The following is a 72,089-nucleotide window of genomic DNA, read 5'->3' on the forward strand; positions in this document are numbered from 1 at the left end:
AAGAGTTCACTGGAGAAAGAAGGGCAGAGAAGAGCTGAGGACAGGCTGAGGAGATTTTTCTTTTGTCCTTGACCTGTTGCATTAGTTTTTACTACATTATTACCTGCTGCTGCCATACCAAACTAATCAAGGATGTTCTTGGGACCATTTTCAGGCATTCTTTATTTCTACTACTGTCTTGGCTTCTGTGGAAGCCAAGCTTGGAAGTCTATGGGAATATACCTGCATTCCTTCCTTATTTAACATTTAGGAAGACATGCTCTGAGGTTGGAGATGGCATAAATAGTTTTTCTCTTTTTAAATGCTGATACATCAAATACCTTGCTAATCAAAATATATTTTATGGACCAACAGTGCTCTGCAGCCTGGACATTACCTAGGAGCTTGTTAGAAATGCAGAATCTCAGAATCTGTCACCCACCCTGATCTACTGAATCATAATCTGCATTTTAAGGAGACCTCCATGGGGTTTAGATACCCACTAATATTTGAGAAGTTTTTAACCTATTTAGTTTGCATTCCTCTGGGGTATCATCTGTTCCCAATGTGTCCGCAATTTCCTGGAATGGGCTTAATTGGGGCTGTACGCTCTCTTATTTAATCTGTTCATACATCATTGCATCTAATTCCCACAACAAACATTCACAATATCTTAACCCACTGAGCCACCCAGGTGCCCCTGTTCACAATATCTTAATCCTTATATTGCAGATGAGACAGTTAAATGACTTATCCAAGGTCACACAGCTAGTAAATGGGGGACTTGAGTCTGACTCCTCAAATATTTTCTCTTTTCCTACACCACACTACTTTCTCTTTACCTTAATCATGAATAATTGTCTATGTATGAAGAGAATAAAGCCCATTAAAAAAGGTTATAAAAAGACCTTTTAAAGGGGACTTGCAGTCATTCAAAGATTATTTCAGAGTGTGTCGCACTTCTGGTGATAAAGCAAAGAAGACAGAATGAAGCACCCTTGGTCCCTGGTTTTGGTGTAATTCAGGGAAGTGAAAGGACTGCATCTTGTCATGTCCATACCTTATCCTGCCCACCAGCTGACTTGCATCTTGCTGCTGCTGAGGCAGGTTCCATCTGCTTAAGCCTGTGTTGAGCCAGGTGCTAAGAGCACAAAACTGATTGTGTTGTGCTGAGGCTGCCCATATGCCTCCATGCAAACTGCAGTTCAAGAGCTGTAAAACTGCATTCTAAATCTATCAGATGGCTTTGAACAAAACCCGTGCCAATAAGGCTATCTGAATGCTTTAATTTGGCAAAAGAGTGTAGAACTTATGGCTGCAACCAAATTATTAAGAAATATTGTATTTCCAGGATAGCTGTATTTTCCAGGGAGAGGTGCAAGAAACCCCATAAAACATTGGAAATGACCCAGATCACCCTTTGTTCTTGGAAAACTCCTTTCAACTGCAAAAACAAAGAATAAAGCCCAAAGCAACCTGACATCTGCTTTGAGGCTGGAGAATCCTGTTGTCTTGTTAGCTCTGGGGTTATAACCCAGATAGACTTGTTCCAAGCTGGGTAACATCTAGTCTGGGCTATCCACACTACACAAACATTTCTTGGGGGAACTAGATAATGATTTAAAAATGAGCAGTAAATTAGAAGCATTAAGTGAGTGCGAGGCGTGTCCCAGTCATTTTAGAACTGGGTGTGTATGGGAGGCCCAGTTCTCAGTCGGATGAAAGTAGGGGAAGTTCTAACCTTTCTTGATCAGTCTCAGGGCTGTTCTCATACTTGAAGAGAACTCTTTTGGCTCAACCTTTTATGGAGTGTGTGAGTGTCTCAGTGAAGACATACCTCACTGAGGTCTTTCTTGTGCATTAGCCAGCCCTACTTTCTCTAAAATGATGACCTTGAGAACCTCCGAGTTTAGGAGCCTCAAAGTTTAGGCCAGATCGGCCTCTTGAGGGTGGGGCCTGAGAAGGGCGCCCTCTTCACGTGCTCCAGTCACCCTGTCCTTCCCTCTAGCTCTCTTTCTGACGTTAGCAGAAGACTGAGACTCAGAGTGAGGGAGGAGTCATGGACCCCAAGGGCCCATTACTCGGAAGCCCCACCCCTCTATTAGAGTCACCCAACCCGGAGAACTCAGAGTCATCCTCAAGAGTAAAGTTCTTTGAATTATATATATATATAAAAGGGCAAACCCACTCTAAATGTCAGTACAGACATCATGTGAGAGACAGCAGGTAATTAGAAGCAATTAGCTGTCCCCCTGCCGGGAAGCCGGGCAATTACCTTTTTCTCTCTTCCTCTTCCGTCCTTCCTTCTCCCGTGGAAGCGATAGAAGTGTTTTTCTCCCCAAGCAGCAGTGTGCGCTGAGCTGGCACAGGAATGAGGGATGAACTGAGCAGGATTCGGTCTCCTCCTCCCGCCGCCGCGGTAGCCGCCGGCAGAGCAGTGCATTGTGGAGGGTGAACGCGCCGCGGCTGCTGGAGCTGCCTTCCCGGGATCGCGCGGCGGGGAGCTGTCCGAGGTGCTGAGCGTCCCGGCCCCTGCGAGCCCATCTGCGCCCATCTGACCCCTCCAAGTCCTGGCCTTTCTCCCACCCCTCCGTCTGCCTGTCTATTCTCCTCACCTAGGGGCGTAGCGTCTGGAGGAAATCATGGTGTTCGCTCCAGGTATACCTGCACCTTGCTTTTTCACCAGGTGTCCAGGCGGGGATCGGGGAAGAGAAGGGAGAGCATAGGGAGAAAAGGCCTTTTACCTTGCCTCCCATCTGCGGGGTTTGGAGTTACTGTCTGTAAACTAGGGGCGGGAGAGTGCCTCTGTGCAGAGTCTTCGCCTCTCTCCCCAGTCCCGTCCCATCTGTCCTCTAACCATCCCCAGCTGTAGTCCCGTCGCTGCTCTAGCCGCCTGGTTCCTCCACATCCCATCGGAGCTCAGGCACCTTGAGATGTGGGACCTTTGCCAGACACACAGGCGCCTACGTGGGCGGGAGGGTGGAGAGATCCGGCCAGGAATCGTGGGCTTCAGGATACTTCGGTGGGAATCTTTTTCCCTGCCACTTAACCCTCTGCAAAAGTGGCAAAGTGACCGGGTTCCTCCCCATGTGCTGAGGAAAGAAGTGGGTGAAGCCCACGGGAGTGGGACTAAGGGCAGAGGAGCCTTACTCCTCAAGGAATTCGACCTGAAACTCTGGCAGAAGGCTGCAGCTCAGAAGCTGCTACTGCGGCGCCGCTGGCTGTTACAGTGTCTTTTAGGAGCTGGCAGTGAAGGACTTTGGTCCTTTTGCTGCTGTCTGTGGCTACAAGTTGGCGAAGAGTCAGATTTGCCTGCAGTTGACCGACTTACTGGTGTGTGCATGTGTGTGTATTTGAGTAATGTCTGTGTAAGTTGAGCATTGGGGGAAAACATGGTCATTGTTAACCTAGGAAGCTGTCTCTAGGGGGTACATACAACAAGGTCTTTCTCTCAAATTCCAGGCTCTGCTTTCATTAAATACTGTTGTGGGGGAAAAGGGAGTATGGAAAAGAGTAGAGGAGACTAAGACTCTAAGTTTGTTATGGTTCTTTCACTTGAAAGGTTTGTTTGCATTTGCTGTAGCCATTAGACCTCAGGTAGCTAGGGAGGAAAAGTATAATGCAATTTTAAAAGGGAAGAATTGAGTCTGGGTTAACTTGAGAAGGGAAAGTTCCCCCTCCCCACCCCCAAACAGGATGTTAGCTGAGGAAGCAGGAGTGAGTTTCTGTCAGTCCTGACACTCACTACAGGCAGTGACTCAGATGATGACTTGAAGGAAAGTCCAGAGGCCCTTCTGCTGACCATTTCAAATAATTCAAGGGGAGAAGTTGTTCTGTACAGTGAAGGACATTCAATCAATATAGGACCTATGAAGTTGAAAAAAATAGTTCTTGGTAGCATTTATAAACTACTTACCACTTTGTAAAGCACTTTTATGCCATTATTTCATTTGATTTTCAAATTACCCTCTGAGGGAAGCAATATTTCTCTTTTACCAGCCCCAGGGGGGCTGATATCAGATAGTCTTTGCAGCCTCAGCTGGAATTTTCTGGGTCCTCTGACTCTCTCAGAACCTATCTTCTTGACAAAATGCCTTTTCTGTCTCAGTGGTAGCCGCTTTTTTGGACAAGGTTCAGATGTAGCCCCAGGGAAATGTCTTTCCACTTCTGAGGTGAAGATGGGCTAGTGTTGTCCAGAGTTAGGGTTGTTGAGTGAAGTTAACCAGGTGTTTTCTAAAGGCATGATTGTGGGTGAAAGACTGTGTAATGAGCAGCGAGTAATTCCTGGAGAAGACTGAACTGGCTGAAGTGGACTACTGTTTGCACAGGGCTTTACTTTTCCATTTTTCTTCTAAGTTTTGTATTAGTTTTATTTTTTTCCCCTGCAGGGAATGTGGAAGTTATTCATAACTGTCAGAAATGGTATAAATTGACCTGGATAGGATATGTTACAGAAACCTGTGGGGAAACACTTTTTGGGTCATTTCTTCAATTTCGAGTTTCTCTTAAAAATTATAAGCATTTTGGGACAATAAGAATAGGGTGCCAAAATATTGTGTCAACTTACCTTTTTATTTACTGATCATATGTCTTCCAACTCATATAGTGATTTTATTCTGAAAGAATATCAGAACAATAAATTGTTTTTGAACTCTGCCAGATTTTCATCATTACGGCCTCATTTCTAGGACTGTTGCTTTTCTAAATCTCCATAATCAAGGATCCAGATGTTTTGTGCTAGTCAAGGCAAATACTCCCCCATTTTCTTCAAGCCACTCAGGAAGGGAGGGAACAGAGACATGTGCTATGATTATTCCAAAATTAATAAAGTAAAATAAGGTAATAATCCACAATGAATATAATAATAAACTAACATGGAACTGTTCATAAAATTGGGTCAGTAGGTACTGTGCCCTTCTAAACCCATTGTAGCTCTTTGGGTTTTAGCAAATGGAAACAAGGATCACGAGGTCTACTTCTATCCTTGCCTATGTGGATTGACCTGCTTTGAATGATTCTGCTGCCTCTTCACTTACGTTAAAGACAAAAGTGAAAAGTTACAGAGATTCAGGAAGCAAGTTTTAGTCCAGAAGTACAATGTAATGAAGGAGAAATGATTGTAAATTTATATAACTCTACTTAGGATTCACTCTTATTACATGGTATAAAACAACCTTGCATTCTCTTGTTTCAATTAGTCTACAGATTATAAGGAACAGGGGTTAAGTTGGGCAGGGTCTTTGAGTGGTTTCTCGGTTTACATAGTGTAGACAATTCAATTCTATACTTTTCTTCCTTCTTATACCATTCATAGACTTTGTAATTTAGGGGATTTTCATTTTATGCATTTTAATATTTAAACTCCTTACTAGTAAGCGACCATGACTCCTAATTATTTAAGGATTCAGTTATCTAAAACCTACCATGCATTTCTTCTTCTCTCTAAAGGAATGATGCAAAATTAGTAACAGTTAAATGAGGAACAAACTATAAATATATTAATTTCTCCTTAAGTGACATCTATCCTTAAATATAGATTAAACTAAGCTGGGGCACATAGCTGAGGCAAAAAACAAAATGAGGTCCCTTGTTTTTCCTGAATCTCTTATCCATTTCTCCTCCTTCCTTTCCCCACAACTGAAGGTGGAATCTTTGTATTGCAATGTGAGAAGTTTTGGAAGCATATCAGCAATGCCAAATGAAAGAGGGTAAATACAACCAATATGGAAAAATATTTTGTTTAAACCTGATATGAGGACATGGAGAAGCAACATGGGGGGGTAGGAGGATAGGAGAAGAGTAAATGAAACAAGATGGGATTGGGAGGGAGACAAACCATAAATGACTCTTAATCTCACAAAACAAACTGGGGGTTGCTGGGGGGAGGTGGGATTGGGAGAGGGGGAGCGGGCTATGGACACTGGGGAGGGGAGGTGAACCATAAGAGACTATGTACTCTGAAAAACAACCTGAGGGTTTTGAAGGGTCAGGGGTGGGAGGTTGGGGCAACCTGAGGGTTTTGAAGGGTCAGGGGTGGGAGGTTGGGGGAACAGGTGGTGGGTAATGGGGAGGGCACGTTTTGCATGGAGCACTGGGTGTTGTGCAAAAAGAATGAATACTGTTACACTGAAAAAAATAAATAAAATGAAAGAAAAAAAAAAAAAGAAAAATATTTTGGCCTGGTGCATAGCACTAAATTGACCCAGATTACTTAGTTTGTTGCTATGAAAAAGCTTCCATTTGGGAAGAAAAAAGTTTTGGGATGTCTGGAGTTTACATGCGGTGCTGGTTTTGGGGGGCGGAAATCAAGGCATTATTACGCATTCATGGACAAAGTCAAAGTAGAAGAAAGAAGAAAAACCACTGGGCATTGATGTTGAAAGTGAAAAAGAATACAAGAAAATTTTAGCATATTTCTTGGCCTATTCCAGAGTGAGAAAGCTTATGTCCACAGATTCAAATATTTTTTCAGTGCCCTGGTTTCATCCAAAGAATTCCAGACTCTGAACAATCAGATTAACAACTCCTTCTTCCTTGGCGAAGAGCTAATAAAGAATAGATTGTGAGGTGTGCCTGGGAGGCTCTGTGGGTTAAGCCTCTGCCTTTGGCTCAGGTCATGATCTCAGAGATCGAACCCCGCATCAGGCTCTCTGCTGGGCAGGGAGCCTGCTCCCCCCCACCCCCCGCCTGTTGCTCTGCCTGCTTATGATCTCTCTCTCTCTCTCTGTCAAATAAATAAATAAAACTTTAAAAAAGGATAGATTGTGAAATATAAAGTGAGAACAGATGTTTCCTTATCCTTGGGCCATCCCCCACGTACCCCATTCAAGAATTAATGTACCTCTTTTTGTGGATAGCGAATATATACTTGACTTGTTTGGATTTCCTTCAAGTAACATGTATTATCAAGAGAAAGATCTTTCTTCTTATTCATGAATTAGATTAGGTATGATAACAAGGATTTCAAGGTGAAATAAAAATGGTGTAATTGTAAACAATTGAATAGCCAGGTTCTTGACTTCTAAGATTAGTTTCAAAAACCTTTAGCAACAATAGTTCTACAAAGAGTTATTAAAATATCTAAGAAAATATTTATTGCAAGGTAATTATAACTTTTATTTATTTGTATAACCTCTTACCAATTCCTGAGAGATTAATGAATAAATAAATGATATTATAGACTGTCCTAACTTTAAGGTTTATAAGCTGCCAACTTGGGCAAAAAATTATCTTCTGTTAGCATAAATATTTTTTACTTTTATTAATTTATTATTTTTAAAAATTACCTACAGTTAAATAGACTTTAACAAGTTGACTTTCAGATACGTTGTGAATTATAGGTTAAGGTTTATTTTTTATATGAATATTCAATTATTATTTTATTATTTATTTATTTATTAAAAAGATTTTATTTATTTATTTGACTGACAGAGATCACAAGTAGGCAGAGAGGCAGGCGGGAGGTGGGGGAAGAAGGCTCCCCACCCAGCAGAGAGCCTAATGTGTGGTTCGATCCCAGGACCCTGAGATCATGACCCAAGCTGAAGGCAGAAGCTTTAACCCACTGAGCCACCCAGGTGTCCCATAATTATTATTTTTAAAAAAATATTTTATTTAGGGGTGCCTGGGTGGCTCAGTGGGTTAACCCTCTGCCTTCAGCTCGGGTCATGGTCCCAGGGTCCTGGGATCGAGCCCCACATCGGGCTCTCTGCTCCGCGGGGAGCCTGCTTCCTCCTCTCTCTCTGCCTGCCTCTCTGCCTAGTTGTGGTTTCTCTCTGTCAAATAAATAAAAAATGTTTAAAAAAATATTTTATTTATTTATTTGAGAGAGAGAGAGAGAAATACAGAGAGGGAGAGGAGAGAAACAGACTCCTCACTGAGCAGAGAGCCAATGCTGGGCTCAATCCCAGGACCCTGAGATCATGCCCTGAGCCGAAGGCAGATGCCACACAGGTGCCCCTATGAATCTTCAATTATTCTAATACCATCTGTTGGCAAGATAATATCTCTCTGTTGAATTACCTTTATAACTTATTAAAAGTTAACTGGCTATATTTCTGTGGGTCTATTTCTATTCTATTTCATTCATCTATATGTCTATCCTTCCACTAATACCATGCCATCTTGCTTTATAGTAAGTCTTAAAATTAAAATTAAGTAGTACAATCCTTTTTGTTTTTCTCTTTCAAAATTGTTTTGGCTATTGTAATTTCTTTGACTTTCCACATAAATTTAGAATCAGCTTGCCTGTATCTACATAAAATGAAATCTACTGATCAGTTTGTGGAGAATTAATATCTTAGCTATGTTGAATCTCCAGTCTATGAACATGATAGTTCTCTTCATTTATTTAGTTCTTTGATTTCTCTCATTAGTATTTTGTACTTTCAGCCTATAGATCTTGTGTATGCTTTGATAGATTTATACCTAAAATTTTAGGGGGGGGGGAGTTACTGTAAATGGCATTTAAAAACAATTCAATTTCTAAAAGTTCATTACTAGTATAGAAATACAGTTCTTTTTTAAATGTTAATCTTGTTTCCTATGATCTTGCTTACCTCTCTTATTAGTTGTAGGAGCTAACTTGTAGATTACTTAGGATTATTTTTAAAGATTTTATTTACTTCATAGAGATAGAGGGAAAGAGAGTGAGCACAAGGAGGGGGAACTGTGGAGGGAGAGGGAGAAGCAGGCTCCCTGCTGAGCAGGGAGTCCTATGAGGAACTAAATCCTAGGACGTGGGATCATGACCTGAACGCAAGGGCAGACAGTTAACAGACTAAGCCACCCAGGCACCCCTCTTCTAAGTTTTTATTTAGAAAACCATGTTGTTTGTAAATAAGGACTCTTTAATTTCTTTTCCAGCTTTTAGCCATTTTGCATTGGCCAGGGCACTAGCACACTATTAAATAGAAATAATTAGAATGGACATTTTAATTTTAGGGGAAAGCATGAAATCTTTCACCATTAGGCATGATGTTAGCCATAGAATTTTTCACAGATGCTTTTTTTAGGTTGAGGAAGTTCCTTTTGTAGTCCAGGTTTGCAGTGAATTTTTATCATTAATAGACATTGAATATCATGAAATGTTTTTTCTGCTTCTAATAATATGTAATGTTGGTTTTCTTTTTTAGAGTATTAATATGGTGGGTTACACTGATTGATTTTCAAATGTTGAACCAGCCTTACATTCCTGAGATAACACTTATTTGATTATGATGTACTGTTCTTTTCATCTGCTGAAGGATTCAATTTGTTAATATTTTTTGAACAATATTTTGGTCACTGTTCATGAGATAGTTTGGTCTATAGTTTGCTTTCCACATACTATCTTTATCTGGTTTTGATATCAGTATAATGCTATCTTCATAAATAAGCTAAGTATTTCTGCCTTTGATTTTCTGAAAGAGTTGTAGACTGGTATAATTTCTTCCTTAAATGAATTCATTGGTGAAACCATATGGGCTTAGAATTTTCTTTGTGGGAAGCTCTTTAAACGTGAATTCTATTTCTTTAATAGATACAGAACTGTTCTGTTAGTTTTGAGTTAGTTTTGATAGTTTTTACAGAAATTGGTACACTTTATCTAATTTACTGGATTTGTGTGAACAAATTTGTTTGTAATACTCTCTTACCTGTTCAATACATGTAGGATTTATAGTGATATCTTCCTTTCATTTCCAATACTGGTAATTTCTGGCTTTTTTGTTTATTTTTTGTCAGTTAGGCTGCAGGAATGTTAATTTTTTATCTTTTCGAAGAAACATCTTTTTGGTCTCATTGATATTCCTTAATGTTTTTCCTATTTTCAATGTCATTGATTTCTGCTGTTTATTGTTTCCTTCTTTCTACTAGCTTTAACTTTATTTTGCCCTTCTTTTTCTAGACTTAAAATTAAACTTAGATTATTTATTTTAGATCTTTCTTCTCGTATAGACATTTAATGCTGTAAATATTCACTGAACAGTTCTTACAACTTTTAATATATTTTTATTTTCATTCAGTACAAAATGTTTTGTAATTTCCCTTGATAACCTCTTCTTTTCCCCATAGATTATTTAGAAATACATTGTTTGGTTTCCAATTACTTGGGGATTCCCCACATATATTCCTGTTATTGATTTCTGCTATAATTCCATTATGATCAGAGAATAAGCTTTCTTTGATTTAGTTTTGTTTAATTTGTTAAGGTATGTTTATGAGACAGAATATGGTATATCTTGGTAAATGTTTCATGTGCACCAAAAAAATGTATATTTTGCTCTTATTGGATAGAATGCTCTATAAATGTCATTTTGATACAGTTGATTGCTAATATTGTTCATTTCTTCTATATCCTCACTCATATTCAGCTTACTTGGTTAATTGATTATTAGGCACGAAGTGCTAAATCTTCTAGCAAAAATTGTGGATTTTCCCATTTTTCCTTTTGGTTTGACACTTTTTGCTTTCTGTATCTTGAAGCACTCTTATTAGAGAGACAACAATCTAATAGACTGTTAGGTCTTTCTGAATTGACTCTTTTATCATTTAGAAATGTCTTTCTTTATCTCTGGCATTTCTCTTAGTCTGTAGTCTCTTTTGACTTATAATAACATAGCTACTCCAGCTTTCTTTTGATTAATGTTTGTATGGTACTGTCAATCCTCATTATTCACAGACTCCATATCTGCAAATTTGCTTGCTCAGAAAATCTATTTGTAAAATAGATCAATCAAAATCAGTACTTGCAGAACTTCCTCTGCCATTCAAGGACATGTACAGAATGGCAGAAAAAATTGAGTTGCTTGACGTGCATGTTCCCAGCTAAGGTTGAACAAGCAACATTTGCCTTCTTACTTTAGCTCTCGTACTGTAAACAAATGTGCTTTTTGTGGTCTGTTTGGTTTTTCACACATTTGTACTTTTTGCTGGTGATGTCACTGTTTAGTGTTGTCCTCAAGTGTAGTGCTAAGGGATTGTCTAAGATTTCTAAGTAGAAGAAGGTAGTGACATGCTTTATGGAGGGAAATGTTAGATAAGCTCCCCTCAGGTATAAGTTATAGTGCTGTTGGCTGTGAGGTAAATTTTAATAAATCAAAAACATATATTAATTAAAGTGTCCTTAAACAGAAACACACATAAGACAAAGTTACATATTGATCAGTTGACTAAAATGTTACAACCAGAGGCTCATAGATACCTAACCCTGTATTTCTCTTAGGAACAATGGTTCCATATTTGCTAATTCACTGTTTGCAGCTACTTTATAGAACACAACTTTTGTGAATAATGAGAACAACCTTTATATTATTTCCCATACTTTTATTATTTTTTAAAATTTTATTTGTTTATCTGACCCATAGAGAGAGAACACAAACAGGGCAATGGTAGGCTGAGGAAGAGGGAGAGGCAGTCTCCCTGCAGAACAAGGAGCCAATGCAGGACTCGATCCCAGAACCTTGGGGTCATGACCTGAGCCAAAGGCAGATGCTTAACCAACTGAGCCCCCCAGATGCCCCCATCCTTTTGTTTTTAAGTCACCTTGCTCATTGTATTCAATGTGGGTTTCTTGCAGACAGCATATTTTTGGGTCTTGCTTTTTAATCAAATATGTAGTTTTAAAGGTTTAAGTTAGTGGCTGACTGCCTGCATATCTTTCTCCTATTATTACTGTGTTTTCTAATTTCCCATTATTGTTTAAAATTAAATACTATTTTAACATTTGATAATTTTTGTTGTTAGAATTTTAGAAATTTTAATAAGCATAGATAATCTAAAAGAAAACAAAAATCACAACATTATCCACTGCTGTTAATATTTTATGTATAACCTCTCAGACCTTGTCTCTATGAGTATAGCTCCCACTTTTTTAAACAAAAATATTACCTTGACATGTATGCTACTTTTTGACATGATTGTTTACACATGCCATTTTTTGTGCCATTTAGCTATCCAATACATATAATTAAAAAAAAAAAAGACATGGAACAAATGTTGCCATTATTCCCCTTTTTACAGATGATAAAAGTAAGACTCAGAATGCCTGACCAATTTTATGTTGCGGAACCAAGATTTGACATTGGATGCACTGACCTTCTAAAAATAGCATAGTTTTTAAATGCATAGCAAGCAACAAATAATATGTACACTAGGATTAGAGACAAAGAAAAAGAGATAAAGCTATTTTCCCGTGGAGAAAATCTGCATGTTGAGAACCCCTTCTTCCAAATTAGAGTTTACAACTCTCAACCACACAGAAATGGGCTCTGTGCTTTCACACTTCTTGGATTCTTCATCTACTCCAGGCTGCTGCTGTTGGTGATAGAGGGAAAGAGTGGACAGACAAAATTGCCAAAAGTTGACCAGGGAGAAAAAGAAGAGAGCCAACAAATTTACACAATGCTTGATAATTTTCAAACCACTTACATTAACTAGGTGCTGTATGCAAGATAGTCTTTGAGTTGAAATAAATGGCATTGGAATAAGTATAGTCTCTCCTTCTCTGTACAACTGCTGAGAATATTTCACTTATCCCAGAGCAATTCAAACATGAGGCAAAGTTGGTTGCTGCAGAAGCATGGATTTAAGGACAGTTAGGTGTAGGCTCCAAAAGCTTACCTCTTCCATGTCTACACTTAGTGCAACTGGGTAAGCCATCCAATCTTGATGATTTGCTGAGTTGTAAAACGAAGATCATAGTATCTATTTTCCAAAACGTTAATGAAGATAAAGATGAAATGTCTGGTCCACAGTAGGCTAAATGTTAGCTATTACTGATGTTATTGAATACTGTTATGCTGAAAAAATAAATAAATTTAATAAAAAAAAGAAATGAATCATAATGTGTTTTTATATACCTATTCAGGGTTATGATTTCAAAATTGGACCATCAGTCTTGGAAAGCTCTACAGTTAATTTTCTTTTTGCAGAAGAAGACTGACTTACTGGTTCAATATGTTACCTGGGTAGAGGTTATGAAACGTTAAAGCCAAGTGCTATGACAAACTGAGTTGATGATAAAGCAGATGTCTGAGTGCGTCCTGGGATGAATAAGTTATGAATCATGAAAAGTTGCCGTTTAAAAGCCAGCAGCTGCATGATTGAAAGCAGATGGCCATCTTGCTGATCTGAATAATCCTGATATTGTCTAAATTTAAAAGCTGAATGGTGATTTTCTGATAAGGACATAAAGCATTATGTTTTAATATTTAACTAGGGTAGATTTGTATTTTGAATATGAAGTTTTATTTCACATTCTCTTTGTCTTGTGTGTGTGTGTGTGTCTTTTGTCATAGCCACGCACATTCTTAGATACTATTCTTTGAGTATTATCTTTGGTCCTACATGAATCTTCTTGGGAAGAAAGCTTTTCTTCTTCTTATAAAGATACTTTCTTGGTGAAACAACCACAGTCACTAACCAGAGATAGGGACAGGTGTTAGAGTTTTCCTTCAGAAGGTGTTCTGACTGGCAATATTACTTTGAGTCAATTAACCTGCTTCCCGTGCCTCTTTTTCAATCTTTGTCTAAAAGCCACCCTCAACATCTCAGAGGGTTCTCAGTGTGAACATTTACTGGACAGAAGAGATAAACGTAAGAAAAGGGAGGGCAGCTAACATCTGTAGAAGACACATTGCGTGTATCTCATGCATTTTTCTTTTTCTTTTTTTTTTTTTAAAGATTTTATTTATTTATTTGACAGACAGAGATCAGAAGTAGGCAGAGAGGCAGGCAGAGAGAGGAGGAAGCAGGCTCCCTGCTGAGCAGAGAGCCCAATGTGGGACTCGATCCCAGGACCCTGGGATCATGACCTGAGCCCAAGGCAGAGGCTTTAACCCACTGAGCCACCCAGGCACCCCCCCATGCATTTTTCTTAATGCAAGGAAAAACTTTATAAAGTACATGCCAAATTGTTTTTCTTTAACTTGTCTCTAAAACACTGTTTCATGTTTCAAACAGTGACAGTTGATCTAGTTGCTGAAACTAGTAGGCAAAAATGCAATGCCTTTTCCCATTCCTTTAACACCTTTTTTTCTTTAAAATGAGAGAAATAGTGTTTATGGTACTCAAGAAATATGCTCAAATTAGGAATGTGATATCTCCATTCTGGACACCTTGCATAAACTGTATGAGGGGTCTGTTTGGTGTTTAGACAGGGAGCCTTCATAGAATCCACATCTTGTGTTGCCTGACAGAAGCTGTTAATTTTTTTTTCTCTATGGAATTCATTTCTAACATTCTTGTGTACTTATTTCTGCCTCCCCACTTTAATTTTACATTTTTGTGGGAAGGAAAAATGAAATTATATGTTTCTTGCAGCACCATAAATGAGATTTTGATCACCCCTGACCAGGGAATTTAGAATGAAATTCCCTATAGTCTTAATTGCAATCTGACTCATGTTTTAGAATAGATTATTTCACCACATCATCAGACCATGCTGTACAAGTCAATAAATAATAGTTGTTTTGCTCTAAAAATAACTTATGTTAAGAAGGACAAACATTATAGCTTCATTTATCTTGCCAAACTTTCTTGTGTCTATAGGGCGATACCAGTTGGGTGGCCCCAATCAGTATTTATTAGACTGGAACTCAGTAAAAAGAATAAGTATGACCCTTCTCCACTCACAACCTTGGACCAGAGCAGATTCCCTTAGGAAAGGTCAGGTGCAGCTTGGCCTGGGGAAAGAAATGTAGTAACCTTTGTAGGAGCAGAGCTGCGGATATCAAGAAAGGTCATCAGTAAGTGAATGGGGGAGGGGGTATAAATACTTCATATATTTTTATTCATTGATTTAAGAAACATTCACAGACTCTCCTCTGTGAGCCGGGTGTCCTGCTCTGTGCTCAGTGCTAGGACTTCCTCATAAAAACGTACGTACAAAGGTTAGGGTCCCTTAACTGAAGGGTAGAGAGTAGAGGGGATCAAGAGGAGGAATGGGTCAAATCTGTAGGGAAGGAAGTGACCGTCTTGCCTGGATCTGATTCCTTCTGGGAAGCCTGCCCTGGGAATGGCTGAAGCCTTACTTCAATAGAGAAACCCTCCTATCTGGACCATTTTTTACTGCCACTGGGCTGGCTGTGTGTAAGAACTCTGTTTGTGAGTGCTGGAGTGTGGGACTGGGAGGCATAACCAGGTAGAAAGACAGAGTCTCTTTTGTCTTGTCCTTTTAGGTACAGATATGCACTTTATAAGGAAATAGTCTCGAGTGGTTTGTGGTTCAGTCAGCGAAGCTGCTGCCTTCAGCTCAGGTCATGATCCCAGGGTTGGATCAAATCCCACATCAGGCTCCCTGTTCAGTGGGGAGTTTGCTTGTCCCTTTCCTTCTGCCCTCCTCCCTGCTCCTGATCTCTCTCTCTTCTCAGTCTCTTTCTCTCTCAAATACGTAAGTAGAATCTTAAAAAAAAAAATAGTCTCTATTATCCTGAAATGACAATAAGGATACCCCCAAGGAGACTTGAAAGAAGACTCTCTAAGACGAGCAGAGGTATTAGATCTGGGCCTGACTCTGGCCTCCAGAATTTATCTTTGCTTAAGGTCATCTCCGTTTAATGACCACACGACCACTGCCACCACCAAGATGGGACGAGGGTGTTCTATGCTCCCTTTAAAGCATTGCTCAACATGTCTTTTCCGTTTTTAAGCTATAGCTAAGGAGAACTTTTATTGAACACTAGGGGAAAACCCAAAGGAAATCAGCATGCAAACATACTAAAAGGATCAGGATTTTGATCCGGTAGTAGACATTTCACTTCTTGGTCCCTATTCCTGCCCATTCCATCATGGTCTGTGCTGTAGCTCAGGGTTTCTCAAAGCTAGCTACACATTAACATTACATGGGAAGCTTTTTTTTTTTTTTTAAAGATTTTGTTTATTTGAGAGTCAGAGAGAGTGCTAGAGAGCAATAGTATGGTAAGGGCCAGAGAGAGAAGCAGACTCTCAGCTGAGCTGGGAGCTTGATGTGGGACTCAATCCCAGGACTCTGGGGTCATGACCTGAGCCAAAGGCAGGTACCCAACAAACTGAGCCACCCAGGCAGCCCTACCTTGGGAGCTCTTGAAATATATTGATGCTCTGGGTCCTACCCAGACTGGTAACATAAAATAAAATCTCAAGTTGTGTGCCCTACGCAAGCATAAGTGTTTGTTAAAGGCTCTCCTAGTGGCTGATTGTGCATTTAGGCTGAGAACTACTGATCAAACTTCCAAGAGCAAGTACAATAGGTAGGCAGCTTGCCTGGTTCCTTATACTCTCTATTTCTTATGTATCTTCTCTTCTCAGAACAGGGTACATACAAGTGCTTTGTATACATTGGATGAATGAATGGATGCATGAATGAATGTATGAATGGACAAATGGTCATCTTTCTTTTTACCTCATAATCATCCTATTAAACTAAAAACCAAGAGAAGATTCTAACTCTCCTGCCTGTCTGGGGCCTTCTCACCCAAGTGCTGCTCTGGTTTGAAGAAGATACCTCTTCTGGTCATTGACGGGACTGTAGGATTGTCACTGATTAAAAACTGGTGGTGTCTTCTTCCACTTGTGTGCGGTGAGATCTCAGTCACTCAAGGGTCATAGCAGTCATACTACCAGGATTACACACAGCAGTTAGCAGGAGGGTCTGTAGATCCACAGGCAGATGAGTTCTACTGTAGTTAAGCAAGGGGGTCAAAGTTAAGTAAGCTTAGTACTCCAGTATAGGGCAGAAGGCAGGGGATATGGCCACAGAGGGACATCGACCAGGAATTTGCACCAAGGGCCTTGGGGGTGAGATCCCTCTTGTTTGGTGGTTTGCCTGCAGACATTATTTTGAGACAGGGTCCGGTTCACACCTGAGGAAGGAATAGGGCAGAGCCCAGGATATATGTGCCAAGGATTGCTCAGCGGTGTAGACTCTGTATCCTCTCCAGTGACATTCTAAGTAGCTTTTCATATTCCTACAATAATCTTGGTCAAATGGAAAAATGGGGATAGTTTTCTTGGCTCCACATTTCAGAAGGGCACTTTACTGCAAATTTCAAACACAGAAGAAAAGAATCAAAGTAAATATATAATCAAATCAATTTTCCTTTAGGCTTAAGATACATTTTTGTTATATAATTTAACTTAGAAGCAATTTATATATAGGAAAATTAGCATATTTATTATTTATAGAGTATTACATACAAGGCATGAGTCTGGAAATACATTTTTAATGCTATTTAATATGCTAAGTGTCCTATTTTGTTTTGGAAATCCTGGGATTGAATTGACTAAATGTTTTGTTATACTGCCATAAAAGGCAATTATATATATTTAATCTTTAAAATCATTAGTCTTTAAATCTTTTTTTTAAAGATTTTATTTATTTATTTGACAGAGAGAGAGATCACAAGTAGGCAGAGAGGCAGGCAGAGAGAGAAGGAGGGGAAGCAGGCTCCCCGCTGAGCAGAGAGCCGGATGCGGGGCTTGATCCCAGGACCCTGAGGTAGCTGAAGGCAGAGCTTAGCCTACTGAGCCACCCAGGCACCCCTTAGTCTTCAAATCTTTTAGGAAAACAAAACTCAAAGTTAACATATAAAGTATACAGGCCATATGACATTGGAAAATACTACATGGCTTGGGCAGAAACTTGACTTTAATACCAGGATTTTCTACATACCTGCTAAGTAATTCAGAGGAAGTTACTTAGTCTTTCTGAACCTCAGTTTACCTAACTATTGAATAGTAATAATAATACTCTTTCTTATCATATAGGGTTGTGATAATGATTTATAGAGAAATGACTATAAAATATGCTTAATAAGATTTGAGTTATAATTTGTATTTAAAATTTTTTAACCTTAATGAGAGGCTCACCTTGCATGAATCTATAAGAAAAAATCTCATGATATCCTTAAGCATTTTCCACCTTTTTACAAGCTCTCTGTTGACCCTGCATTATGTCATTATTTTATTTTATTTAAGTTTTATTTATTTAAGTAATCCCTACACCTGAACTCATGACCCCAAGATCAAGAGTTGCACGCTCTTCCAACTGAGCCAGCCATGCGCCTTTCTCTGTTGTTATTTTAAATATATGTTCTCAAAATTGATTTGCTTGAGAGACCACCTGTGGTGTGCAGTTTCCAATATCTATTTCTGCACAAAATTTACTGAACCATTTTTTTTAAGATTTTATTTATTTATTTATTTGACAGAGGGAGATCACAAGTAGATAGAGAGGTAGGCAGAGAGAGAGAGAGGGAAGCAGGCTCCCTGCTGAGCAGAGAGCCCGATGTGGGACTCGATCCCAGGACCCTGAGATCATGACCTGAGCCTAAGGCAGCGGCTTAACCCACTGAGCCACCCAGGCGCCCTACTGAACCATTTTTATTTCACTTCTTAAAATGCACATAGTCTGACAATATGCTCTACTTTGGCTTACCCATGAGTTAGGAAGAATGGAAGGTCAAGCAATTAGGACAACCATCTTTCCTTTTTTTTTCCCTCCCCTATATCATTATTTTCAGCATCAGTGATTGACTAATATAAGGAAGTAACAAGAGGAGGGAAGACTAAGATAAGGTCCCTTGGTCATTCATGTTTCTTAGAATGCCGTTGCCTTTTTTCTGTGTACTAAGTAAGATATGGTTTTAACAGCAAGTGTGACCTCCTCTCCCCCCTCTCATTTGTAGACATAACACTTGTTCTTCCTTTGAGGCTCTGAGCTTTGCTGAATTCATGATCCACTGGAATTCTGTGTTCAAAGGGCATTGCTAGAGTGATATGTCTATGCAAATGGGGTAGCAAAGGAATGACATACAGCGTGCTTCTCTGCACAGGCATATGCTTCATTGTCCCATTGAACTTCACTCACAAAACACAGGCTCAAAGATAAGATTATTAAGAATTTCAAGATGGCAATAAGAGAATGCTAGCACAAGCACCAAGCTCTTCTGAATGTGGAGCTCCGTGTGACTGGCCCAGTTATATGCCTGTGAAGCTGGCCTGGGATACAGGCATCCAGTTGCTAGAGGCTAGGGATGCACTTATATGTCCTGCAGTGTCCAGAACAGCCCCCCACTTCAGGCCACTGCTGGAAAGGTTGGTATTCTGTCTCCGAAAAGCATCTGAGGCCTGTGCACAAGGACAGTTCTCTCCTTTTTGGTAGAGTTTTCCCATGATGGAGCCTGCTCTGTGTTTTATAATGTCACGGTCATTGTGCTGGAGACAACCACTGTCTGCTTTTTGAGGGGGCTGTTTACTCATCAATGGTCAGGCCCCTTAGTACTTCATCTAATCAGGCAGTTTTCCTTACTCCTCTCTGCTGTTGGTTTACTGAGGAGACAAGACAAGGTCTCCAAGGTAGACATTGACCGCTCCTGAATGTTGTACATGGACCTCAGTGTTTCTGCAGGTAGGGCCCCCTCGAAAGGGAATCCTCCGAGCACCACCTCTCCTACACAGATAGACACTGGGAGAGGTAACCCCCAAGAGCTTGGACCTGCTTATGCTGTGATTCCCAGGGTTCTCTTAGCCAGGCTGGACCATCTTCAACACCAGAGTCCACAGCACTTTTGCAACTTCTTACAAGTCTGAAAGTTCAAAAAAAGTCTGTAGAGAAAAGCTGGTTTAAGCCACCAGGACACTGAGGGCAGGGAGCAAAAACAGGGATAGAATAAATGCATCAGTGAGGGGAGGCTCTGGGCAAATATTTGGAGCATCTTTCTCGGATTTTGTTCTTCATGTACCAGGAAGAGTACTAGGAGCAGGTGAACAAAATATACCAGACAGCCTAGAAGTAATCCTGTACCCCTTTTCCTGGCTATAATCCCATTTCTAGGTCTTTAACCATGAAAAGCAGGTGGCAGAGGAGGGCCATGCCAAGGAAAGCCCAGGTGGGACAGGTGTTTGCTGCTTTCCTGCACTACTGTGGTCAAGGGTTTGGTGATCACCAACCCCACTATGCTTCTGTTCTCCTAGAGCTCAGGATTGTTCTTTGAACCTTATTTCTGAATTCTCAGTGTGCATAACAGAGTTTGGTTCATATTAATTATTTATTAGGCAAGCATTGTGTGCCAGACCTGGGCTAGAGCTAAACAGACATGACCCTTACCCTCAGGGGCCCTAGTATGTTTCGGCACAGAATCGGGAAAAACAACACCTGCCAGTAGCCTTGACAGGGTTTTCTCCTCCAAAGGAAAGTACATAATTTCATTCCAAGTACAATACAACAGAAGTCGATCTGCTGTTTTTTTGGCTCACAGTCACATTGCCAGCTGCTTTGGTTGGGCTTTCATGTCATTGATGGCTGTTCTTCTTTTTGGACATGGGGAAAATGTCAGTATCTTGAATCAATTCTTTGGAAAACAGAAAATACACAGAAATTGGAAAAGCTACAAAATATAATACAATACACACAAGGTACCAACTACAGTGCCCCATGATTTGATTTTTGTTTTGCTTATTTCTTAAAAAAAAAAAAAAGACATTTGGCAGTTGTGTTCATCAAGAAATGCACATGTATTATGCAGCAGTGCTTTGGTCAGTGAAAGCAAGTTCTCTCTTGGGAAAGGATTTGAGCATTTTCATGGCTAGTAGTAATTAGAATGGTTATTACATTTTTATTTTGCACATTATAATATCAGCTTGCAGTGTTTTAGTGATTAAATACTTTTTAACCAGCTGTGAAATGAAACATTTTTCATCATCCTAACTCAGACAATATTTGAATACAACTTTTCACCAAATCATTTATCTTGCTTTAAAATACCTAAGTACAGTGTAAACTTTAAAACAAAAGGCACATAATTTAGATACCACCCTTCTTTTCTACTGTCATGACTCTTTTCTTCTTTGGAAGGACCCTGATCTTTATAATCTTCATATTTCCCTCAGAGGGGTTTTACAGATATGGTACAAATGAATGGAGTTAGACTCCATAGAAATTGCTTCTTCTAGCAGTAAAATTTCAATTTCTTATATTCTTGGGAGGTACAAATAGAAAAGGCCAAAACCTCTTTCTTTTGTTTGTTTGTTTGTTTTTTAAGAGAGAGAGCAGGGAAGAAGGGACAGAGAGAGTGGGAGAGAGAGAATCTTAAGTAGACTCCACACCCAGCGTGGAACCCAGTGCAGGGCTTGCTCTTACGACCCTGAGTTCATGACCTGAGCTGAAATCAAGAGTTGAATGCTTACCGACTGAGTCACCCAGGCATCCCCAAAAACCTCTTTCTTGATATGGTTTTTTCCCCTAAGATATTGTTATCAATTGGTAACATGATTTCTTGGGAAATACAATTATATAAAACTTATATAAATATATAACTGTAAATAATTTGGTAGGGTGAGATGCACCACAAAACATCACAAAGGATAAGTAGGACTATGAATCCATGACTAACCATTCTTTTCATATTTACTTATTAAGGGGAAGGATAGCATAGTGCCTAAGAGCCCAGCCTGTAGAGGCAAACTATCTGGGGTCAAATTCCATGATAAGCTGTGTGATCTTGAGAAATTTATAGTCTCTCCTTGCTTCAGTTTTGTCTTCTGTAAAAATGTGGATAAAACACTTCTAAAGTGTGGATAAAACACATTTTTGTTTTACAGTAATAGGTATCGATCTTGTAAAACCACCACGAAACTTAGTGGCTTAACTTTAGAGAACAGTGTGGAGATTCCTCAAGAAATTAAAAATAGAGCTTCCCTATGACCCTGCAATTGCACTACTGGGTATTTACCCCAAAGATACAGATGTAGTGAAAAGAAGAGCCATCTGTACCCCAATGTTTATAGCAGCAATGGCCACGGTCGCCAAACTGTGGAAAGAACCAAGATGACCTTCAACGGACGAATGGATAAGGAAGATGTGGTCCATATACACGATGGAGTATTATGTCTCCATCAGAAAGGATGAATACCCAAATTTTGAGGCAACATGGACGGGCCTGGAAGAGATTATGCTGAGTGAAATAAGTCAAGCAGAGAGAGTCGAGTATCATATGGTTTCACTTATTTGTGGAGCATAACAAATAACAGGGAGGACATGGGGAGATGGAGAGGAGAAGGGAGTTGAGGGAAATTGGAAGGGGAGATGAACCATGAGAGACTATGGACTCTGAAAAACAATCTGAGGGTTTTGAAGGGGCGGGGGGTGGGAGGTTGGGGAACCAGGTGGTGGGTAATAGGGAGGGCACGTATTGCATGGAGCACTGGGTGTGGTGCAAAAACAATGAATACTGTTATGCTGAAAAGAAATAAAAAAAAAAAAAAACAGAAAAAAAAAAACCTTAATGGCTTTACAACATGACACCATTCCTTTTGGCCATGTGTTTGAACCTGGGCCATGTGGGGTCAGTGGGGAGGTAAGCAAGGACAGCTTGTCTCTGCTTCACTGGGCGTCAGCTAGGATGACTTGTTTCTAGAGGCTGGAATCATGTGAAGGTGCTTTCACTTGCATCATTGGTGGTTGATGCCGGCTGTCAGTTAAAATCTTAGCTGGGTGTTGTTGATTGGAACACTTATATATGACCTCTCCATGGGTCCTGGGTCTCTTTATAGCACGGTAGCTGGACTCCAAGTCCAGCATCTTCAGGGAGAAAAAGCCAAGTGGAAACTGTATCCTTGGAAGTCATGCCATGTCCCTTCTATTATATTCTATTAACAGAGGCAGTCACAGATGCTTACACAAGTTTAAGGTGAAGAGAAATAGACTTCATCTCTTATGAGTGATAGCAAGTTTCTGAAGAATGTGAGGGACCAGGGATATTGCTGTGGTCAGTTTTGGAAAACACAAATTTCTACTTAATATAGTTTCCATGAGGACTAGATGAGTCAATTTATACTTAATGTTTAGCACATATCAAATAGTAAATGAGTGTGTTAGTGGAATTATGGAGTATGTAAAATGTGCTCGGGACTGTGTAAGTCTTTTAGCTAGCAAAAACTCAGAATTCTAGAGTTGCCAGTCTAACTCCTGTTTTAAACATAAGGACACTGAAGTCCAGAGGTTAAGTTGAGCTTCAATCCAATGAGAGAACCTGGGCCATGAGACCAAATGAATGCTTCTTACTTAAGGTCAGACTAAGAAGTATGGAAACTTAGAGAGCTGGCAATCATGGAAATAGACCTCTAAGTAGCTACTTAAGTCCAGTATTTTTTTTTTTAAGATTTTATGTATTTGACAGAGAGAGATCACAAGTAGGCAGAGAGGCAGGCAGAGAGAGAGGAGGAAGCAGGCTCCCCGCTGAGCAGGGAGCCCAATGCGGGGCTCGATCCCAGGACCCTGAGATCGTGACCTGAGCCGAAAGCAGAGGCTCAACCCACTGAGACACCCAGGCGCCCCATATTTAAGTCCAGTATTGAATCCTCTGTCTCCAGAGATCCTTAGAATCAGAGACCTGATTATAAAAGGAGCAAGTCTTCTCTCTACTTTTGGCATATTTGTGTTCAGTGACAAAGTTGGCTTTCTGGCTTTATTTTGTGATTGATAGGATCAGATGAATTTCAGCCAAAGTTTCTCGTACCACATTTTTGCAATATAATGTATACTAGGCTGTATTTTTGTTAAATATCAGAATATTTTAAATGTCTCAAGTGTGTGGATTAGTAATACAGAGGGTGTGCCAGGCTTAGGTACAAATACAATTGTACCCAATGTAAAATTTCAAATTGTTACAATTCTTAGAACTTTAGGCTAGTATAGGACTGACAGGTCACAGGCAGGTGACAAGTAACTGTAATTGCTGGACATTGGTTGTCATGATAGATGGGTAGATATCATTATAGATGACAAGATCTGTATAAACAAAGAGTTTGTATTCATTTCTGTCCTGGGGAATTATCTAGGTAGTTTGTTATAATGCATTATCATTTTTGCTCAGAAATATGTTAATTGGGAAAAGTGTTTTTTTCATATTTAGTTTATCTGGCTTTTCTAAATTTGTCTATTAGTCCCTTAGAGACCTCAGAGGAGACTGGAGTTGGTAGTGGGCATCCAGGCAAATAGGGCCCGTGACAGCAGTGCTGGCGTGAGGAAGGATGCTCCCTGTGCTACCTTGTAGGCCATGGGGAACAGTAGATTCCACCTCATATTCTGATTCAGACTGGCTTCCTGTAGCTGCACTTTAAAGAAATCACCAGGAACAGCGCTTTGGCTGATGAATGGTGTCTGTCATGGTCTGAGGCAGAGTGGGTGGTTGCAATGTCGTGTTGTGTAGTTGGTGTCTTTACTGTGAATTTCATCCAGTCGTCTTCTGATGGTTAATTCTGTGTGTCAATTTGACCAGGCAATGGTACCCAGATTTTAGTCTAACACCAGTCTGTTGTTGCTGGGAAGGGATCTTTTAGTGATTAACATTTAAATCAGTAGACTCTGAGTAAGCAAATGACCCTCCCTAATGAGAGGGGGCCTCATCCACTCAGTGCCAGATCTTAGGAGAAAGGACTGAGGTTCCCTGAGGAAGAAGAAATTCTTCCTCCAGACTGTCTTTGGACTTAAGACTACAACATCATTTCTTCCCTGTGTCTCTCGGCTGCTGGCCTCTCCTACAAAGTATGGGTTTGTCAGCTCTCACAGTTGTGAGAACCAATACTTCAATACTTAAAAGGCTTTCTCTCTCTCTCTCCCTCCCCAGCCCCCTCATCTCTCCCTCTATCCCTGATCTGTTTCTATATCTCCATCCATTTGGTTCTGTTTTTCCAGAGAACCCTGACTGGATACACCTCCTTTAGGTCCTTTATGTAGTCCCTCCCCCACCTTTTTGAGAGTTGCCTCATTTTGAGGTATGGACACCTGCTCGTGGTCCATGTTACCCAAGTGACACACTTCTAGAAACTCTGGACTTGGAGGCATGAACCGTAAGGAGAAGGGTTCACACTAAGATAAATGTTCTAAAAGTTGATTTCAAAAAGTAGATTTCAAGATAAAGTAGCATTTTAAGCAATAAAAGAGGAGGAGGAGTCAAGATGGCGGAGAAGTAGCAGGCTAAGCAATAAAAGATATGGAAATATGGAGATGGCATGGCACTGAGGAGGAATGACCATGAGGTTTGGAACTGGGCAGCTTGGATTCGGAATGTGATCTTGCAACCTTTGGAAACATACTTAACCTTTGTGAGTTTCTGCTCTCCTCATCCATAAAACAGGGAGAATGACACCTACCTTCCAGTGCTAATCAATGGTGACTTTGACTGTTGGGTTATTAAGGAAGGCTGTATGAGGGCAGTGGTAAAATAATGAGGTGGGCTATGTTTTTCTTTATTCCATTTTTTTCTACTCCGTGAAAGAATTTTTATTCACGTTCACTTCCTGCATTTACTTTACCCAACCCTGCTTCCAGAATGTTCATTTGTATCAAGACATAGTGCTAAATAAGAGTATACATTGTTGCCCCTTTGGGCAATAATGGTTAAGAATAAGAAACAGGGTTCCTGTATTCCTAATTAATGTAATTAATAAAGCATGGGAATAAAAAGCACAGCATAAGGAACACAGTCAATGATCTTGTAATAATGATGCAATGAAAGAGATGATAGCTACACTTGTGGTGAACATAACATGAGGCATAAACTTGCAAAATCACTCAATTGTGCTCCTGACAGTATGGTAACATTATGTGTCAACAGGACTTAAAAAAAAAGCCCAAGTGACAAAATCTTGGTGCAACCACAATGCACACAATGCAGGGGAAGTCGTGTTGGGATTGGGTTGGGGGGACTGGGAAACAGTGGTCTCCCGTGCGGTCAGCTGTGCCTGTGACCCTATCCCTCTGCCTGCATGTGGGGAGAAGAGCATCACGTCCTGAGGGTGTTTAGAGGAATAAATGAGATAATCCACAAGACGTGCTTCACTGTGCTGGGAACCTAGCAAGTGTTCAATCAAGGTTAGCAGGAAACAGTAGCAGGCGACAGCCACAGCGGCAGCAGTAATTTTATTACAAAAATTGGCACAGAGCTCTTCAGATGGGTGAGCGTATGGAAGAATGCTAGGTGGGGAAATGAACACGGCATTCTGTTGTCAGCCAGACAGAAGAAGATGGTTGCACTGGGGATTAGTAAAAGATACAACATTTCAGGTAGAGCCAGGACACCGTCATAAAACTCAAAACACAGTTAGTTATATGGTTATTTGCACTGCTCTTGGCGATGGTTTTTGAGAACCTGCAAATAGCACTTGTGTTGTAAATTCAGTTGTGAAAAACTCTTGATGGGATGATGTTTCCTGGTAGCTCTTCAAGGCTGACGACATTGATGTGGCAAACACTGATCCTTGCCTATGCAGAAGCAACTCCTCTGCACTTGTGTAAAAGAGTCTTGATTTTGTTCTGGTATCTGCATTCACCCGTCTGACTCAGGAAAATACTGACTAGTCTAGGCTATAATGATGTTTTCCATGTCTTTTGCCCGTGATTGGTCTGGCCGTACGACCAAAGAAGGCCTGTTGGTTGAGCTGTGCGTAGAGAGCGATGCGAAAGGAGGAAGGCACCTAGTAAAAAAAATACTAACTCGTAGCAATAGTCATTAGGAGGAAGGAGTCCACATTCTGCCTCTGCATGTTGCTCTATGAGGGTCTGATAGGCGGATCTATTGCAGTCATCTTGTGGACATGAGGGGGAGAAGAGCTGTCACTTATTATTATTGTTGTTGTCATCCATGTGCCTGGGGAGAAAATACTGTGATGTTTTAATCCTGGAGGGGACTGGGCTGAAGAAGGAGGATGAATGCCCATCGTCTGTTTTCTATCATTCTGTCCATTGAATCCTTCTTTGTATCTCCGCCCGCACAGCACCGAACAAGGTGATCCCATATGTATCCCGGAGTTTCTCTGTTCTCTTGGACTGATTGTGGGTCACTTTCTTGGCTGTCTTCTTCTGGTATATCCCAGGCTGTGGCTTTTTCTGACTCTTTCTTGTGTCTACTCAACCCCATATGCTTTCCTCCTTCCAGAAGTCCAGAGCTCTCCCTTCATAGGTGCCTTCAGTTTCATTCTCCCTTCTTGTCACAGTTTTGGGTTCATTCCTTTTTGTATTTTTATACATTGGAAGATACACAGGCTACTGCTTGTGCTTGGTTGATACATTTGACTATTTCTTTTGTCAATTAGTCATTATAATTAAGTCATATTCCTATGGGATTGTTACTGATTGTCAAGACCCATGTACATATTAAGAGATCAATCTCTTTTCAAATACAGAGCAAATATTTTCTCCAGTTTATTGCCTTTTAAAATTATTATGGCTTTCTTGACAACCAGGATATTTTACCGTGGGGTAGTAAAATTTATCAGTCTTCTTGTGGTTTCTTTCTTTGTTTTTATTCTGAGAAGGACTTCTTCTTCCCAAGATCAGATATATAGTCACTGTCTATTTTTGATCTTTACTTCCTTCTTTTCTTCCTTTCTTCTTTCCTTTTGACCTCAAATATGTTGGATTTGACTGATCACCTTCTGTAGTTCATGACATGTCACCAATATTGGCTCACACAGAGCCTCTATCTTTTCTTTTGTTATTTTCTGTTCTTTCACCATTTCTTTCCATTGCATCTCTCCAGCCCTATGTATCTACTCTAGTGTATATGGATATGTTCTTCATTTTTTAAAAAATTCACCATTTTTTCCTCCATCTAGAGTTAGAGTTTTAAATTAAAAAAAAATTATCCAATTTTCTCAGTACCTTTCTCTGTTCATTTGAATTACCATCTTTGCCAAATTCCTGGTACCAGGCTTTCTAACCTGTTCCATTTACCCATCTGTCGGCTTCGGTGCTAGGATCACACTGCTTTAATTGTTACGTAATTTTAAAAATGTTTTAGTATGCAAGAGTGCAAATCACATGCAATGTCCTTCCTGATCATTTAATTTCTTTCCCCCTTTTTAAATATAATAGAGAAGCAGTGCCATTCGTTAATATTGAATGCATCCATGCACGTTAGCACAGCAAATGGCTGGTTACTGTCACCTAAGCCACTCATGTGCTATGTTTTGCAGATGGCCAAAAACACTATGGAAGATGTGACTTTAGGAGCAGAAACATATTTTTAAAAAACATTTTATTTATTTATCTGACAGAGAGAGAGCACAAGCACGGGAAGCAGCAGAGGGAGAAGAAGAAGCAGGCTCCCTGCTGAGCAGGGAGCCCAATGAAGGGGTTGACCCCAGGACCTTGGGATGATGACCTGAGCTAAAGGCAGACGCTTAACTCACTGAGCCACCCAGGTGACCCAAGAGCAGAAACATATTTAAATGAAGTGCCTGTAACTGATTGAAAAGAAAACAGACGCTCACATGTTTTGGGGAACTCTTGGTTTGAGTTACTCAGGATGCTTACTGTGATTAACATTCTTGCAACCTTAAATCATGCTCCGCCAATTTCTAAGAAAACAATTTCAAATGTCATTTGGAGCAACAGTGAAATAGGAAGCAGGAACAAAATCACGTTCCGACCTTCTTTTTAATTTTATCCATGTTGAGCAGACTCTTCTGTCTGGACTTGATTTTTATCAACAACTTTTGTCTTTTCTGCAAGTTTATCATTGAGATTTGGTTTAAATATAGCTCATACTCCATGAACTATCAGACGGATTGTGGTGATGCCAAGAACCAGACATAGAAGAGTGCCTTGCTTCTTGCGATAGCACTGGACAATGGTTCTGTGTGCCTGCTGTAGGGGGTGCAAAGTAAGGGAGAAATAGCATAGCAAACACGTTGTCCCTGCTTCTTAGGCCAAATGGATAGAAAATGTCAACTCACTAGTCCCTGAGGAGCCAAACTTATTAATTCTGAAAAATCAAAACTGTAGCATTTTCTGATGGCTCAAGAGCCAAAACCAAATGCATTGCTATAAGACATGAGCATTTTATTTTTTAAAAGTATAATTTTATTTATTTATTTATTTACTTTTTTTTTAAAAGGGTTTCTTTTGTTGTTGTTTGTGTTTTTGACAGAGAGAGTACAAGTAAGCAGAGCGGCAGGCAGAGGGTAAAGGAGAAGCAGGCCCCCTGCTGAGTGGAGAGTCCCACTCAGGCCTCAATCCGAAGACCCTGGGATCATGACCTGAGCTGAAGGCAGACACCGCTCAGGCACCCCTAAAAATTGTAATTTTAGTTGATATGCAATTGTTAGTTTCAGATTCACAACATGGTGATTTGACATTTATGCAATACTCACCACGATGTGAGTATTTTAATTTCCACCATAATCAGTAATATAATAATGAATTGTAGAGGGGCTTACACATAGACAACAACATGATGCTTTGCTAATTTGTTACTTAGCTTAGGAAACCTGCTCACCAATAGATGCTTACTATCTTTCTGGAAACTGTCTACATTTTAATTAATTTGCTAAAAGATCAGATAGTTTAAAAGAAATGCAAGTGATAGTTTATCACAGTAATCCCATAGCACATTTTGGAATGTTGAATATTAGGGGAATTTTCCTTTTTAGCAAAGGAAGCTTGAAGCCAGAGAAGTCAAAGGAATTATCAAAGTTACTCGGTGGGCTAGTGGTGAAGCTGGCTGCTTCTCAGCCTCGTGTGGGTTCTGCTGCCTTGGAACTGCTGGCTCTTTTCTATGAGGACCAATTCTAGGCATGGGCTGTTTGGAACACTGAGTGGAGAAGGTTTCTGAAGGTCAGCCACACTCACTTAAAACAAGTGACATGAAGGCTCAGCAGGGCCTGCCTTAGAAAGAGGAGTAGAGAGACATGAGGCCTGCATGTCCTCTTCCTGTGGCACACCTTTCTTTAACTTCGAGAGATCAGCTTATAGATGTGCTTAGCTTATACGTGAAGGATTTCAGTGGACGTGTGGGTGAAACTCCTTCGATCTGATTGGGACAACACAAAGGGAGAACAAGAACACAGGTCAGAGCACGTAGCGTCCCGTCTTTGAAAACCCTCCTTGCTGCTTAATCTGAAAACTGGATGCAGCCCTAGAATGTCATTTTTCTCATACTGATTTTAGGAATTTGAGTTTATACTATAATTCCAGAGAGGACACAGCCCAAGGAAGTGAAATGCTTTGTCGTGGTTGCCATTCTTTCTTGGAATGTACTCCCTACCACCCCCGGAGGAGTAACAGGTGTCTGCCAGCCAGGCCTTGCTACTCTCCAGTTGTGAGCTGAGCTTGGGGTAGAGCCAATGGCTGATGACCCATTTTATCTCCTTATATTAGGCACCAGTTAAAAAGTCTTGGAGGGCATCTCCCCTCCATAAGAACAACACACAGGTTGAAACATTTCAGTAGAATGTTTTGCTGGGCTCATCTTTCTTTTTTAGGTGGCACTTGCCCTGATCTATATTTCTTCAGTTAGTTTTCATGCTCGATAACCTATTGGGGTGGCAGGTTAGAATAAACATATCAGAGACACCAGCTGTATATAGTATGAGTTGTCGGAGTTGAAATGAATTGAAAATTACTCCATTAATGGGCTAGAAAGGTACTTAATAGAGTATATGTTTCATCTTGTGTCACCTTGCTATGAATTAACTTATCCGTCCCTCTTTCATGGTAACATGATTTTATACAAAGTCATTTCTATGTGCCTATTAAATTGAAGTATGTGTTGTTTTTTTTTCATCATCCTTTTTCATCTTGGTCTAGGTTTTCTGCACATGATTAGAGAATATTTTCCAAATACAGGAATCTTCTCCCGTTATCCATGTGGGATACATTCCAAGATCCTGAGGGAATGCCCGAAACCACAGATAGTACCAAACTCTGTACATACTATGCTTTTTCCTACACAGACTTAACTATGGTAAAGTTTAACTTATAAATTAGACACAGTAAGAGATCAACAACCATAACTAATCATCAAATAGAACAACTGTAATAATAAACTGTACTAAAAGTTATGGGAGTGTGGTATCTCTCTCGAAACAGCTTATTATACTGTATCCCCTTTTCTTCTGATGATGATATGAAATGAGAAAATACCTATATGATGAAATGAGTGATGTAGGCATTGTGACACCGCAGTAGGCTACTACTGACCTTCTGAAGATACATCAGAAAGAGGATCATCTGGGACACCTGGATGGCTCAGTCAATAGAGCATAGGATTCTTGATCTTGGGATTGTGAGTTCAAGTCCCAGGCTGGGTATAGTGATTACTTAAAAACAAAATCTTTAAAAAAGAAGGAGAAGGAGAAGGTATTCGAATGTGTAATGACTTTTTTCTGTTCATCTGATAGTTTGAATTATAACCCCCCATTTTCTAAAAAGGCATAATTGTTGTATGATTGGATTTTTAAAATAAACTGTCCAGTACATTATGTGACTCGCATAAGTTTACCAGATGGCTCCAAAAGATACTAAGTCATATTGCTCAGCCTTCTGAATGCACATATTGATAACATTATCTGCCAGCATTTCTCTTTTATCATTTGCAAATGTTCTACATTGATTTACTTGTGAATGCTTCATGAGATTTGGAAGCGTGTCTCCTAATTTTCTTAATTCTTGGAACCCATTTTAATTCATATTGTTTAACTCCAATCAAGTATTGAAATTCATACCTTGAAGGCTGCCAAGAAGACAATATGACTTTAGTTTAACATACAAAGAATTCAGAGCATATATAGGAGAGGCAAATTTTCCATAAATAGGAACTCATCTGAGGGTGTTCCCAGCCAATGATGCCTTTGGCCTCACAACACGGTAGAATTTGAAAATTTTTCACTTGGTTTACTTGTTTCTCAGTGATCCAAAAATTATAGAAGCAGCTCCATTTCCCCTCAGCAAAAGGTTTCTTACATTGTCAATAAACCTGAGTGCTTTGACAAATTAAAGCATAATGAAAGAGGAAAGCCCTGAAAATGATGCTAATTTCCAAAATCCCAATTTGAGACCTAAAGAGCGGGTAGATGAAGTAACAGCCGGAATTTTGGGAAATTAAAGTTAAAACCTTGTTGGAGATTAATGGCTGATTTGTTTCTCAAAGTATAGCACGGATTTGGCAGTTAGCTAATTTAGTAAATGGAAAAGGCTATCTTGCACTTTGGGAACTGTGTCATCTGCTCAGTTGTCCCCTTTAATCGAATAAACTGTGAAATGGTCACTTATCCATTTAATTCCTCATGCTTTGTAGGGATAGGGCTGAAGGTGAGCTGAAAATAACAGGGCAGACCGCCTGTCACCTGTATCCACGTTACCTGCAGTCACAGTCCAATATGTAAATTTCTGAGCTACATCCCATCATCGCTGCTGTACTGTCAAACCTGGGGTGGCGTTGATGTTGCCAGAATTTGAGAACCACAAACCAGGCAGATGCCCAGTGACCTGCCTGCAGGCTGGCCTTCCCCATACAGGTCATTCTCTTCACCACTTCATTCTCTCTTTACTGCCAGTGCCATTGTGGGGAAGTCCTTTCTTCTTTACACCCCCCTTCAGGCCTTTCTAAAGAGAAAACTGTAAAAAATAAGAATTTTAAACTCATGGCAGAATTTGTAAGAAGCCTATCAGCCTTCTCTATGAATCTATTAGTGACATAACATGTATACATCACATTCAACTCTAGATAGCATTTGAATATTATACATTTTTTTTCCATTTTATTTATTTTTTCAGCGTAACAGTATTCATTCTTTTTGCACAACACCCAGTGCTCCATGCAAAACGTGCCCTCCCCATTACCCACCACCTGTTCCCCCAACCTCCCACCCCTGATCCTTCAAAACCCTCAGGTTGTTTTTCAGAGTCCATAGTCTCTTATGGTTCGCCTCCCCTCCCCAATGTCCATAGCCCGCTCCCCCTCTCCCAATCCCACCTCCCCCCAGCAACCCCCAGTTTGTTTTGTGAGATTAAGAGTCATTTATGGTTTGTCTCCCTCCCAATCCCATCTTGTTTCATTTATTCTTCTCCTATCCCCCTACCCCCCCATGTTGCTTCTCCATGTCCTCATATCAGGGAGATCATATGATAGTTGTCTTTCTCCGATTGACTTATTTCACTAAGCATGATACGCTCTAGTTCCATCCACGTCGTCGCAAATGGCAAGATTTCATTTCTTTTGATGGCTGCATAGTATTCCATTGTGTGAATATTATACATTTTTTTAGCCTCATAGTTATCCAATAAAATCTACCCGGGAAGGCATTTCTTTTTTTTTTTTTTTTTTTTTTTTTTCGGGAAGGCATTTCTATTATAATTTGGAAGATAAGTTGAACCAGGCTAAGGGGTTGAGAGGCTTGCACATAGAATCAGGTTATAGCCCATGTCTTCTGTGAATATCTTGACTGCCAGGAAATGTAGATTATTTCAATATCCCTAATGCCTAGCACATTGCCTGGACGTACGAAATGCTCAATCAATGTTTGAATAACTCCATGTAGCATTTCTGTCCTCCAGCAGACCCTCCAGGGCAAGGGCAGAGAGAGCTATCAGATCAGGGGGTTGTATGTATGCATTTATTTATTTATCTGACAGAGCACAAGGCAGGGCAGGCAGAGGGAGAGAGAGAAGCAGGCTTCCCGCTGAGTAGGGAGCCAGATGTGGGGCTCCATCCCTGGACCCTGGGATCATGACCCCCAGCCAAAGGCAGATGCTTAGCCACCTGAGCCATCCAGGCACCCCACTGGTTTCTTTAATTGTTCTGATTCCTTACACATGGGGATAGGAGCTGAGACTCACCTGTGCCAGCCCTGGGTTCCTGATTCCTGGGGTTTCTTCCCAAGAGAAGTTGCTGGTAAATTGGGCAGGTGAGACAATGTAGCCATGAAACTACATAATTTATTATTTTCACTCACTTTGACCTGAGTCCCTAAGACTCTAGCACTCTCTTTAGAGTGCATAGAGTGCATTTTTTTTTTTTTTGGTCCATGGTATAACCCCCTCCTAGATCTCCCCAAAACTCGAAGGGCTCCATCTCTTGTTATTTTTTTCCTTCATTTGCTTGTGACTATCCTCATTATAAGTTGGTCACTATAAATTGGGGTCCTGTGCTGTAAGGGCAGTCAGGTCTGGATGCTCTAGTCTGCTTCGTAAGTTTCCTTTTGGGATTTCTGTCTACCATCCGTCTTGTGGCCAAAATAATATCAACCAAGTGACGACTCTCTCTACTTTCCTTTTTTTTTTTAAGATTATATTTATTTATTTGACAGACAGAGATCACAAATAGGCAGAGAGGCAGGCAGAGAGAGAGGAGAAGCAGGCTCCCTGCTGAGCAGAGAGCCCGGATTCGGGGCTCGATTCCAGGACCCTGGGATCACAACCCAAGCCAAAGTCAGAGGCTTTGACCCACTGAGTCACCCACACGCCCCCCTCTCTACTTTCTTGCCTTGTTTTTCTGCCACTGGCTTACTTTTCAAGATATGGCTGAACTGCACAATTTCTCCAAAGTTTCCTTCTCTTGCCTTTATCCTATATTTTATAGGCCTTTATCCTATATTTTAGAGCCCTGTTCTGATCAGTACATTCTACTCAATGACAAAAGCAAAATGACATGCTTGTGCCTTCTTTTTCTCTAATGCAGTAATAAACACACTGAAGGGGGAAAAAAAAAAAGCTTGGCTTCTCACTCATGTTTTTCTTCACCAAAATAACTTGCTGAGCTCAGGAGTAAGTTCAGATCACAAAAGAAATCACTGAACAGAAATGGAAAAAAAGAGAGAGAGAGAGAGATTTGATCAGTAGGTGAACCACAGAGTTAAGAGGAAAAGGAAAAAAGGCCACAAAGAGGGAGAAGACCGTGGCTGTGACTGACCTATGACTGACAAAAGGGTTGTGTCCAGCATATACACAAGACAATAAAGGAAAGGCAAACCACTCAGTGGGAAATGGGTGAATTAGGTGACTAGGTGCTTCATAAATGGAGAAAACATGATAATCTCTGAAAAGATGCTTAACGTCATTAGGTATCTACGGCATGCAAATTAAATCCGGAAGATAATTTTTTTTAGAAGATAATATTTCATTACCAAGTTGGGAATTTAAGAAATGACACATAATGGTTATTGACCAGGATTTTGAACAGTAGGAATACTTCTCTCTCCTGGGAGCGTAAATTTGTACAAGTCCTTTGGATAACAAGTTGGCAACACTTAGGGAATTTGGGCGTGCTCATTCTCTACAACCCAGAAGTCTACTCCTGCTTCAAGATCTTAGAAACTCTTGCAAATGTGCCTTCGTAGATAAAAATCAAGAATGTTTGCAGCAGAATCATGCACAGTCATTTAAAACTGGAATCAAGCCAAGTGCTATTAGGAGGAGAATAAACAATTTGATCTGGTCATTAAATGGGATGCTATACAGCAGTGAACATGATCAAACTAGAGCTACAGGTGACAATGTAGCAACGGGAAAAGCAAGAGAATGATTATGAGAAAATTCAGGAGCTTGTTTACCTTTAGTTGGAAGGAGAGGGTGGCCTCAGAGACACTGCCCATATAGTTCTTATGTGGAATGATTGTTAAACGAAAAAAAGTATGGCAGAATGATTTGTGGCTGAGGAACTTGATATTTCATGAAAAAAGTAAGATGAGAGGAATGATGGGGTATAAATCTACCTGTGCAAACCCATGCACATTAATTATTTTCTCTAAATAAAGCAAAAATGAGAGTACTTACCTCTTCAAATTATACCGTAAAGACCCTTAGATCTTAGCCTGGTTGGAATGTGTCTTGTATAAGGACTTTTTATTTACCACAGTTTGTTGATAGAAACTTTTAAAGACACTATCTGCAATTTTAATGAGATGCATGTAATTTGAGTTTCATTGGAGGGGGGTAGCTTATTTCTGTCCTGTGAAACAACTGTTTCTCATGTCCTCCCTGCCTCCATCTCACCCTCCTTCCTTTCTTCTTTTTCCCATGTGGGATCTTAGACAAATGCTCTGTACCTATGCTGTGCTCCAACTTGGAGCTCCCGGAGACACAGGGAGAGACAGGAGATTAGCCTCCTATCACATAACTCTAACACACACTCCTGAACTATGGGTTTATTTTCCTCAGCTTCTTTTTCCTTCTGAAATATCCTGAGAGAGAGAGAGAGAGAGAGAGAGGAAACATCTGATCTTGTTCTTCACTTCCTTTTCTATTTCCAGCCACCTGTTTTTTTTCCCTAATTAACCCCAACACAGTAAAGAAAGCCAAGATTCTCGTGGTTACATTAAGAAAAAAAGGTGTAATAAAAGAAAAGCCACATATAGTAAAATGTTGGTCCAGGAGATTCATGGTTGAAGAAGGAGTTTTGTAGGTCTTTGTCCAATTTGTGGATGATACAGTGGCGACATGCCTTCTCATTTCTCTGCTTTAAAGAAATGAATCAAATGTTTTCACCTGTTACCCATTTCACCTGTGCTATGCGATTTAAATCGAACAAAGTCAGGGCTGGTTCAGGAGAACTCAGAGTGGGACTGGGGCGTCCTTGGGACAAATGGATGGGTATACAGCCTCCGAGAGTCCAAGGATCCGAGGTGTGCAGGGTTGCGAAGTTTATAAACATGGAGAGGGCCAGTAGGAGGTGAAGCACATGGGGATGTCACCGGACCCCACAGAAGGGAGCTTGTTTCCGCACTGCCTCCTTCTGAAAAGTATTTGAAATCAAATGGAGGCAGTTGAGAACTGATCCTTACACGGGCTTGTACAGACGCAAAAGGAGATGATGGAGAAGATGGAGAGAGGAAAAAAGATATGACCTTGTCAAATTTCTGAGTGCTAATTGGCCTCGTTATATGGGGTCTGGGAATCGGGGCCGACTTTCTGATAGTCACACTCCAGGCTGCTTTCTGCACCGTCGTTCGCACAGAGGGGTTGAGTTGGTGCCCAAAGATCAACTCTTCAGCTGTTTCCTCCCGCGCTTGAATTCTAATTGCAGGAAAGCAGTGGCACGGAGCAAAGGAGGCCAGGAGCAGGAAGTTAGTGGGAGCAGAGAGAAGAGGGAAAGAAAGCTAGAACAGAATGGGAAGCGGAAACTGGAAAACTAATGCAACCACCATTCATCATTCCTTGGACCAACATTGAGCGTCTGATGCGAGCCGGTGCTGTGCTCCTCCGTCCTGGGGCCCAAGGGCTGAGTAAGACAGACAGGGCTTTTTCCCTAGGGAGCTGACCCCCCGGCCAGGAAGGCGGACACCAAGCACAGGTGTGTGATCAGCTGATGGGCCACGTTGGCTTGCATTTCTGGCAGCTGCATATTCTTTTTTTTTTTTTTTTTTTTAAAGATTTTAGTTATTTATTTGACAGACAGAGATCACAAGTAGGCAGAGAGGCAGGCATGGGGAGGGGGGGAAGCAGGCTCCCCGCTAAGCAGAGAGCCGGATATGGGGCTCGATCCCAGGACCCTGAGATCATGACCTGAGCTGAAGGCAGAGGCTTAACCCACTGAGCCACCCAGGCGCCCCCTGGCAGCTGCACATTCTTAAGAAGAGACTTCTTCATAGGTGCTGCCTATGTACTCATGCCAGGAAGCTAAGTGCAATTGGCCACAGAGGTCAAATCCCTGTGTAAAAGGTTTAGGTTTTAGACAAAGGCTGCCTGGAAACCATGTAGAACCAAATTTCTTATTTCTTTTTTTTTTTAAAAGATTTTATTTATTTATTTGAGAGAGAGAGAGGGAGAGGGCACACAAGCAGTGAGAACAGCAGAGGGAGAAGGAGAAGCAGGCTCCCTGCTCAGCAGCCTGATGTGGGACTCGATCCTAGGACCCTGAGATCATGACCTGAGCCGAAGGCAGATGCTCAACTGACTGAGCCACCCAGGTGCCTGAGAATTGATTTTTTTAAAAAAAATTTTTATTATTATTTATTTATTTGCCAGAGAGAGAGAGAGATAGCAAGAGCACGGGGAGTGGCAGGCAGAGGGAGAGAAGCAGACTCCCTGTTGAGCAGAGAGCCCGAAGTAGGACTTGATCCCAGGACCCGGGGATCATGACCCGAGCTGAAGGCAGATGCTCAATGAACTGAGCCACTCAGGAGCCCCCTGAGAACTGATTCTTAATCTCTGTTAATCTTTTAAGTCTTAAAATATTTGGGGGTACTTAAAAACTGTGAGAAATCTTAGATATCATTTCCTTCCTGAAGGTGAAAACTTGGTCTGTCTTGTGCAAACCTGGCCCATTTAGGCATTGAATAAATGTTACCTGAGTGACTATTTTGGAGAGGGTAGAATTTGAGGCTAGCTGGTGGGAGGCTTCTAGGTCCACACAGTGCCCTGGGCCCTACCCGCGTTCCATCATTTGGGATTAGTTTGTAACATCCGTGTTCCTGTTATTGCTTCTAACAGCTCTAGCCCGATGTGGGACCAAGAAAGACCCCAAGGGGGCACCTGGGTGGCTCAGTGGGTTAAGCTGCTGCCTTCGGCTCAGGTCATGATCTCGGGGGTCCTGGGATCGAGTCCCACATCGGGCTCTCTGCTTGGCAGGGAGCCTGCTTCCCTCTCTCTCTCTGCCTGCCTCTCTGCCTACTTGTGATATCTCTCTCTCTCTCTCTCTCTCGCTGTCAAATAAATAAATAAAAATCTTTAAAAAAAAAAAAAAAAAAAAAAAAGAAAGACCCCAGGAACCAAGCAACTCTTTGGAGAGAAAAGGGTGTCACATTTGCCCCACATTCTTTCTGCGGTTGGAATACAGTCTCAACATAAGCCCTGCAATTTTTTCAAATGTACACGGAGGCTGTTGTGATTAATAACATTCAAATTCATCTAAAAGCATTACAGAATTCATAGCCTCTTTTTGTCATTGTGTTATGAGGGGATATGTGAAATATTTTGACATTGCAAAGGAATAGTCTTCAAAAGGTTGGGAGCTGCTTCTTCAAGGAAAGTAGGCAAGATTTTACTTGATGTCAGAGCGTACTGTTCCCCTGGTTAGCCCCCTGGGATCCTTGCTATATATTTACATCCTCTGGGGCTAAAACATTACTTTTGAGAGATTATTTAGTGAAGTTCTAGACTTGTACTTTCTGATGACTTGTCACAGCTGGGAATTTGATTCCTTAAGCAGGAAAAAAAGTGACTGGGAGGTTTATCCTGTTCACATTAGGGAGGCCAGCAGGAGAAGAGTTTTTGTGTTTGTTTTTTAAGGATTCTTTTAAAATCCTTCCGAGAGCTGACATCTTTCCCTCCCTCCCTCCCTTTCCAGAATGGGTAGGTTTGCCTTGGAACTCAGAATCTTCCTTAAATATTTAAGAGATCTGTTAATTTAGTCAAGCAATTTTCATCTGAATGAGGACAGGAAAGCTCTGGACTGAATTTTCAGCTGCTCCAGAACTTGCAGGAGGATGAATCTATAAATGGCCTCATGAGAGTTCTTGTGGTCAGAAAGTACCATGGATGAGCTCCTTATTTTATACGTTTGATAAATAGCCAGTCTTGTCTTGTCTCGTGGGTCAAGGATTCCACCCCCCCCGGCACGTGCGCGCGCGCGCACACACACACACACACACACACACACGTGCACGTGTGCACACACACACCCGGTATCCAGGAACCAGGGCACACATCTCCCTGCCAAAGGATATGTTACGTATCTGCAGCAATGCTAGGAGTTGCCACCAAGGGGCAGCAGAGGCTGTAGAACTGAGCCTTGGCCCAGCTGGGGAGGCGATGGATGGGGTGGTAGGACTTGTTTTGAGGCAAAGACCTAGTTCTGAGGCTGGGAAGAGAGAACATGATCCCCTGCGTTCCAAGGTTCATTTTGCTTTCTATTCAGGTCTAGTATTGGCACTTTCTTCAATTCAGAGGCTCACACGGTGCTCATTTCCTGTAACACCCGGCTCCTGTATTTCCAGAGTGGCTACCTGGGAGGTGCTGCACCCACCAACCTGGCATACCTCTGGGACAGGCATGCAGGAGCCAGGAATTTGGGCTGGGTTTGTTTGGTGGCTTTGCATCACCGGGTGACATGCCCGCTCTGAAGAATTGAGCTGGTTAGAAAAGGTGAGGAGACAGGTGATCACTGTCACTGCGGGGCCGGCCCCATCTCCTCCATCCCACCCACTGTGGCTTGAGATGGCAAATGAACATTTGATATGTCCTGTGTAAAGTGCTATGCATGTCTTAGATTCAGGACAAATTCTTTTTTTCCCCTTCCTCTGGATTGCTGTTCCTAAATCTTTCCTCCATTGAAATTCTAGAGCTGCTACTGACTGCAAGAAACTAGGGACTTGGGGAGAAGTTTGATCTTCCTAGTCTTTTGGGACGAAAGGATGGATGCCTGTACAAGGTTTTGAAGAAATCTGTGTGGTGGTCAGAATAGCCTGTGGGGTGCCTGGGTGGCTCATTGGGTTAAGCCTCTGTCTTTGGCTCAGGTCATGATCTCAGGGCCCTGGGATCCAGCCCCGCATTTGGCTCTCTGCTCACCAGGGAGCCTGCTTCCCCCTCTCTCTCTGCCTGCTGCTCTGCCTACTTGTGATCTCTGTCTGTCAAATAAATAAATTAAGATTTCAAAAAAAGGAAGAACAGCCCTGCGAGTCTCTCTGAATTCATAACTCAGTCGTGGTTGAGTTATTTGTTATCCAAGTGTTCAGAAAATTAAATACTTGAGGCATCTCCCAGATGGCTTTTCACAAACATTTTCCTCACCTCAGCTTCCTCAAATGGAAAGCCTGTTCCCATGGCTGTGTTTCCATGACAAAACACACTTAGCTTAGTATAGTCCGATATATCACTTTTCCTTTATGGTTTGCTTTCTGTGTTCTGCTTACGAAATCTTTGCCTACCCCCACAGTAGAAATACATTCTTTAATATTTTCTTCTGGATGCTTGATTGTATTTTTTTTTTAAGATTTTATTTATTTTTGCGAAAGAGAGAGTGAGAGGCAGAAAGAGAGAAAGCAGGAGCAGGGGGAGGGGAAGAAGGAGAAGCAGACTCCCTGCTGAGTAGGGAGCCTGATTCCGGACTCCATCCCAGGACCTTGGGATCATGACCTGAGCTGACGGCAGACACTTAACTGACTGAGCCACCCAGGTGCCCCTTGATCATCCTCTAAAGACTATTTTCTTTTTAGAGGAGTTTTAGGTTCATTCTCAGCAAAATTAAGGGGAAAGAACAATGCCCCTGCCCCAACCCTGGACAGCTGCAGCCTCCCTCCCCCATTGTCAATACCCTGAACCACAGTGGACATTTGTTACACTTGCCAAACCTACAGCAATGCTCATTAGCACCCACAGTTCACGGTTTATGTCAGGGTCAACTCTTGATGCTGTACATTCTAGGGCTTTGGACAAATGTACAGTAACTTGTATCTATGATTGTCGTATCCCGCAGAGTAACTTCACTGTCTTAAAAAGCCTCAGTGCTCCTGATTGCTTTGCATTTCAAGTACAGATATGATGTCCACCTGGAACTGGTTTTTTATGTACAGTGTGGGATGGCCAAAGCTCCTTATTTTTCTGTGTGAATAATTACCTGGCTCCACTCCATTGCTCGAGAATACTGCTTTTCCCCGCTGTACTACAGTGTCATAGTTTTCATAAATCAGGTGACTTCAATTGGGTAGGATTGTTTCTGTACTTCCTATTCTATTTCATTGGCCAGTTTTTCCATCCTTGTACCAAGACCACACTTTCTGAATCGCTACTTATAGCTGCTATTGATAGTTGGTAAATTAGGTGCTCCCTATTGTTCTTTTTTCAAAATTACCTTTGTCTTGGCCAACACACTCAAATTTGATTTCTAGTTTAAAGACGGCTTTTTCTTTTCAAGTTTTGTTGGCGCTATTCTTTTTTTTTTTTAAGATTTTATTTATTTATTTGACAGCGAGAGAGAGAGATCACAAGTAGGCAGAGAGGCAGGCAGAGAGAGAGAGAGGGAAGCAGGCTCCTTGCCGAGCAGAGAGCCCGATGTGGGACTCGATCCCAGGACCCTGAGATCATGACCTGAGCCGAAGGCAGCGGCTTAACTCACTGAGCCACCCAGGCGCCCTGTTGGTGCTATTCTTTATGGCTTTCCTAAAAATAGCACATTGCAGCCCAGTAATACAAGTTAAATTATGTTCTAAGATAATGAGGTAGCCGTACCGGGTAAAAGCTTTCTAGGACACTGGGTCAGAGAGTCATGTGTCTGTCATGCCCTCTGAGACCTGGGAAGGATTTCCCTCTCTTTTCCTGTTGGCTTTTCCCAGTTCGATCTGTTTTGCTAGACCTGCTCTGAGCCCTGGATGTTCCCACCATGGTTATGTAACTCTCCTCCGACTTCTCTGGGTACCCCATGTGGCATGAATTTGTGGGTGCATTTCAGTTTCTCTCTCCAAAAAAGACCCAATGCCTCCCGCCCTGCCAGGCCTGTACCATCTGGCTGGCCCACTTTCCTAGGCACGGTTTCCAGTCTCCCCACCATTTCCCACTGTTGGGCATCCAGCTACTGGGGCTGCTTTCAGCTCCCCACAGAACCCTGTCCCACCCACAATGGGGAACTCCATATCGGGTTGAACTTCCTGCCTGACTTGTTCTTTTCTTCCTGCTCCCACCACCTTCCTTTCATCTGTTAACACCTTGTGAACCTCTCAGTCCCCTTCCCGGGGCATCCTTCCCTGGTCCCAGACTAGATCAGTTTCCCTTGTAATGTGCTCTCATGCTGCTTCATGCATGGGTCCCAGCTCAAAATTATAAGCATGTTTGATTATATGATTCACACTTGACTCTTCCGCTGTATTGTAAACTCCAGTAAAGCAGGGTCTGGAACTATTTGGCTCAACATTGAACCTAGCATTTGTCCTATAGCAAGTGCTCTGTAATTTATCTAAAAATGAATGCATGCATGAATGAAATGCTTTGGCCCAGTGGTCTCTGTCACTTTCCACAGGACCCTGCATATAGATGCTCAATGAACATCTTTTATCTCTTCTTCTTCTATAGGGCATTTCAATAAAGAACTCTGTATAGTGTAAGAGAGTAGCTTGCCTCATTATAAAATGACCAGCCTGGCCACTTCAGGCACACTCAGGAGTGTTTCTTAATGCTCTATACTTGATTTGATGTGGGTGATGGTGGTAAGTCAAACATGACTTAGAGGTGTCCTATACCTGCCAATTCCTGTCTTGCCTTCTGACTCTCAATCTGCCAAATGCAGCTTCTGATTTGCTTATGGTGCATAGGAAAGCAGCGTCGGTTTGAAGATGTTAACGGCAAGCTGGAAACTCAGGGGGCTGTGACTTTCCATTGCTGGGAAGTCCTATAACTTTAGCTTGCTCAGTGGCAAAGCAGGGCACCCAGGACAGCTTCGCTAGCAATTGGCACAAATGAGTGAGAGCTAACATCTGGTCCTTCATGGAAAATTCCTGTACTTAGAGCCGGAAAATAGACCATCATTCCATTAATAAAGGGACCAGAATTAGTCCTTGTTCTCTGTGTTCCACATGCTAGTCATTGATGAATGATAACACTGTCTGGATAGTCTCAAGCAATCAGAGGGGAAGATAAAAAATATGATCCATGGTCACCATTAGCAGCACTGTGCCCTGGAGAGTGTGGGTGGGCCGTGCTGAACCACCCCTACGCTGCCTGGAGACAGACTTCTGTAATTTGCATATTTAGTGACCCCATAGGGAGGGACCATAGACAGAGATGCTGCTTATGATACAACCTCTGCCACACGGTCTGTGTGTCGAAGGAAACTCATCTCTCCGATCAAAGGAAAATCACTAATCAGATTCTGCCTCAAAATAGAAACACCGACCTTTTCTAAAACACACTTCACTGGAATAGAATGATAGGGTTAATGTAATAGAGGCCAGTGTCCCTTAGGTTGTTAGGGGGAGAAAAATGTAAATTGTTGCCAGGAAGATCTTCCTATGATCATGGTTTTAATGGCTTTAATTAAAGAATGAAGACCAATTATTAACCGTCATGCACTGAGTTCCAGACAGCTTCTACTGGGGCAGGTGAGGAGGCCATATGGAAGAGGAGGCTGTGAAGAAGGGGGAGGGCCTCGGAGCTCAGTGTCATCTGTGTCCCCATGGAGCGGACTGGGTGTCCTAAGGAAGCATGGTCCTGGGGAAGCCTGCATGTGTGCGTGTGCGTGTGTGTGCCCACATGTGTAGGTGGATATGACTTGAGGTGGAAGGACACGGAAAATAAATTTAGTTACGTCGCAATCTTGACTTGGGTGTATCTGTATTGGGCATTTAGAGTTTAAAGCTAATTAAATTGATTCATCATCTTTTGTGAAATACCAGAATGATTTTGTAAATGCTAATTACGCTAGAGGACATTTGCATCATTTAAAATCAGGCAATTGGTCACCTACAACATGTAGGTGATTCATTAATTTCAAGCAAACATAACGCGTGTAAGTAAATGGCAGGACTCTGAGGATTTCTCTGGTTGGTTCCGCCTTCTGTCGGGTTGTAATACACTTGTTCACACTGTACTTTTGTTAAGGGTCTCTCCCAGGTTGTAGTCAAATGTCCTGTCCTTCCAAGTGAGTGCCATAGGAGCACCAGTCAGTTATGATATTGGACGAGGCCAATCCTGTGAGTATCTGTCCTGCCCTCGGCCCCTTGCCCGGGGAGGAGGAGGCTAGGTGGTTCCTAACTCCTATGCAGATGTGTTCTCACCTCTTGATCCAAACTCAGGCCACAGTTGATCAGGCCAGAATGAGCCACGGGCATTCAGTCGGTCTATGGCTGCCTAGGAGGTGACCTAGTATAAGAGTCTGTTTTTCAAGGACATTGGTGGTCTGGTGAGTCTTTCAGTTTCTCTCTCAGGAATTTCAGCTGAAGATATGTTGAGAATCAAGCCACCACAAGCAGAACCTTAGCCAAAATGTCCTCAGAATGAAGGAAGTTTGTAAAATCATGAAGCACTTCAAGTCATGAATAAGCAGAAACAAGGGTAAGTAAACGGCACGAAGTCAGGGAGACTTGGGAAGAAAGGGAGCACTGCTGGGGGAGAGCTGAAACTCTCTAACGGAAGAGAACAATCCAGATAATCCAATTATATCCAATTAGAGCTGTATCGGGTGATTCCAGTTTCTGAATTGTAATGTGAGACTCAGCCAAATATTTCCAAGATGTCTGGCTGGGACGCACGCCTCCCCATGGTAATCACACCGCCGAGAAATGCCCGGAATGTAAAGGGACAGAAGAGTATCAGGATTTCCTTGCATGCTGAAGAGCCTACACACAGTATGTATCTGTGATTTACCTAACTCCTTTATTTCTTTCAGTTTTATTGAGATATAGCTGACACAGATCACTGTACACGTTTAGGGTGTGGGGCACAATGACTTCACTTACATATGCTGTGAAGTGATTACTATCCATCATTTCATCCAGACACAAGGGGAAAAAAGAAAAAAAAAATTCTTATTTATTCACTTATTTGTCTTGTAACCAGAAGTTTGTTCCTTCTGGCCCCCGTTATCCAGCACTTACACCCTCTCTCCCCCACCTCTGGGAACCACAATTTTATTTTTAAGATTTTATTTATTTATTTATTTGACAGACAGAGGTCACAAGTAGGCAGAGAGGCAGGCAGAGAGAGGGGGAAGCGGACTCCCTGCTGAGCCGAGAGCCCGATGCGGGGCTCGATCCCAGGACCCTGGGACCATGACCCGAGTGAAGGCAGAGGCTTTAACCCACTGAGCCACCCAGGCGCCCCTGGGAACCTCAATTCTGATCTATTTTTCATATGATTTTTTTTTGTCTTGTTTTGTTTTGTTTAGATCACATAGACGTGAGATCATACAGTATTTGCCTTTCTCTGTCTGAGTTACTTCTTTTAGCACAACGCCCTCTGGTCTGTCCACGTTGTCACAAATGGCAGCGCATTCGTCTTTCATACACTCTATATACACACCACGTTTTCTTCATCCAGTTCATCTGCTGATGGACACGTAAGTTGTTCCCAAGCCTTGGCTGTGGTAAGTGACGCTGCCATGAACACGGGGATCCAAATATCTTTCAAGATAGTGATCTGGTTTCTTTTGGATAGAAACCCAGAATTAGAGTTGCTGGATTATATGGTATTTCCATTTTTAATTTTTGGAAGAACATTCGTACTGTTTTCCATAGTGGCTACACCAGTTTACAACCTCCCTGCGCCCCTCGCTCCCTGCAGAAGGGCTCCCTTTTCTCCACATCCTCACCTGCATTTACCTCTTGTCTTTCTGATGCTCACTATTCTAACAGGCATGAGGTGATGTCTCATTGTGGTTTTGATTGTATTTCCCTGATGATTAACGATAAACACCTTCTCATGTACCTGTTGGCCATTTGTATATCTTCTTTGGAAAAATGTTTATGTAGGTCCTTTGCCCATTTTAATTGGTTATTTGATTTTTTGTTATAGAGTTGTATAAGTTTTTTAAAATATATTTTGGATATTAACCCTTTCCATCCCTTTCTGTAGATTGTCTTTTCACTTGTTGATCATCCTTTTTGCTGTGTAGAAGCTTTTTAATTTGAGGTATTACCACTTTGTTTATTTTTGATTGTGTTCTAGGTGCCACACCCCAAAACTTATCACTGAAATCCATTCCAAGGAGCTTTTTTCATACTTTCTTTTTCGAGTTTTATGGTTTCAGGTGTTCAGGTTCTTAATCCATGTTGAATTAATTTCTTGTGACTGGTGTGAGATAGGGATCAAGGTTCATTCTTTTCCATATGATTATTCAATTTCTCCCATACCATCTATTGAAGATACTTTTTCTCTTGAAAAGTATTGAGTATTCTTGGCTCCCTTGTCAAATATCAGTTGATTATATATGTCTGTATAAGCATGGGTTTCTTTCTGGGCTCTCAGTCTTTGCCACTGGTCTGGTGTCTATTTTTATGCCAGTACCATACTGTTTTGATTGTAGCTTTATAATACAGCTTGAAATCAGGAAGTGTGATGCCTCTAGCTTTATTCTTTCTCAGGATTACTTTAGCTATTTGGGGTCTTTTAGTTTTTTTTTTATTTTTGGGGGGGGGTTCTTTCTGTTATTGTCCAAGTGCTCTGCCTGGCTTTTACCTCCATCTTGCATTCCTCACTTTCTCTGTCCTAGTTAACTGCCACTTTTTTTGTCCTATACTCTTCACTAGAGATACTCATGACCCAGGGCAAAGTGTTGATGAGGGCTGTAAAGGTTACTCACCTTTCAGGTCACCCAAGGGGTACTCTAGACACAGCATGGCACAGGCTGCCTTTGACTTTGTAATCAATTTATCTTCATAATGGATGGATGAGAACGTGACAGTTTAGCTCAGATATTAGGTCACAGCTAAGTTTAGAGTGTTTCTCTCTCTCTCTCTCTCCTATTAAGGAATCAGCTTACTCTCATCGTTACATTCTTCCTTCCTCCATTCAAAGACAGAAAAATAGCTGTACAACAGGGACATCTTAGTGCTAACACACACGTAGTTTGGCTAAGGTACTCTTTCCAGGAGCACACAGGAACCTTTATAGCTTTTCTGTTTGTCTACACGTTTATGCTCTAGAGTGGTAGTAGGCAGATCTCCCCAATTTTCATATTGCCGTACTGTAAATATATACTCTTCCTCTTCAAATTAGCCTTGGCCATGGCACAGAAGTAATTTCAAAAAGTATGTAATTGCTTCTTCATGTTAACATTATAACCTCCCTGAGTTTTAGGAGGGCCTGTGGCCACCCAGTTTGCAACTTATTTCCTAGGCTTCCTGGTGGCCAGGTGTGGTCTTGTGACTCAGTTTCCCCCAGTAAAATGTGAGCAAAGTGATGACAATTTTTTAAAGGAAATCACTTACCCTCCACTTTCCCTTCGACTACCTTCCAGCCCCAGATGGGATATTGGCTAACCAGCTCAACTCATGCAGATGAGGTGCGTGTAGCAGGACATGGCAGAATGATAGGCTAGAAGGAAGCCGACCCCTCAGTAGCCTGGTGGAGCAGAGCCATCTGTGCCCTGGAGACTCCCTGGGCTGATAGAAGGGAGAGCAATAAATATCACTTTCTTGCCTGAGTTTTCTCCTCTATTTTTTAGTTTCTTTTTTACAATAGCCTTGTTGATGCCCTCACTGATACAAAGTGGTGCATACCAAGTCCTCAGGAACCACGCCGAGTGCTGAATAAGTGTCATGTCACTTAATTTTCTAGCAACTCTCCTAAAATAGATACTAATTGCTCATTTGACAGGTGTACACACAGGCTTACAGAGGCTAAATGATTCGCCCAAGATGGTAAGGCTATAAAGCAGTAGAAAGAACCTGGATAGGTTCTGAAGCTCTGAAGGGCTTCAAAACACAGATCCTAAATCTTTGTGCCCTAGCATACCTTGGTATTACTGTTCAGTCTTTTTTTTTTTTTTCTTTTTCTTTTTAGACAGAGCATTTTTGAAGCATTCTTGTCAGCTAATTTAAAGTTTCTGTCCATTACACACTGTAGCTTTTGATTGCTTCTCTGCTTAGTTTGGTGCAGAATGCTCATTTTATTCTTTTTTGGAGGGGAGTGCGGTGAGGATTGTCCCTTGGTTTTGAATAGATTCATCTTACTTTGTTCATTAAACTGTAAATCCCTCAGGAAGTAATGCTCGTGGTACAAATGTGGCTAAATAATGACAACTCTCTGTCTCAAGGGATAAGAGCTGCCTAGTCTTCCGGAGTGACTCAGTATTCTCTTACGTAATGTTTTTCTCCTGGGCGGATAAATTCTGTTGTCAGTGAATCAGTCCCAGTGAACAACCTCTGATCTTAAATACATTCTCATGGTAGCAGCATATTTGAATAGAGGGAACATCCAAAACGATGGTTTTACATAACGAATGATGCCCATTCTATTTATCACTAAATATAAGCAGGTGGAACTTAAAATTTTCATGATTGCTCTTTAGTCAAATGTTAGATTCATGATCCTTCTGCCATGTGTAAGTTAGTAATAAGTATGCTGCATAATAAAAGAAAGCCCCAAATGCATCAATAAGATATATTTGTATCAGTGTATCAAACAGAATATGTATTTTTTTCTTTTTTTAAAAATTATTTATTTATTTGAGAAAGCAAGTGAGAGAGCAAGAAGGGGAGAGAGCAGGAGTGGCGGGGGGGGAGGGGCACAGAGAGAAAGGGAGAAGTAGACTCCCCACTGAGCAGGAAGCACAACACTGCGCTTGATCTGGTGCTTAATCTGGAGCTCAATCCGGCTCCATCCCAGGATTATGGGATCATGACCTAAGCCGAAGGCAGACACTTAACCGATGGAAGCACCCAGGCACCCCAAGGGGTGTGTATGTGTGTGTGTGTGTGTGTGTGTGTGTGTGTGTTTTCCTAACATGAGAGCAGTCTGGAGGTGGATAGCCAAGGATTGACATGAGGCCCTTGGTCATTGGCTTCTCAGGCTCCTTCTAACTTTTTCTTTGTAAATCCCTGAAAATGGTTTCTATTCTAAAGATTCCCTCATGGTTAGCAAAACCCCCTGTAGTGACAGTCATCGTGTCAGAGTTGCAGGAAGTGGGATGGGGAGAGGGCAGAGGGCCTTTGTCTGCCTATTTCCTTGTAAAGACCTTTTTCAGATTGTTTATTAAATGAACTTTCACTTCATTGGTCAGAATTAGCTATACCTACTTACATAGTTGCCTGGATGAAATCAAGGTTTTGTCTTGTTTTTAGTTAGGGAAGAAGGCGAACAATCAAATCAATGGTGGGTAGACTGCCTGCCTTCTGATTAGAAAATTCCTGCCATTCTACACCAGGGGTTGGCAAACTGTGGCCTTGGACCAAACCTGGCTCGCAGCGTGTTTTTTTATACGTAACGAATTATTGAAACAAAGCCATATGAATTCATTTTTGTATTGTCTATAGTGGATTTAACACCACAACAAGCAGAGCTGAGTAGTTGTCACAGGATCCACAGCGATCCTATGGTCCCCAAGGGTAAAACAGTTCCTCTCTGGTCCTATTGAAAAAGTTTGCCAACCCTGTTCTAGATCGTGGAAGACAGGTGCTGATGAACAAATGACTTCATTCCTTGGGATGTTATAGGAACAGGGTTGAGCCTAATGTAGATTCAGTAACAATCTACTCACCAGCCCCAGTGAAATTAAATCTCTTAGGCATACATTACATATAAGTAACATGACTACCAGTGGCAGATTCAACAACAAGGAGTTTGTTTATCTCACACACAAAGAAGTCCAGAAGTACATGGTCTGGGGCTGGTGTGGATGCTGAATGATGCTTTCAGAACTGGATTCTTGTTTTCTCCCCAACCATGGCCGAATGTTGACTTCCATCTCCATGCTTAAAAACATTAGGTCTGCATCCTGCCTCAGAAGAAGGGGTAGGTGTCAAAGGCCAAAAGGGGCACGAGTCTGTCTCTTTCCAGAACCTTCCCAGAGGTCCTTATTGGCCAGGACTGTATTCTCATGACACCTGCTGGTTGCAGAGGATCCTGAGGTGGCGAGAATGTACAATGGACACCGACCGAGGCAAACAAATGGAGAGGGAGACCGGAGCAGTATGACAGGAGCAGGGCTCCTCACACTTAATGGGGCCACTCTAGCACCTTCTGAGGGTCTCACCTTAGCTCCCTGCTCCTTCCTGTAGCTGTTCCTGAAATTGATCTTGTTCTCCACCCTCCCTTTCCTATTTCTGGCTAGGTGAGAAACCTGGAAGCGAGCCAGAAGAGGTGAAGCTGCAGAAAGCCAGCAAACAGATTGTGCAGAATGCCATCTTGCAAGCCGTGCAGCAAGTCTCCCAGGAGAGCCGGCAGAGGGGGGACAGAGCCCGTGACAGCCGGGGTGGCCTCCAGCTGGGCGTCGGGGAATTAACCAAGAAGCACGAAAAGAAGTAACACCGTCGATTTGGCTCTTGTCGCCTGCTTGGTTTCTGGCCTTCCTCTTAGTATAGGATGCGTTGCCAAAATGTTGCCAGTAAAGCAAACCAAAATGTCATCGGCACCTAGAAGTAGGATGAATTCGCGCTAGCCCTTGGCTGAGATGCACTGTTTTGAAAAGTGCGTTAGGTAGTTCTGTTTATATTAATGCAGTGCCTCTGAAACGGAGTGGGCCCACACAGGACACTGTAATTGCAGAAGTAGTTTTGCAACACCATTTATTTTTAAGGTCTCCCCCCCCCACCCCGAGATTCTGTCTTGCTTATTTACTTTTGCTTTTTACGCACCTTTTTGTGAGTTTAAACAGCGACCCTTTTTGCTGAGATACTGAGTATGGTACTGTGTTCTTTATATTTTAAAAAGACATGCTGGAAAGGTGAAGGAATGGGGTTTGTCAACTTCAAATAGGAATTGAAGGCTTCACTGGGTTCAGGTCCAAGATCAAATGGAGCAAAGGCAAATTCTAAGACTCAGTCCCTCAGGATCTTACAAGGCATATATTTATATTACTTTTTAGAAAGGAGGAGTTTGACTTTTAAAGGACTCAGGTTTTTTTGTTTTTTTGTTTGTTTGTTTGTTTGTTTTTTTGGTCTCAGTTCTCTCCATGGTTGGATAGCTGGTCTTTACTCTCTGTGCAGAAATCCTTTGGAAATACGGATTTCTTTTTCCATCAAAATTAAAATAAGAAAAGTGATAGATCTAGATGCATGAGTTGCCAATGACTATTTTTTCGAAGCCCTATGAAGAGCAACTGGAAACATAGATTCCATTTATAAACACTGTTACCATCAGGCTATGTCTTTGCATTAGTACCTTTCTAATAGGAGCTTTTCTTTCCCCACCCACAAATTAAAATTATATTTTTGAAGTCATGAAAATCATACATGTCAGGAATAAATAACACTGAAAATGGGAAAAACCAATTTTTAACTCTCTGAAGAGTGGAAACAATAAAGTAACAATGTTTTGGACAATGCAGTTATGGAGATATATGTGCATATGAATAAAGCCATCATTATAGCAATGGTCTATGACCTTGGCTCCACTCCCATGTCAATAATGTGCATCTTTCTAGAGTCATCACAATCCCATAGTCTGGGTTTCACAACAGTCATTGAGTTGGTGCTACTGAAGACAAAGAAAGAATTTGGCCTTTAGTAAAAACCCTGTGGCTTCAGAATATTAATGTCTACATTTGATAGTTTTTTTTTAAAGCCAGTATCAGCATATATGATATGACTGATATTAAGATATACTTCTAGAATTCCAGTATGTTATGCTTTCCAGAATGGATACTATTGATTATAGTAGATAAATGCAAACAATCTCTTATCAGTTTTCTTAGATTATCTCACATGATGCACAGCTGGAAAAAATTCACAGGAAGAAAGGCTATGAGAGGGAGCAGAGAGAGTTAAAATTTAAGTGTGATTTATTTATAAATATTTTTTGGCAGAACTCATGATAATCGAAGAATGAGTTAAGTTGATCTGAAGTCATATAATCGATATGGTATGATTGCACAGTCTGTAGATAATGGGAATGAAAGTAGTAAGATAAATTATTCAGAAGGATCTACTATAAAAAGTAAACCCAATGCTTGTAGTTTGCAAGTGACCTAGCACCATGCGTACTAAGCTGTCTGGTTATAACCAGTCCTGGACCTTGCTGTCATATCATGTGGCGGAAATACATAAATGCACTATCTTTCTTCTTTGGTGTGTCTGTGCTAATCATTGAGGATCTTTGAGAACATCTGATTAACTTCAATATCTAAACATTATTTGTAAATAAAATATATCCAGCTTTGAAATATGTTGTCACTTCTATACCCTACTGTGTGGCTCATTTCATATGTGTATCTTACATTCTTTTGGCACCATGAGGCACCCCAAGTTTTCCAAACCCCTAGATATCATGATCCTGAGAGTGTTTCTTCCCTGGGCCTGTATTGTAAGCCTGTGGGATGGCAGTTCCTGAGCCTAGAATGGGAAAGGACGTGTGCTACAAAGTGGCCTTTTGATCTCAGGAAGTAAAGGTGAGTGGATCTAGAATGTGTAGTGTCTTTCATGATCTTTGTGAGATGGAACATCTACAGCAGGGAACACAGAGATTGAGAAATTCTTGAAAGAAGAAAAGAAAGTTGAGCGACACCTGCACCCAGTAGGTTGGGGCCATATTGGCAGAATCCTAAGGAAGCTCAGCCGTAAAAATAAGTCCATCTGTTAAACTCTTGCTAATCTCTCTCAGTATAAATTTATTGGCCTTGAAAGGAGCATATCGAGCTTCATGTGGCATAGCATTAAGATGGGTTACCAGTTGGCTATTATCATAAACCAGCACACAGCTCTTGGTTTTTGGAATTCATAGGAATATTTATTTAATGTCTTTTAGCTTCCTGATTTACTACATGGCAAAGCAGACATGGGCCTCCCAGCTCTGTGTGATCAGCTGTTCATCTCCTACTTTGCCTGGCCCTGGAGTAGACCAAAAAGAGAAATCCTTTTATGTTACTTTGCTTTTCTGTAATAATCTATCCAGTATGGGCAGTATTGTAAATAGATACAAAACAACTTCCTGCCTCCTGGGCTTCATCTCCCCCCACCCTGTCCCCAACACACTTTTTTAGCTGCTTCATCTTCCCTTATGGTGGGATTTCAGGTTACAAAAAAAAAAAAAAAAAGAACCATTTAAAAATAACCATGTTATTTATTCCAATCCGGAATGAATAACTATTTTCAAGGTATTACAAAAAAAATTAGAAAAGGGAGTTTTCAACTTATCCACTGTAATGGCTATTCCAATAAGGTACAAAAGGAAATAAAAAGTTCTGAGAAATTTGGTAACTATTTTAGTCACTACAGTACCCAAACAGGTGAAAAAGACTAAACCCTTGAGTAAAGTCTTTAGTTCATGTAAGGAGATTGTGGAAACCACAAAATAATATCTTTCCTCTTGAGCATGAGAAAGTTTTCTGAAATATATTACTACACATTAACTCATTTTTCTCATTGTTACAACCCCAAAATATGTTGCATCTGGGAAGATCTTATCTTTTGCAGATAAAGTCACACTGAGTCTCAGAAGGATAAGTATATCCTAAGTGATGAATAGCAAGTAGTATTTGGCACAGAAATACATGAATCACTGATCTTGAACTTTGAGAGCATATGAATTAGCTAAGGGAGCCTAGGAAATATAAATTCTGGGCATCTCTATGTTAAGATGGAAGAATAAAACTGTCTCCTAGTAAGAAATGTCACAAAAATAGTAAAGGGCCAGAAAAATCATCATCAGTAGAAATAGCTCAATGCCATTAACGTCAGAAAGTGGTAGCTAAAGAAGGAAAAGGAAACCGCAGAGGGAACAAAATAGAAGTTCGCTACAGAGCATGGCAAGTTCACTTATCTTTCCTCCTCAGAGCCACATGCAAAGTCCATGGAATCCGGACCCAGGTGTGGAGAAAGATGAGTGTGGTGGGTGATGTTATTGTTTGTCTGTCGACTACCGTGTAGTGGAAATGGCTCATAGGAAGAAAAAGGCAAAGTTGGAGAAGGTGCTCTTCCCACATGGCAGTGACAGAATTATCGTACAGAAATGAAGAAAGGAAAAGATAAACACATATTGAAAAATTCCCTCAAGGTGTTCTAGAAAATGGATACAAAGTGTTCAATACCAATACTTCTGGAATAAGAGAAATATCTTAGAAATTCCTAGGCTGAGAGCAAGCCATTTATGGAGGTAAAAACTTTAGGCTGGTGCAGACTACTTCATAGCAACAATCAATACTCTATCAGAAGAGAGAAAAGTCTACAAAATTACAAAGTAGCCCTGAAAAGGAAAGTATGAAGTAAGCTTGTTATTCCCAGCCAACACTCACTGGAGAATAAAGGCAAATTAAATAAAAAAAAAAAGGAAGGAAGAAAAGTCAAGGGTTACTGGTGCTCAAGGGCCCTTCTTGAAAAACTGCCTATCCATGAACTTCAGCCACCTAAAATTTAAAACAGTCTAGGGGCACCTGGGTGACACAGTCAGGTAAGCGTCTGATTTCTTGATTTCAGTCATGATCTCAGGGTCAAGGGTTCAAGCCCCCTTTCAGGTTTCCCACTCAGCCTGGAGTCTGCTTAAGATTCTCTCCCTCTCCCTCTGCCCCTCCCCTGCTCTCTACCTAAAATAAATAAATTAATCTTGAAAAAAAAAAGTCTAACAATGGAGGAGCTACAGTAAAAGGACTGGTGAGGAGTATTGCCTTCATTTAAATATCAAGTAAACATTACATAATTGTGAAGATTAGGCCAAAGAATATAAATTGTTACATCTTGACAGTATAAAGATACAACTGACAAAAATCATGAGGTGGGACAAAGGAAATGATACCGTGCTCATGACTTCATCTGTCAGAGAAGAGAGAATTGGTATGATCTTAAGTTGAATGATCTGGTTAAAAAATTCAGTGATACAAAATTCTTAATCGATTTCATAATTCCTTTTCTTAACCTGAGAGGAATGTATTAGAAAAATAATACGTTATGCTAAAGAAAGATTTATTAAAGTTAACAGTACTTTTAGTTTCATTTAGGTTCTTTTTCTTTCATTAAATTAAAAAAGTATTAAGAGATATGTATTTTATGTATATATAGTTTATCTCATATCTGCCATTCTATCATCTATCTATCTATCTATCATCTCTCTAAATTCCCTAATGCTATACCTGATCACTTTTGGCTTACTCTACTAAAGCCGAACAGGAAGACTGGCAGCTTGTGAAAAACCAGGGTGATCTTCCCATTGAGAAAAATAATTCCTTTAATCATTAGACTTAGGCCACAGATGGCCCACAGTCTAAGTAAAAAGTGAAGAAAAAAATAGATTTATTCCTATAGTGCTTTTCAGTTTTTAGAGCAAGTTACTGTTTATTGTACAGCAGGTTCCTACCTGATTTCTACTTAACCAATTAAGCAGTTCATTTCTTATATGGTTCACAGTTGTGTGTAAGGATCGACGTTCTTGCGTGCTCCTCTCATCGAGATACTCTGGCTCTGTTGGTGGCCCTCTCCACGCTCTCAGCATTAGCCCTTTTTCTGTGCACAGATGGCTTCTTACTGCAAATAGCTGCCACTTTTTGCCTGTGGGATTTTTCTAGCTATAGCTGTGTGTTCAGCCCACACAAGGGGCAGCTGGGAGCACAAGGGGGCCATGGCCCAGGGAGAAGCCCTGTAAGGATGATAGATGGGAGCTGGCACCTCCGTGTCCCAGCCCCGTGGCCCCTCGGGCGGGCCCACTCTGAGGCACAGCGCGCAGTCTTCTAGCGGTTACCAGCCTGATGAGTCCCAGGTGTGCATGGCCCGTGCCTGCTCTCTCTCGCTTCGCCATCTTCCTTCTCACTGGTGCTTCCTAAGGTGAGCTCCGAGATGAAGTATGTTCACCCACATCTTTGTTTCAGGGTCCACTTCTCAGGAAACTAAGCTGAACATAGTGGCACTATGGTTATTTCTTATCAAGAAAACTGAGGTTTCTCATGACTTCTGCTTCGTTGCAGGAAAATTGGTCCAGCCTTTCTGCAGAGACAATCTGCTCCAGCCAGATACCGGGCAGGGGCTGGCCCCTTTCAAAACAGATCATCAAAGTAATAGACCGTGAGTTGGTTAAGCTATCAGATGTCTTGTGTATTTTAATTTTATTATGGATATCTTGGTTGTCTTGAGATTGATTTATCTCAGTTCTGTTTTCTAAGTTGGCTAATTTATAACCACTGGCTTCAGATAAATATCAAATAAACAGGCAGCAGAGGCTGTTCTGCTAAGGGAAAATGATTTAGAGACCATTGCCAGGCCATAAACCTGGTGAATCTAAAGAACTAAAATTTAACAAACAGAAAACAAATTTGAGTCCAATAATTCTGGCAGTGCCTCATCGGATGAAATTGGGTCTTTTTTTTTTTTTTTGGCAATTGGGAGAAAAATCATCCCTTTAAGTTTATTTATTGTTTTGCTTATGCTTTGCAATTAAAGGTTGCCCTTTAAATCTGGAGAAATAAATTCATGTAGATGTATAATTTGTTTCTAGTTTTGAAAAAGCTCAGATTAGGGAGAAAAGCAATGTTGTCGGGGTCAAGAGAGGACTAACCCATTAGCCAAGTGAGCTGGGTTCCGGCTCCAGGTGCAATCATTAAAAACACCTGGTGTCAGTCCTTCACAACATCGATCACAATACGCAATTATATACTTATTTTTTTAGGTTATCTGTTTAAATTCTGTTTCTGCAGCTAAATCAGAAGCTTTATGAAAGCGGGTCATGCATCTGTCTTGTTTAAATATCTTAATCCTGTCTCAGCAAAGAGTAAGCACCCATTAATTACCTGTTGAACAAATGAATACATTATCTCTAGGACATTTACAATTTAAGTTTTCTGAGCCTTCGTTTCCTCATGTGTAAAATAGGAGTTGGCTATGGTTATCACTAAGCTTCTTCCTAGTTCTAACAATAAATAATTCTATTTGAGTTTTTTGGGTACATTTTATTGAAGATTCATAGAAGTGTACAGCTTGATGAATTTTTATATGGATATATAGCCAAGGAAGTGCCACCAGATCGAAATAGAAAGTTACCGGCACCCCTACAAGTTTCCTTATGCCCCTACCAGTGACTAACCACCCCAAAGCTAACAACTTGTCCAGCCGATATAATCCTGGATTTGTTTTGCTCACTTTTGAACTACATATAAATGGTGTCATGCAGTATACATTATTCCTTTGTTTCCTTTCCTCAGTTTTTGGTCTGTGAGATTCACTTAGGTTGGTGTCAAGAGTGGTAATTTGTTCTTTTTATTTGCTATTACTGTGTATAAATATACCACTACTAATCAATTCTAATAGGGTTTCCCCTCTATTTTGGCTGTTACTTTTTTTTTTTTTTTGAGAGAAAGAAAGAGAAAGAGTGTGTGAGCCCGGTGGGGGGAGGGGCAAAGGGAGAGGGAGACTTGAGGCTCCCTGCCCACCATGGAGCCCATCTTAGAACTCAATCTCACGGTCCTGAGATAATGACGTAAGCAGAAAGCAAGAGTTGGACGCTTAACTGACTGAGCCATCCCATAAATCATGGTAAATATTCTTTTACAAATTTTTGCGGAGGAGGGCGGTCTATAGATTGTTCTTTAGGTAAATACCCAGGAGTAGGGTTGCTAGGTCATGGTATGTATTTGTTTACTAGATACTAGAGACTTCTTATGCAGTAGTACTCAGTTATCCTCCTACTAAGGATGTACAAGAATTCTAAGAGATGAAGGCAAATGTTACTCTGCGTTTCAAAGTCTTTGGTTCCCCAATCTCTCACATGCAATTCCAGAATTAGCAAGAGCCCTTTGAAGGGTGGGAAACTGGCTACATTTTGGGTACTTCAAGTTTTCATTCAGTCCATCTGGCTGCCAAAATCCTTGCTGATTTCATTTTCCTCCAGTCCTCAACTAGAAACCTCCAACCACTTCCTCCCAACAAGAGGACAGTTGGTGGTGATATCTTGCCGTGGAAAGATTCCCCCTAATCTAGAATTCCAGTTCATCTAGTTCCCAGGGCAACCATGCCACTCTGTCTTAACTAAGGTATGCTTTTTGTCATTCATCCACTCTCCTAGATGCTGCTAGGGGCATCATTGGGCTATACACTTCCCAGAAGCAAAGATCCTCTGATCTGTGAATTATTGATCCAGACATATTGGGACCAGTAATATCGTACCAGTTACAGATCATATTTGTAATATGGGATCAAATAGAAGAAAGAACATCCAGTTTTCACGCTCATTTGTTTTAGAATTGCAACCCTAGAAGCAACGTGGAGTAATGGACTTCACTGATGTCCTTGCTGATACACAGTGGTTTACAGTGAGGGAATTTGGATAGGCTTGTAGTCACTTAAAATTATGCTTGAGGTGGGTAAGAAAGAAATTTAGTGCTATTAGATAACAACTCTTTTTATCGCTTGTCTTTTTTTGTTCAACTTTCTGTAAACTTGCTTGTACCCTCTAGAGTAATCTCTTCCTTATGTCCACCAAGCTTCTGCCTCATCACCAACCCTAGTTTTGAATCCAACTATGAAAGGAGAAGAGGTGAGAGAGAAGGAAAAAAGGGAAAGAAGGGCATAATAAATCAGGGAAGGAGTGTGCTTTACGCTCAGGCTAGAAATGTGCATGTTTGTGTTTGTGTTTGTGTGTGTGTGTGTGTGTGTTAGGGTAGGCTTGTGTCCTGACTCCAAACCTGCACTTTTAGGATGAAAATAAGCAAAATTTTCTGGTCTTCGTTCTAAATGAGAAGTAGGCCTATTGCATAAGAGCAGTTCATATAAGTAGTAAACGGAAATAATTTGCATAGAAAGTAGGTACTTGGGCTTTCACTCTGTTTCAGAGACTGGGGCATTGGTTCATCAGGACAATGAAAGCGGTCCTCCTCAGACATATGACCTCTTGATTTCCTGGAAACTTGCCAGGCAAATTTCAAAAAAGAATTCATTCATTCAGACTGAATGATGAACTCAGTCTCACTACTGTTTTAGAAAAACAACACAAAACAAAAACCCCATACAACAAAATTATTCTTCATCATTTTGTAAAATATTTACTTTTGGGGTACCTTATTATTCTAATATGTCTTAGATAACTTATGTTTATTTTTATTAAATTAAAAGTTTATTGAAAATTAGAATTCAGGTTGAAGTAATTATTCAACTATCATAAATCACTCTGGTGCTGTTATTTGTTCAAAACTAATTAGGTTTGTGACCTTAAGCAAATGAGTTTATCTTCCTAGTGCTTGTTTTTATTATTTCAGAGAAAGAGGATCATTATCCTAATTCCACTTATTATTAGTCATGTTGCTATATGATCAGTTTCTGAATGCCAGTGTCATTAAATTCAGTCTTGAGGATCCCAAGACCTAAAAGAATGGAAAGTTCTTTAATACTAGATAGACATTAGGGCCATGACCATTGTGTGGTTTCTTAACCTGGTGGAAAAAGCAGGATAAATCTTTTTACCTAGACTAGTAAAGGGCCTAAGTACCTTGCTGTATGCCTGCTGTGTGTGTGTGTGTGTGTGTGTGTGTGTGTGTGTGTGTGTGTGTGCGCATGTTCATTCTTAAGTTCTTCTTTATTCTTTCATGGCTTCCAAAGATAGGCGTGATCCTTGGTAAGGTCTTTTCATACCATGTGTGTGGGGGAGGGTGAGAACCATCAAAACGTTGGTCCTATGCAGAAAGGAGTTCCAAGAAAATAAAATCTTTTCTGCAATCCATTTCTGTTTATACGACCCATCAAAGCTACACCCAGTCTTTTACAAGCTATAGCCCATGGTTGATGATTTAGGTATATGAGGATTCCCTTGTGTCCTTGTCACGAAAGAGTTTTTAAGAGGTGGAGTGAAAGGAAGTTCCTCGGCTCCCTCTAGAGGGAAGAGTGTGCTATTAACATAACTTTTGAGGATTAGTTCAAGAAAATGTGTGAATGATAGGCTTCTTTAGAAAAGTTCAAAGTATCACACAAATTAATTCAGTTGAAAACCTGTGATACCTGGTACTATGTGAAAACCCTCATTTGCAAGATGCTTTTAAGGTGTAGGAAAGAGAAAAGAGGTAAAACACATTTGTGCAAATGGGTGTAAGATATAATAAAAACAGATTAATTAAGATAGAGACAAAATGGCCAAGGGGATCAAGAACAGTTCCATGAAGGAAAGGCTATTTCATGGAAATCTTTTTGGGCTAGGGAAATGGAAAAAAAGAGAAGGAAAAGTCATTGTTTTAAATAATAAAATTTCTAAATTATCTTTAATTTTTTGAATTTCAAAAATCATTTTTTTTCTATATCAAAAATGCTTTGTAAATTGTAGCCTTCTTCTGACTGTTTAGGTCATCTCATGCCACTTTTACCTAACACTTTATGCTCTAGTTGTTCTAATCCCTTGCAGTTTCTCTCTGATTTCACACCTTAGTGTCTGTGACTGACTGTAAGTAGTCTCCTCTGTCTAGAATGCCTTCCCCAACTTCTTTTATCTTAGAATCTTTTATTCACTTTTCAGAATCAGCTCAAGCATATTATCTTTTCCAAAATATTTTTTCATACCTGCACACTTCCAGCCAATAAGACTGGTCTAAACACAGTCTTTTTTGTGTCCAGTGGTCCCAAGGGTGCCTCTCTCAGTGTCTACCACATATTCTTGGAATTGTTTCCTGAGATCTCTATCTCTGCTGGCAGATTACAAGTACTTCTTGGGCTGAGGCCATGCCGTAATCATTCTTACACTCACATGATACAGTACAGTGCCTTGAACATGTTTGTACTCAGTAGACGTGGAATTGAGTTGTCCTTTGACTTTCCAACATGTATTCTAAACTGTGCTGCATTATTCCATATGTGTGATGAAACTGAGGGAAGTTTATTCCCTCCCATTGTAATGATCTTGGGCGGCTCCTAAGAGGTGTATGAGGATTAAGGTTGACATGATTTTGTGTCAGAAATCACTTATTCCAAAGGGGTATTCAATAGGAGCCATTCCTCACTTCAGTGAATCAGAGAACTCTCAGGAAAAATGCCAATATTTAGGTCTATGATGAAGGAATAGAATCACTGTTATGTATTCTTACAGTTCAGAGTTACCTGAACAAAATGCCCATTTTACAGTTTGGGAAATTGAGACGCAGAGAAACTAAGTAATTGGATTGAAGCTGCCCTCTAATGAACAGTGAGATCAGAATCTACAGAAAAGCATCCTGTGCTTTGCAGGTTGTGACCGAAGGTTGCTATTGGAGCCACAGGGCCCAGTGGGAAGTGGCAAGGGAACCACCAGAGGCTAGGTTTTTGTTCCCTCTGCTATGCATATGACCCTTCCCATTGGTGGGTGCCCTCACTTGTAAATACAGAGGGTACCAACTGGTTATGGTGAGGATTAGATTAAGACCAAGGGGATAAAGAATGGTCTGGTGGAGAAGTCAAGGTATTTCTGAAAGGCTAGGTAAATAGAGAAGTGGGAATTGCGAGTTTAGGCAGGAGAGGGTGGAGAAGGTGCCTTCTCTTGGAGTTTACTAAACTGAGGATTTGGGGAGCCTGACATGTTCCTGGAAACATGGTTCAGTCAAGGGCACTAGGGGTAGAATGTGGAATCAAAAGAAGAAGAAATTTTTCTTAATAGAGAGAGTGGTATTTGCAGAATTTATATACCTATATAGATCATAGGTATTAACTAGCCTTAGAAGGTTTTCCTCAATACCACAAGGTATTTTTAAAATAAGACTTAAAGGACATATTAGTAGCTTAAGTGTGATTGGAGAATGTTTTTGGTTACGGAATGATACTGTTTGCTAAAGCTTATTCCTTTTGTGTTGTATCTGGAACATATCTTAGGGTTTCTTTCAAATATGGGAGAGAGTTACAAGGTTTTTCTCATCTAATTAAGGATGTAGGATTCCCTAACTGAATTATAAAGGGGCTGATCTCTCCCCATCCTTCATCCCCTGTCCAGCTTCTTTTTATAAGTGAATTAACATGCAATTTAAATTGAATGAGCGATAGCCTATCAGGAGATAAACTTTAATAGCTCCCGGAACAAAAACTAATAGGAAAATAAGCTTAACTGAATCTAAAATTGCCTTAAAATTTAGCTTGAGGTTGGGTTTTGAATCACTTAATTTGTAAGTTCCAGAGTTCAAAAATATATATTTCAGTTTTCATTGTTTTTGTGTATGTGTGTAAAAATTTGACATAACATTACTAAACCATGGGTTTTAACTGTAGCAACAGTGACTATATTGACTGACAGTTTATAATTAACCATAAACTGTTAGAACTGGAAGGGACTTAGTGCAAAGCCTTTCTCTGAGTTCTGCAGAAGCCTAGTCTTACTAGATGCTGTGGAGAAAGACTGCTCTTTGTGCAATGAAGTTGGGAAACACTGGATACAGTCGCTCTCACTTGGAAATTGACAATGTAGTGAACTTATTAAGGACTGAGAATTCTGTAACAATGAATCTTATTGATCTGTGTTTAACTGAAGGTTTCTGCAGTGTGTTTCACTGTGGAACCTTTCTTGATAAACAGTTATTGGTGACTTGTAAAGAAAACACCTGAGGATATTTAGTCCCAGATCAAGAGGCTTTGCTCATGGCCACGTAAACTCATGGATCTTGATTCCCAATCTATTACAGCTAGCTAATGGCCTTACCAAAAAGAACAGAAAATGTAGTTATGGTTTATTTTTAGAGAACATATGGTTACTAATTGGTGATTTTTTTGGGAAATGTTCACAAACTATCTCTTTCATAACGTGTTGTGAAAGGTTGTTGGTTATTAAATTTATCAATCTGGAATTAATACTTCCTGAAACTTGAAGTATTTGCCAATTTTCAGTCCTCTGATGTCTTTTTCATTTGCTTTGGTTTCCCAAAGATAATTGATAATGATTGTAAACACCTATTCCAATCTTATGATCTGATTCATCTGGTTTGGATATTTAGAATCTTTGGAAGTAACAAATTACTCTGATACAATCACCTTATACATCTTGATTTCTTCTCCACTTTAACCAAGGTTTTGCCTTTTCTAATTCTTCTCCTTCTTAAAGAAATGGAAGATAAGTTTTATTTCTGTTTATTACTGGTTGTATACAACAACATTAATGGTATATTATTTAATCTAATATATAATAATTGTATGATAACTTTTGGATCTTTAGATAGAAAAAAATAGTTCAATATTTTTTACTTATGATATGCCCATAATTTGAATTTAACCCCATAGGAGTTATAGACTTTACCCTGAAAAACCAACTCACACATTTAGATTAATTCCTAATTCATTGACTACATTAGTGTCCCCACTCTGCAAAAAAAAGGAAAATGCTAATATCACTCAGATTAAAAGCAGAACATATCCCTTATATAAAAAGTAGTGGGTTCATATCTAGGGTACTTATGAAATTCTTTTTTTTTTTTTAATTTTTTTTTTAAAGATTTTATTTTATTTATTTGACAGAGAGAGAGATCACAAGTAGGCAGAGAGGCAGGCAGAGAGAGAGGAGGAAACAGGCTCCCTGCGGAGCAGAGAGCCCGATGCGGGGCTCGATCCCAGGACTCTGAGATCATGACCTGAGCCGAAGGCGCGGCTTAACCCACTGAGCCACCCAGGTGCCCCTTTATGAAATTCTTAAGGTAAAGGTTCTCTAGAGAGCCAAGAGCCCACAGCCTGGCAATATAAAATATAAAATAAGAATTAGGAGGGGCCACTCTCAAATGACGTCTATTAGTGAGAAGATGTGAAGCCTACAGAGAAATATGAGGCATGTCAAGCCACTTGGAGTAGGTACATGTTGAACAGGCCCCGAATGTTCCCCTGAGCAGCGTCACTGTTACCACACTAATTACTGATGGTGGTCAACCCTGGAGAAAAGCTTTCAGAAAAGTTAAGAGCTTGGTATCCCAGTGGTTTGTATTCCCTGGTAAAGGCTGGGGAAGGGAGGGGCCGCAGCCTGGTGAGCTGGAGAAAGGAGCTGGTGAAAGAATGGGGGAAGGAAAAGGATGAGCCTATAGACCCAGGGTTCAAGCAGGAATTGTCCAAGACCTGCTTCATGTGAAGTGTGATGCAGAGCCAACCACCGATTCCAGGTAGTGCAGCCACACAGCGATAACCAACCTTTCCTAAGCTTCTGCTATGCCGTGAATTTTCAAAGTATAATTTCATGCCCTCCTCAGCACAGCCATCTGAAAGATCACCATTATCCTCACTGCAGACTTGAAAGCTAAGGCTCAGGGACATTCATGGATTTGGTGAAGATCCTGGGAAGAGGCAAAGCCGGAATCTAGATCTGTCTGTTGTCTCCAGAATCCAGGAACATGGCCAGGTTCTGGCTATGCCATTCTCTGATAAAAGTGTCCAGGCAAGACACTGAAGCTGACCGCCCAGGATATCTAAACAGAACGAGTACAGCTGTAGGGACATTTGACCAAACATTCACTCAGCTACCATGAACTTTAAAGAAGGGCACAAAGCACCTGTGCTATAATGAATTAAGCAGAGTATTTACTTTTGGGAGGTCTCCGACTGATGCATGAGACAAGCAGTCCAATGCATTTGTCCGGCATGGAGAGGAGGCGAAAGCATTTGATTTTACATGTCTTCTGATGAGGTGTGCTCTTCTCAGACCCCACAGCCCTCCCCATTGTCAATTCACCCTTTGTCAGTATGCTCCTGACCCCTAAGACAAGAGTTGGTACCTTGGGCCCAGAATCTTTGGTACAGAGGCAGGAGGGGCAGTGTTGAAATAGATCCAGTTGTAGTGACATAAAGTAAATATCATCAGGAAATAATGTGATGTAGATGTAGTTGTCAATAATGTGACATAGTTTGTCAATGTTCTACTTATCAATATTTTCTTCCCACCCAAATTTATGTATAATTTCCTCCCTAATTTTAGCAGAAATCAATCATCTTTTTATCTAATTTATGATATATGTATATACGTATATATATATTACTTCTTTTCAGCGCAACAGTAGTCACTGTTTTTGCACCACACCCAGTGTTCCATGCAATGCTTGCCCTCCTTAATACTCACCACCTGGCAACCTCCCACCCCCTGCCCTAATTTATGATATTTTAGTATCTCCCACTTTTCTTATTTATATTTGTGCCCTTGGCAAAAATTTGAATTGTATTTTTATTGCAAAAGCAATATACATTTACAAAAAAGAAAAAAGTTCACCTAATTGTCTTGCTCAAAGGCAAACACTGTTACTGTTAACTTCTGGGGTGTTATGTACAAGTATAGGCATTTCAAAACTTTTTTTTTTTTTTTTACAAAGTCCAGGCACCCTCTGTATGTTACATAGCTTCCCTTCCCCTCTGCCCACCCCCACTGCCCAACTTAGATATTCTAGATGTTTTCCCCATATTATTAAACATTTTAACTTTTAAAAAAAATATTTTTATTTATTTATTAAGAGAGAGTGAAAGCAAGCAAGCGAGCTTGAGCAGAAGGAAGGGCAGAGGAAGAAGCAGACTCTCCCCACTGAGTGGGGAGCCTGATGTGGGGGCTCAGTCCTCAGATTCTGGGATCACAACCTGAGCCAAAATTAAGTCTGATGCTAAGCTGACTGAGCCACCCAGGCACCCCTAAACATTTTAACTTTTGAGTTACATTTTGTTGAAAGGATGTGTCATAATTTATTTAATCCATTTTCTGTCAGCGGATATTGTTTGGCCTTTATAGTTTTCTAGTTTTAACATGAATTTGCAAATAAATATCCAATATGCTTTGTATAGTTGTTAAGAAAGAGTTACTATTGTCCATGCTAGTTACTTCTTGTTACTATTTCTGAGCTGACAGGAGCCCCAAATGGTCCATTTTAACTAATCCTTGACTGAAGGACCTGAAGCAAAGAGATATTCGGGCTGCTCTCAACTTGAGAACGGCCTCACTTCTCTTTCTGGACACTAGGTGTCACTTCAGTTGTTGAAAAGGATTTTTAGGTTTTTAGAAATGAAATTCTTCAGAGTAGACCGGTAGGCTCTAATCTTTACGGTGATGATTACTCACATTCTTTCTCTGCTTTTTGAGTTTTCTCCTGTCTATCCTGTAGCAGCACTATTAAGCTGCCATAATCAGATAAATCCATTTCTTAGTCTACTTTTCTTTTTTAGTCCCTGAAATACTAGTTTTCCTCTCTCTCTCTCACCTTGTTAGTCTGAATTAAAAGGCAAAACAAACAAAAAACCTTAAATAAACAAAAACCATCAACCCAAAAACCTGGATCAAAAAAAGCTACAGGATCTTAAATTTGAGCAATCTCAATTCAGTTGTAAAATTCAGCTTAAGTAAAGTTTTCTCCTAGTCTTCTACGAAATACTGAATATGAACTTTCCAAACCCATGTCTGTGAATTATCCATGTGTGGAGGGTCTGTGGGCCAGGCTTCAGTCCAGCTCAGTTGTTCCGTCACCTCGTTAAGTACTATGTTCCTGGGGGTGTGTTTGTATATACTGAGCAGGAGACTTGCTTCAGGGACTCAGTAAGAAGACACATGTTAGTAAGCTTTTGATTCCTACAAGCAGTTAATTTCTTGGGTTATCAGATGAGCAGAAGGATTGTGATGTGTTTCCTTTACAGAAGGGGAGATCACTGGGAGTTGGCTTTTGTATTCGTTAGCTTACATTTGACATTGATGAGCATACCTGTTCCCCAACCAGCCTGCTTACCTTTCTTATTGGGACAACTAGTTTGATTTCAGTTATTCAGGGAAATGAGTGTCTCTGTGCTTACAGTTTTATTTATTTATTTATTTTCAAATTCAGCTTATTTCCCAAGGATAAATTCCTATGAATGAAAGTACCAGGTGAAAAGGCATGCATATTTTTAAAAATCATAATACATATTGCATAATTGATTTAAAACAGATCAACTGATTCATAATGTAGAAGGGCCATATATTTGTTCTTCCGTGATAGATTCTTATTCAGTTGTGGTTCAATTACTTAAAACGACCATTTCGGAGGTGTTTGAAACTGTTTTGCTCACAGTACAGATTTATGGAACCATCTCTTTCAGAGAAAATTATATTTCTCTCTCTCTCTCTCTCTTTTTTGGGCAACTTACTACATTACATTAAATATGATTATTCTCAATGAATTATAAAGGTTTTTGTAAACCCATTTGCTAGTTTTTTTTTTAATTTTGAAATTCGTGCCACGTGGAGCTACCGACTTTGTTTTTATATCACAATTATCAAACATCCTTATAGATTTTCTTCTTTCTTGCTTTTTTTTCCTTTGTTTCCTAGGTGTTAAAAAGTGACATAAAAAATTAGTAAGAGGACAAATCTTTAATTTAGTCTGTTTTCATTCCTTATCTGCTTTGTAGAAATTGACATACAGACATTATTCTTGGCTTTCTGATAATCTTTCTGGATAAAGTTGTGGAGTTGGCATCGACAATATCTGAAAAATGCTCTCTTTTTAAAGGACGAAGGGACTGGGGTGAGCCAGACAATCCCTTGGACTCTATGAATCATATGCCGGAGCTCTTTGCCTTGCAGGCAAAGTTAGGGGACTGTCACCTGGTAAGGGAAAATCTGGTTTATTCCTTTGAGGCTTTTAAGCGAGTTATAAAAGATAAACTCACAGGATGCTGTCTACTAGAAGTACGAAAAAGATACAGTAGACTGGTTGGAATACTTTAACAGTCAGTACAGTCCTAACCAGAATTTTTGACTTGCCTAGATAACTACCTTAGAAAATATGCTATCAATATCTGATTACTAAAGTAATACATATTTGTAATAAGAATGTGAGAATTGAAACAAGTACGTTAAAGATGCATTAGTCCAGAATCTCTTGTTATCAGGTGACAGAAACCCAATCAAACTAATATGAACATGGCAGAAATGTATTGTTCACATAAATAGGAGGCCAAGAGGTTGAAGTTTCAGAAAAATCTTGGTCTAATTGTTGAATCTAATGAAGATATTCTCTTGCTGATATTCTCTCTAGAGAGGATCTTTCTTTCTTTCTTTTATTTATTTATTTTTAAGATTTTACGTATTCATTTGACAGAGAGAGCAAGAGAGCATAAGCAGGGGGAACAGCAGAAGGAGAGGGAGAAGCAGACTCCCTGCCGAGCAAGGAGCCAGAGCCCAACGCAGGGCTTGATCCCAGGGCTCTGAGATCATAACCTGAGCCAAAGGCAGGTGCTTAACTGACTGAGTCACCCAGGCACTCCATAGAGAATATTTCCTGAGAGAATTTCTCTCTTTTCCTCTCATTCCTTAGTTTGTTGCTGTTTTCCTATGTCTTGGCTGCATGTCTGCGGGCTATCTTAATCAGGTGCCAAAATGTCACCAACTAAGATAAGGTCCCATGGGCAGCTCAAGGTTAATTGTGGCTTTACCAGCTCACAGTGATCCCAGACAGAAGACAGGCACTTTTCCTGATGGCTGTGGGCAAGAGTCTGTGGTCCTCCTGTATTAATGCTGTGGCCAGGGGTTTGCTAGCTGGGCCTAGGTCACAAGCCTCCCTTTGCACTGAGTGATGAGGTCAAATTACCTAGAGCACATAGCAAGGTTAGCCATAAGTTAGAGGGGTTGTGTTACATGGGAAAAATGGAGAGAGTGGAGAGAGTAATAGCTACTCTGAGTATCTGCAGAAGAAAATGGTGAGGAAAGGTGCTTTCAGAAGAATAATGGGCACCTGAACCCAAGAACACATGATTTCACATGATGTGTCCGGACCATGGACAGGAAGCCAGAGGTAGTAGGCTGTGTTTGACTGCAGGTCCCAAACATCAACAAAGGGATATGGTATCACCAATAAACATATGTTCTGCTCTCCAGCCATGCCCCCCCCCACAACCAGCCACACCTTCCTCATCTTCGGCAGACCAAGGGGCTAACTCTAGGGCAGAAAAATTAAAGTTCTGCCTTGTTAAAGAACCTAAAACCTCAAAGTACATGCTCCTACTGAATCTAGATAAAAGGATTGGGAAGCATCCAGCTGATCCTTCAACTTATGACTCACATTCTGACATTTTAAAGCATAGTAGCTTTTATTTGGGCATTTAGGACATAAGCAAATGAAGACAAAGATTCAGCAAATTATAGATATTTGTGTGTAGAACTTTTTGCCATGACTAAGCAAAAATGCCATATGTTTCTTTGGGGACCTCTTTGTCTTGTTCACCCAGTTCATCCAGCATTTGACAGAATGGCCAGCATATTTTTTTTTAAAGATTTTATTTATTTATTTGACAGACAGAGATCACAAGTAGGCAGAGAAGCAGGCAGAGAGAGAGAGGGAAGCAGGATCCCTGCTGAGCAGAGAGCCCAATGCGGGGCTTGATCCCAGGACTCTGGGATCATGACACGAGCTGAAAGCAAGGCTTTAACCTATTGAGCCACCCAGGCACCCCTGGCCAGCATATTATAGGTGCGGTTTAAACAACTGGATGGATTTAAGTGATTCTTGCTGGATACCTACCTCCAGAGGATCCCAAATCCTCATTGTCAACTGTTCCTCAAAGATTTATGACCCACAGATGTTCATGCTGTTTTCAGCAAGAGCACAACTTCCTGCAGCATGAAGTCCTTGGGCATTCCTCTATAACTCCTACCCAGAGAACACCAGGGGAAGCAAGGTGTTACTGTTTCTGCAGAAACAGAAGGTGAATGTCACTCGTTCCCCCTTCCTAGCCATTGGGATTCCACCTCTTTTAGTGGGTAATGTGGCTGATATTTTTGCTCTGGACTTAGTCACGGATCAGCTGTTCATGCGCTTTTCTGTCTTGGTGGTGTTTACGGACAGAGGGGGTCTAAAAGGGGAGAGAGGTATGTGGTGGGGGAACAGGGAAGGTGAAGGAGGAGAACACTGAAGAAAGGAAGAGAGAAGGAAAGAAATAAGAGGGATCTTGCACATTATAGAGGTTGAAAATAGCTTATGTGTATATGTCAGTGGCTGTGGGGTCAAATGCCATTTTCAACCATTTCTATAATTTTTATCTGAGTCTCAATGACCCAATTTAGGTGGGGATGGGAGAAGACTTGAAATAATAATGACACCAAAATATATATTTTTTAATTAAAACTCTTACTGTTTTGGTAGGTAAAGTGGTTTGCAAAACATTGTCCTTCTCCAGCCCAGACTTAAAAGCACAAGGGTGTTCGGGTTTGTGAAATTTGTGCTTAATTAGTCACAGAAGACAGAATGAGTCATCAGTTAGAAACAAGACTTTTGGGCCCTACATGGTTGTTTGCGTTTAAAGCACTGGGTGTTATAGGCAACTGATGAATTACTGAACTCTACATCTGAAATAGAAGATGTCCTATATGTTGGATAATGTAATTTTAATTAAAAAAAATTTTAAAAAAATCCTTAGGAAGGTTTTGAAATTGTTTACGGTTCAAAGCAAGAAACCAATTCTCCATAGCCGAATTTCTGGGTGCAATAAAAAAGATAACTTTTATTTGGGTATTCCTGTGTCAAGACTCTGCAAGCCAGGAAACCTCATTACAGGCTAATCTGTGTGCTACCAGCTCATGTGTAGCTGCTGTGGATATTGATGTTTTGAATAATAAATAGGCACATGGGAGTTATATACAAAACACAAAGCTTAAGCTTACAGTCTACCCACAGTGGCTGTTTATCTCCAAATGCTTCAACTGATTTTGGTTTAATAACAAAACTAGATGGAAACTATGTTATATGGTCTTATAAACCACTGGCAAGCTCAGGCAGGACTTCTCACGTCCTGTAAAGTCAGGTCAGGGATTTCTGAGTGTCTCCAGAGGGTGTCCAAGTCGTTACGGCCAACTACCACAAGGAGATCCTGGGCAACACCCTGTTCAAACCGGGCATCATGCTTCTGCTGGCCACTGCAGCCATCATGTATTTCAGTGGTTCTTTTGTAGTATCTGGCTTACTTCTGAATCTAGCATGGTAAGGGTTAAAATGTAGGATCCTTGTCTTGGGTTTCCTCGTTTCTGTCATTTTGGGCTATAAGCACATCCTCAAGTTTCATGCCCAGACTCTACTGTGGAAGCTCAACCAGTTGATGAGTGAACTCTTGCCCAACATGGAGCTTGAACTCATGACTCCAAGATCAAGAGTTGTGTGCTCTATTGACGGAGGCAGGCAGTTGCCCCTTAGACTGTTTCCCCCTGAAGCTCTTAGTTTTATAAAATTATGTTATTTAAAAACCCTTCTAGTTACTTCCTTTTTATTGAATGAATCCCTGTATCAGCCAGGGTTCTCCGGAGAAAGAGAACCAATGGGGGAGGGAGAGAGAGGGTGACTGAGAGAGTGAATGGTTTGTTTTTAAGGAATCGGCTCACAGGATTATGTGGACTGGCAAGTTTGAACTCTGTAGGGCAGGCTGGCTGGCAGACAGGAAACTCAAGGAGGATTTTTATATCACAGTCTTGAGGTAGAATTCTCTCTCAGGGTAAGTTCAGTCTTTGTGCCTAACGCCTTCATCTGATTAGATGGTGCCCACCAAAGTCAACTGAGAGCAACTCTTACTCAGACCTACAGAATGCCTTCCTAGCAACATCTAGATGTGTTTGAACAAACAACTGCCCACTGCAAACTAGCCAAGCTGACACACAAAATTAACCATCAACCCCCTTCTAATATCTATTTCCTAAGCAAGCCACCTACTAGATGCCCCTCTTTAACACATGTTTATTTACTTCATTCAGATTTCATTCTTATTATTCTATCAAAATCCAGACTCTCATGAAATGAGCAACCTCAAATACACATGTCCAATAACTTCCTTTAAATAACTGCCTTCCATGGAAGGGAATATTGAAGAAGTGTCATTATTATTATTGAAATATAATCGACACAATGTTACACTAATGTTATACAAATGTTATATAATGTATACATGGTATATATAATGTATACATTGTGTTATAATAA

At 40.7% G+C, this 72,089-nt stretch overlaps 1 protein-coding gene across 2 annotated transcripts; it reads left to right on the forward strand.

Moving 5' to 3' along the window:
• The first annotated feature begins 2,261 nt into the window (after positions 1 to 2,261).
• On the forward strand, positions 2,262 to 52,412 carry AKAIN1 (A-kinase anchor inhibitor 1). 2 transcript variants are annotated; one of them, XM_046025433.1, is made up of 2 exons: positions 2,262 to 2,637; positions 50,412 to 52,412. In XM_046025433.1, the coding sequence occupies exons 1-2, from the start codon at positions 2,622 to 2,624 to the stop codon at positions 50,603 to 50,605; spliced, it is 210 nt and encodes a 69-aa protein (XP_045881389.1). In that variant the 5' UTR covers positions 2,262 to 2,621; the 3' UTR covers positions 50,606 to 52,412. The 2 variants fall into 2 exon arrangements, with proteins under 2 accessions (XP_045881389.1, XP_045881388.1); XM_046025432.1 differs by lacking the exon at positions 2,262 to 2,637 and adding an exon at positions 44,899 to 44,988.
• Positions 52,413 to 72,089: the final 19,677 nt, after the last annotated feature.

This window comes from Meles meles, chromosome 12, assembly GCF_922984935.1.
Source record: "Meles meles chromosome 12, mMelMel3.1 paternal haplotype, whole genome shotgun sequence".
In the NCBI taxonomy this organism is placed as follows: domain Eukaryota; kingdom Metazoa; phylum Chordata; class Mammalia; order Carnivora; family Mustelidae; genus Meles; species Meles meles.

What these genes read in the sequence shown, in the direction of transcription:
- AKAIN1 (XM_046025432.1), top strand. Translation starts at nt 44,901, where the DNA reads ATGGTAATCACACCGCCGAGAAATGCCCGGAATGTAAAGGGACAGAAG. An exon ending in TGCTGAAGAGCCTACACACA is followed by an intron (nt 44,989 to 50,411) that starts GTATGTATCTGT and finishes ATTTCTGGCTAG; the next exon opens with GTGAGAAACCTGGAAGCGAG.